At 43.6% G+C, this 72,089-nt stretch overlaps 1 protein-coding gene across 5 annotated transcripts; it reads right to left on the reverse strand.

The window, feature by feature from the left end:
* Positions 1-29,484: 29,484 nt before the first annotated feature.
* On the reverse strand, positions 29,485-54,102 carry Trib2 (tribbles pseudokinase 2). Of its 5 annotated transcripts, none has more exons than XM_060366069.1 (4): positions 54,027-54,102; positions 51,759-53,126; positions 46,594-46,886; positions 29,485-31,871 (listed from the first exon to the last, which is right to left on the reverse strand). In XM_060366069.1, the coding sequence occupies exons 2-4, from the start codon at positions 52,026-52,028 to the stop codon at positions 31,403-31,405; spliced, it is 1,032 nt and encodes a 343-aa protein (XP_060222052.1). In that variant the 5' UTR covers positions 52,029-53,126; positions 54,027-54,102; the 3' UTR covers positions 29,485-31,402. The 5 variants fall into 5 exon arrangements, with proteins under 5 accessions (XP_060222052.1, XP_060222051.1, XP_060222050.1 ...); XM_060366068.1 differs by lacking the exon at positions 54,027-54,102 and adding an exon at positions 53,852-53,992; XM_060366067.1 differs by lacking the exon at positions 54,027-54,102 and adding an exon at positions 53,320-53,463.
* Between the last annotated feature and the right edge of the window lie 17,987 nt (positions 54,103-72,089).

Raw genomic sequence — 72,089 nt, forward strand, 5'->3', positions numbered from 1 at the left:
CTAATATTCTCTTCCGTTAGCATGTAGAAAGACTCTCAAAGGGCTTCTTGCATTGGCCCTGGTTCTTCCTATCACTCACAATGCTAGGCTAACCTTGAGAGACAACATTTTAGATGTGGCCACCACACCCCGGCAGACTCCCACAGGACTTCCAAAGAAGTGTAGAGAAGCCAAGAAGTGCTATTCCTTTGGCTGTAGATGTGGATCTGTTGGCCAGGCCCAGATGTGCTCAGAGGAAGAACAGACAGAGAAAGAGAGAGAAAGTAGAGGAAGTTGGAGGTGGCAGGAGGAGGAGGTCCCATTTCTCAGCATTGTAGGCAGCCACTGTGAATATAGCATGTGCTGCTAGCTATGCCAAAGCCAACAGGGTAACATTTCTCTGCAAATTCCAGGGAACTGAATCCATATAGCATCTTGCTGCAGGCCAATGAAAGCAGCAGTCTTCTTGGCTCTCTAGGAAGATGAATTTTAGGATTTTTTTTTCCTTCAGGAACAGATAGTGAGTCAGGGGCAAAGAGTGTGAGGCACAGTATGAGTACGCCTAGGCTGTGAGACCAGGAACTCAGCACCATCACCTGTGTAAATCTGGCAGAGAGTATGGCTGGATCAGCCAGCCAGGGTATACCACACCCCTTGAGTAAGTTAGTTAATCTTTGTGGATGCCACTTCATGTACGTACTGAGTGCGTGGCAACTACTCAGTAAGATTGTTACATTTCCATAACAGAACCACTTAGCACAAAGCACAGAATGGCTATATGCACTGTGTGACAATGATGGATGGACATTATGAGGAAGAAAAAGAGGTCTGTGTCATATGCTCCTCCACACAGTGGGATAGTTCTGGACAGAGTACTCCTCTGGGCTGCTCAATACTGGCAGACAGAGTCCTGAGCCTGAGAACCTGCTGTGTTTCAGTGTGCGCCTGAAGGGAAGCACCCAGAATGTTCACCAGATGGGTGTTGTATAAATAGCATCTTTGCCCGCTGTTGTCACTGTCCAAATCTCTTTATCAAAGCAAGGTCTTCTGTGTTTCTCACCACAACTGGCTGTGGCCTCTGGTCACCCTTGACCAAGTCCCTACTTCAGAGATCCAAAATCTCCTGCAACTCATGGCTCCAGGCTGCCACCACCTCAGCAATGTATTCAATCAAAAGAGAGCAGCCTGAGGATCCGGCAACAAGCCGAGCGGATCCAAGTCTGCAGCAGATCCAAGTGTACAGGCGCGTTTCCATCTGGCCAAGTGTCTTCTGTCTGGGACACGACCACCCACGCCATTCTTTCTGATCAAACAGTCGGGCTTGCAATGATTCAGCTCCCGTGGTAGCTGAGCAGGGCCCACTCTCCTTCTGAGGATGGAAGGTCTGTCTCCCAAACAAGCAGGAAGTGTAGGCTGTGCAGCCCTCTTTTCCTAGACTCCAGAGCAGCAACTCATTTCCCAGAAATGGATGCACTTGTTCTCCCGTCCTTGGTTTTAGCCTCATTTGCTTTCATCATCTTGGAGAGATGTAGGCCAACAGCGATATGGAGTGGGGAATTGGGAACCTTTACAACAGGTTATGACTTAATCGTTAGGAAATGTGTGACCTTGGGCATCTAAGGACCTCTCCTACACTCACTTTGCACTCACTTTCCTCATCTGTACACTATAACAAAGTGAGTGTAGGAGAGGTCCCTGCACATCCTACCATAGAGACACAGCTCTCCACTCAAGACTCAAGAGACAAGAACTGAATCAAGAGAGTCACCCCAACTGTTAGACACCACCACCACTGTAACTTGCTAGCTCCCTGGGGAGGCATTTTGGTTTTGATCCCTGAAGTCTTCCTTTTCTGCATCACCTGAAAGTAAGTTACAGTCAGAGGCTGTAAAAGAACCTGGAAGCCAGGTAGAAGGCTGGGTACCTAGGAGTGAATCAGAAAGAAGTCTGGTTTCATTCTGTTTTGGTTTTCCTTATGCATGTATGGTGCATGCATGTTCACACATATGTGACATACATATGTGTGCAGGTGCACACACACTTGCCCAAGAGTACATACAGAGCCAGAGCTTGAAATGGGATATCTTCCTGTGTCATTATCTACCTTGTGGATTGAGGCAGAGTCCCTCTTCCTGGACCCAGAGCTAACCCTTTCAGCTAGTCAGCTTGCTTGCTTTGAGCTCAAGATAGGCTGTCACATCCTCTAGGCTTTACCATGAACTCTGTGAATCCAGACTCTGTCCTCACACTTTGCGTGGCAAGTATTTTACACCCTAAGCCAGCTTCCCAGGCCCAGGAGTGAAATTATGGAGTTCCCACCACCACCACACTAAATCCCTTTTCTAACCTTGCATTCTCTGTGCATCCCTCAACGGAGAGATAGCAAGTCTCATCATTGCCAGACACTGATGTAGGTGCCAGAGTTGAAATGATGTGAGATCTTCCCGGAGCTGGAGAGTGTAAAGAGACGATGGTGGCATAAAAGATACTCGAATGCGATATGCAAAGCTTATAAAGGAACAAATAGTGGACATGACTGAGTGCCTTTGTTTAAGGATCTCAGAACAACCTTCCCATACAGAGACCCATCAGAAGGCTGAGTGACTCGACCAAGGTAAAAACCGGTAACCTGCGTCAGCTTTACTTAACTGTGTTTGATTCTGAAGACTATTCCTTTTCTCAGGCTTGTGAAGAAGCTTGATTGCATTGGAGGGCTAATATTACTACTACTACTAATAATAATAATAAATATTTTGCTACATCAGGAGTGAGGAAATGATAATACCCTCTGAACTCTCTGGTTCAAATTCAGAGGCCTCTATTCTGAGACCCCTCCCTGTCTAAATCTTGGGTCTTCCTAGATTTAAACTGCAGCTTTCTGGATGTTAGGTGGTCGGTCCCCTTTCTTATTTGTATGCATTCCAAAGATTCCATCAGGTCAGGACCTAAGATAAATTTTAAGCCCTCTGGCTCTGAATTCCTCTTACTCTTACTTTTTCTAGACCTCCCCAGCTTTCTCTAATATTCATTCAACCTTGCTTTGTGACCTTTTTTTTTTTACCTGAGGTGCCAACGCCTGGGTCAAAAAGGGGGTCACAGAGCCCTCAAAACTAGAAAGTCTGCGATCTCTTTCCAACTCATCCATTATTGCTCAGTCTTATTAACCAAGTTTACAGTGGTCTTTGGGTGCTGGCATCTTTTCTGTCTCCAATAAGGTCTATGATCTGACCTATTTGGTAGGTACGGGGTTCAAGGCTTATGACTGATTCCCGAAGGCTTAGTGAGCTGTAGAGTATCAAGTGCTGCCAACCTACAGCCGAGTCTGCAGATGTGCATCTGCTCTGGGAGACCCTCTTTGTCTTTAAGGAAGGAGCACCCTTACTTCTATGCCATTCACCTTCTTTCTCCAAGTGATCATCTTTCGGGTAGATCGCCCTTGTCCCTCAGGCTCTGGGAGCACAAATCAATTCCATTTCAAAGCTGGCTGCTTGCAGCAAATTTCTATTTTTTCCTTCTTCCTCTTCTTTCTCCTGCTGATTGTATTTCTGTCTTCTAATGAAGATTTCTCTCTCTATTAGCTATCTTGAGCCTAGGAATCCAATACTTGGAATGAGGTTCTGCGGATACATGCTGGGGAGTTTGGGCCCAGTGTCAAGAGGGATCGCTTTCCAGAACAGTCTAGACTGTATATGGACCCAGTTCCAAGGGGAAGAGGTGGGGGCAGTACTGCCTGAGTCATGGGGCCATTGGGCTGGGACCCAGGCTCGGAGCAAGCAGCCTTGTCAGGAGCGCACTCCAGCTGGCTAGGTCAGGCTCGGGCTAGCTCTGCCAAGAGAAGCTTCTACTACTCAGTCGGGCTTTCATCTGCGGGACACTGCAACTATTGGTGCTCTGTATGTATGGTTCCTCTATGGGACATTGGCAAAAGAAGCAAATCACCCCTTGCCACACCCTCTGTATTACCTGTTTGAGTGACTGCAGTCTCTGAATTTCCACAGATGTCAGAAAAGGAGAACATGCCAGGCTGCCTCCTGCCTCAAGCAGAGTTCTATATCTGGCCTAGTTCACTGAACTCACTAGCTTCTCTGTTTGTCCTGGAGAGAAAATCTGTCATTTCTTTCTAACATGCAGGAATAGAAGGGGAGAGAGACAACAGTTTAATTACCTGTCTGTCATGTTCCTAGAGACCTACCTTCCTCAGCTTGTTCCTTGGCTATAGATAATGTTGCATTTGATCGATTCCAAGATGACATTATTTTATGCAGGAATGAGAAACAAAAACAATGCTGTCCATTAGGCTGACGCACAACTGACAATAAAATACATTTTTTAAGCTGAGAACAAAAAATATCTTAAATTAAATGAAACATGACACCTATCTCAGAGGGCTGCTAGAAAGATTAATTAAGATCATGCACCAGAAAGTGTTTTGGAAACTGTCAAACACAGTAATGTCACAGTTACATTTAATAAAGGCAGCACATCACCAGAAGAAAACACAGCCCAAGGTAAGCCAGCCAGCCTTGTTTCTCCAGGTAGGACCGTCAGCTTCCTTCTGGGTAGTCCTGAACCACTTCTTACTCTCTTAAGGAGTTCGGTTATCACTCAGTTCACTAGTTTCTACTCTGCTTTTCTTACGCATGCAGGAACCCAAAGACACATAAATTGTGTGTGTATCTTTATGTATTTCTTTACCTGAAATTCAGATACAGTCCAGCATCTTTTATTTTTATCTTCCAAGCATGACAACTTTATATATATATATATGGGCTGAACAGTTGCTAGGTTCAAGACATTATAAAAGTCATAGGAATAATACTCAGGCATTCTCAAAAAATGGAATTAATGAAAAGTGAGTTCGTGAAGAGCTAGGAGCTAGGGCCCATCAGAAACTTTCAGTGGTGGTAGAGTACAAAGACTGGAAGTCTTAGTGGCTGCAGGGACCACAGCTTCTACACAAAGGGAGAGCCTTGGCTTCTAAGTGATTGCAGGCGGTAGCCAGAACCACCTCTATGAAGGTGTCTCAGAAAAAAAGCCAAGACCTCAAATAAATGTATTTCAAGAAGAAAGAGGAGGAAGAAGAGGAGAAGTAGGAAACAGTGGAGGGAGAGGAGAGGAGGCCACTAAATAAGTATTAATTACAGAAAGAATGTTTAAGAGTTGCAGTGGGGGGGGGGCTCAATGAATAGCAAGATGGCTATAATAGGAGAGAATGAGCTCCCACGATTGTCTTCTGAGTTATACACATGCATAAACTAAATATGATTATTTTAAAATTGTCCCATTTGGGGCCTCATTAAGCATATACTTCTCTTTGTACTGAAAAGAAAAATACCTTGGTAAGGAGGGAAGGTTACAGTAGGTGAGAATGTTCCAATATTGTTCCATAAAGAAAGGCAAAGTTGTCAGTCGTTGATTTGTTGTGTTTCTAAGGGTATCAAAGAGATTTTTCCCTCTTGTTTTGTCTTTAGCTCTAGTGTCCATAGTAAATAAATACAATGTCACCACCATAGCATGTCAAACTGTGTTAAAAATTGCAAAATTGGAGTTAATTTCTCTCCTCTTAGGTCCCATTCGATCAGTGGTTCTCAACTTGCAAGTATTGACCTCTGGGGTGGGGCATCTAATGGCCCTTTCACAGGGATTGCCTAAGACCATCTGCATATCAAATATTTCCATTGAGATTCATCACAGTAGCGAAGTTAGGGTTATGAAGTAGCAATGAAATAATTTTATGGCTGGGGGTCACCACAACATGAAGAACTATACAAAAAGGCAGAGGCCTTAGGAAGGTTGAGAACCATTGCACTGGACAGATCCCTTAATAAAGCATAGCCTTAATAAAAGCAGAGGGAAGAGTTTGTGTGGACAATAGTTTGTTTTGACTTTCAGCATTGCTAAATCAGGTCTCGGTGTTTGATCATGTTGCTGAGATGCTAAAGTACACTTAAATGTCAGTCAATAATAAGTGAGTGACATTTATGTTATCCTGTAACACATTCACACCTCTGATCAGGTAGATGGGGATTATCATCCCTGGTTCATCTGTGTGCTACTGAGTCTTAGGGCTCCTACACGGTACTAGCCAAACTCTTGCAATAGGTTGGTGACAGCTGGATGCCAGCCCTGGTTCCCTCCCTTTCTTACTAACAGTCTTGGCACTCCCGTTAAACCATCTGTGGCTCTGTTGCCTAATCGAAGAGACACAATGAATACTGTCTCTTTGCAGAGTTGTTTGTGAGAATCACATGAAGTAATATGTGGAAGGGTATTGAAATTAAAAAACAATATGTTGGCATCAACAAACCTTAAATATTTAGTTAGTTTCTTCACATGACTGGGCAAAGAACCCCAGCTTCCTTGGGTAAAGCTTGTTTTCAACATATGCACCCTTAGGCATGTGGAGGAGTTCGCTGAGCAAATTTAAATCTTGTTTGATGTGGGATCTCAAGTCCCTGCTCTAGAGGCAGGGGAAGCTGACTTTGACTTTGAGATACTCTCTTATATGTGACTGAGTTAGAACTGGTCACTTGACCAGTTCTAGCCGACAGGTTTAGCTGTGGATCACAAAAGGAAACTATGGGAAAGGAAAATACTTCGAGAGCTTTGAGTGTTTCATTAGATCTTAAATACTGAATAAGCTGGTTACTCATATATAGCAGACTGTGTAGGGGTGGTGTAGATTCAAAATTTCCTCATGAAAAAAAAGCAAGAACTTTAAAATAACAGACAGAAGATTAATTTGGAGATATGAGACTACATTATAAATTAAGACTGCTTTTTGAAAACGAACATACAGAAAACAATAATGTCAACTAACAGGCACAATCTTCTAGAATTTATACTATTAGATATAGTCTAGGAATACATATTTAGAACAAGAAGAAGTCTTGGTAACCATAAATGGGGGTGTGTGTTTTGCAGATGTTTACATCCAAGCCTGAATAAGAAAAGGATTTTGATAATGCCACACACAAATAACAACTGAGCCAGAAACAGAATGCAGATTACCTGGTTCTCAGAATTATTAACTTTTCAACACAACAGGCGCTTGCTGTCTTTCTTTGGTGGATTTTCACGCATTTTCTACTGGGAATAGTGAGGAAATCATAGTTGATAATGACATAATTAGTTATACCAAGGTCAATGTCAAGCCTTTCTATAAAGTAATTGATTATAGTGACTTTCTCAATTAAATGGACCTTATTTAACATAAGCATTTATCATTCTATCATCCCACTGAGGTATGAAGGGGACTTGGTGCTGGAGAAAAAATGATATGTTATGTCATATACAACAGAAAACAAAAAAAATAACTTATAATCATATTCAACTCACTCTGTGTATGTGTTTCTCTTTGGGCTAATTGCAAAGAACATTCTAGACAGTTCAAAATGAAACAGGAATGTTCAAACTATAATTTCTGATCCCAAAGGGGAAAAAGGCAAAAATAAGATGACCATTGCAATATTCCTAGATGAGCTGGCAGGGAACAGACATCAACACAGAATATCAGGGCTGTGTCTTAGATTTCTTGCACTCCAGAAATATGTCACTCAGTTCATCAGTACCTGGTTCTTTAAATGCTATTGGGTAAAAAAAATGTTCATGAAAATTGGTTTATTTGTGAACACAATTCAAGGTAAAAGGGATATATCTGGAGATGGCCTTCCAGTTGGCACTGGTCTGAGTTGTCACATGGTAGAGACAAGGAGTGCGCTAGAGATTTAACCAAACTGGTTTTGGGAGTAGATACATCCTCAAGATAACCCATTAACCCATCGATCCATTAAGTCCATTCTCGAGAACAGCATCCTAATGACACTTTGCATGACCCAACTGATGTCCTTTAATCTCTCTAAATGGGAGTTAAGTTTGATAGAAGTTTCAAAGAAAAAAAGCCATATTCAAACCATGCCGGTTATCATGGAATTTGTGTAAGTCAAGATAAGAAAAAAAGAACGTGTGTATAAGCATTGTGGTCTTTTTACCTGCATGTGTATTCTCATGCTATCTTTCTAGAAGATTGTTCTGTCATTCTCTTTAATCCCACTAAGACTGTCAATCAAAATGTTCTGTTCTTCCCCACAGGGGTAGACACCAGAACACCAGCTTGACAGTGAGAATATGCCTATCCCCTTATCTACTATGATTTGTTCAGCAACAATAAGGAAGGGACTAAGGGGAACTGGCAATAGTCTTATGTGGAGTTGCTGTGTAGACATAAGGAGACAAAATGCCTCTGGAAGGCTGTAGATCTGGAGACATAATTATTATTAATAAAGGCATATGAATATCAGCAAAATGGTGAAGGGAAGAGAAAAAAAGAAAAAATGGATAAGCACATCTTCTTTATTTAAGTTCTGCATATATATATATTCTATTTACTCAGTGCCAAAGAGCTGGCCCTTTCAATGTAAAAGCACCCAAAGCTGGACTAATCCAAACTCTCTAGTATATTTGATTGCTTATATTAACGTTGTTTGAGTTTTTATGCTTTCAGCTGAGCATCTTCCGAACAATGTACAAAAGTCCAACAAGGGCTTGTCTCCAAAGGAAATCATATGTGAAGTTCCCCTCTAGAGAAAAAAAAATAAGACTACTATGATTGACAAGAGGGCAAGTAGCAGGAGAGCGAGCCAGGATTGATCCCTCTGTATCCTCAAAGTAGAGCTTCAGACATTTCTGAAGGATCCTAGTATTTAGAGAAGCAGTTACAGAAACATCTGTACAGGGTGGACTCTAGACTGAAAACCCAGTAAGGACCAGGCAGGTATCTGCTGATTTTCCTGTCTGATTTTCCTGGCTACTCCAGCTCTTATCACAGTGGCGGCATGTCAATATACAGATGCTTTATGAATGATGGAGCTATTTTCTTGGTGTCTTCTCAGCTGAGTGCTGTGTTTCTTTTCTTGCAAACAAATAACTTCCAGAGTAGCTGAGAGAAATATGTCCAATAACTAGCCTGGTTCTCTTGCCTTTTATTCTTCTGGTGGCTGTTGCATTTAGTAGAATCCACATGAGACCTGTACTTCCAGTCCAGCCCCACCAAGCCCCTCTCTTCTTGGGCATCCATTTCCCTGCCTGTGATGAAGGGGTTGAACTGGGTAAGTCTGAGAGCCCGTCCAAGTCTATCATTCCATGGCTCATATAGAGCAGGATATTGATGACTCATTTAGCAGATAAACAAGTTCTCCCCATGTGCAGTCTGCTAAAGTAATGAGCGGAACTCTTTCTAAACAGAAAAAAAATTTCACACCAGACAGAGTCCAAAACCTCTGAGGTTTAAACAAGGGGAAGCTTAATGTTAAGCAGATGAATCCTCTACAATAACATGGCAACACTTCCTGGCATCCTACCCCCTCCATTTGTCTCTCCTGAGTGGTGTGACTGCTCTGCCTGGGGACACCTGGGGTCACCTCCAGCCCTGCCCTTACCCAGCCCAGCCCACCCTTTGCACTTCGCTGCAAAAATGTCCCACTGGGTACCAGAAACCGAAGGACTCCTTTCTAACCCCTTCCAGAGAGACTGTAAAGTCATCTGTGGTTAGTTTATAATCACTCTTCCTTTTTACTGCTCTAAGTAATCATCTGTCCCAAAGATTCCTGGAATTTGGAGACCTAACAAAGATAATAATAACTGTCACATCTCTGCCTGTTGCATGAGCATATATCAGAATTAACACATGAGGTAGATAATATCCGTATGTGAAAGCATACAAAAATGAAACATAGAAAAGTCAAGTATCTTGCCTAGAATTCAGCTTCAAAGAAGTAGATCCAGGATCCAAACCTGGGGCCATTTTACTCTGTTTTGTTGTTGCACATGTTTGTAGGATGAGGCATCTTCTAGAGCCTAGGGTCTCCCATTCAGGTCCTCCCTCTTAACACCATTGCTTGGTCAGGTTTTTGTCATACTCATTTGAATGTTAGCCACATAAACCTAAAAACCTAAATCCTTCACAACCTGGGTTATGTTGAGAGGTATATGTTTTTCTTTAGTGTATATGAGAAAACAAACAGGATTTGTTTGTTTTTGTTTCACAATAAAACTATTTTCTTCAAAGGGCATAGTACTAATAGTGCAAACTGTGAATCCTGCTGTCAGCGAGTCACAGTATACCTGGGACCCATTAGGAAAACAGGCCCTGATGGACAGCGTTCCATTAGACGTTCAGTATCCCTGAGCTAATACTAGGAGATAGAGTCATACTAACTGTTCTTCACTGGACCTGCCTAATTTGGGCAGAACTCAAGGCACAGATGTCCACACTCAGCAAACTCAAAAGCAAGAGCCATACAGAATCCCGTCAGGCATATATAATTTACTCTTAGAAAATTAATCAAGGCTCACGTCTAGACGCATCTTTCCATAGAGTCTTTGCTGATCACAGTGGTCCCCACAGAACAATTTCCCTTTGTTATGCTGATATCTTCCTCGCCATCTTGTGCTGTCCAATTCCTTGCTGAAAGGAAGCTCTATAAGACCATTAAGGGCTTCTAAGACACAATGAGGCGAAATCTATATCTATGTCTTTAACAAGATTAGTCCCGAGCGCATCTGGTCAGGTTGCTGCGCTCTGTAAAAACTAAGAACATTCCTGGGAGACCATTCCATTTCATGACAAGGCCGTATGTTTTTCCTGAGTAATGGGTAATTTTTCTTTACTCAGACATGGTGCACATCGCAACCAATTGAGTTTAGCTTCAAGCCATAGCTGTCTAGACATAGCTATGTAGTCTTCTGCATGGGGCATTTCCCATTTCCTGATACATCTATGCGGATATACCTCTATTTTACTCATAAATTCTTGCTCATCTTTTAGGCCTCAATCAGAGTCTTTCTCTACCTCCACACAGGCATTAGCCCCCCAGGACTTGTCAGGGTTAGCTAAATCAGAGCAAACTCAGACAGCATTGTGACTCCCCTGTATCTTCTGCAATCCCTCATTCTGCTCTGGCTCTTTACTCAGCAGACTGTTACTTACTCTTGCCTCCTTTTACCTTTTCTGTCCTGCCTAAAGTTACATATCATCATTTTATCAAGAAGTCAAGCCGCGTAGGTAGACATACTACTGCAAGTAAGATCTCTGTGCAGTGACATAACAATAAATGCAACTGACAATTGTGCTTGCTCTCTAGGACTAACCATTCATGGAGATGAATTGTTTGTGCTCCTAGAGAAAAGGAGGTATGCTGCTCTTAGACAGTGGAGCACGAGGGAACTGAATCAACAGCCTTTTTGGTAGGAACTGCAAGACAGTGTCTCTATAAGATAGGATGTCTGAACCAGTCTCCCTGGGAAAGGTCTATTATCGAGTGGGAATGCTGAGGCCTTTGAGATGAAGACAATGGGAAGCTGTACAACTAAACTAAAGGATGGGGAGGTTCAGTTGTCTTGTCAACCTGTCCGTTCCTCTACTTTTCTGCCTGTACTTTTTACTCGCCACTCTTGTCAGGCTAGTTCTATTGAGAGATTATCTTAGAGTTGTCAATAAATGTATCATTATTCCAATGTCATAAATGGTGATTGAACTCAGAGTGTAAATGACAGCTAAGAGTGAGTAATAGCATTGATACACTGATATCACGGGGGCTTGAGCCTTGGTTTCTTCTTATTCTCCATTATACAATAGCTCTATCTTTTCAGCCCAATTGACCTCTCGGTTTTGGATCCAGCAAGTTTCTGCTCCCTCACTCAACTAGATGTCAAATAGTCTTTCAATGAATAAAGCAGCTAAAACCTCTGTGAGCCTCAGTAATATGGGTTATTGAGCCACATCATCTTTCCTTATGATCTGGTAAGCAGAAATGCATAGACACAGACAGATATGAAGACACATGCTTCCCCAGTCCTTGGGAGGTAGAAGCAAGAGGATCAAGTCCATCTTGAGCTATGTGAAACTCTGTCTCCAATGTAAAATAATACCACAGAAGCATTTCTCACCAGCTAATGCCAAAATCTCTTTTGGGGTAGATTGTACAATAGTATGGACACAGCTTATAAAGAATGCTAAGTAGCAAAATAATAATAATTAATAATAATAATAATAATAATAATAATAAATGCCTACAGACTGCAGGAAAAAAATTTAACAAAAGCCCTCTTATACTGACAACAAACTCATTATGATAATATTAGGGAAAAATGAGCTAGGGAGATAGAGGTCAGAGATCATCAGTCTTATCCAAAGAAGTAGTTCTACAAAGGGATATACGGCTCCAAGAGAACTCTCATGAGTTCTAGACTGTGCATTCTGGGGCCAGTATTCTAAGTGTCTCCAGAGAGTTCAGTGATGCTGGTGAACACTATGAAAACACCATCAATGTGTTGTACTCATACCGCAATCACATCTGTGTTAGCCTAAGTAGTGTCTTAGAAAGGAGCATTTGAGTTGCATGGATTCTCTAAAGATGCAGAAACCTGTCTATTTCCACAGACACTTGTTGATGAACAACTGTGGATCACATGTTGCATGAGATTTCAAGAGTAAATGTTACCTGGCCCACACAAGGAGCTAATATGTGTTCTATTTCATTCTCTTAACTAGTGACCACAGCACAATATTCTATAGACCTGACCTATTTTCCCTAGTCACACCCTACCTCCTAAAGACCCCACATCCTTCCAAGTGGTTACATAAGCCAGATTGTTCCAAATATGAACGTAGAGAACCTCAAGCTCTAACAAAGGGCTTAAAAGCTCAAAGGGCTTAAGCATTCAATCAGTTCAATCAAATCATGGCGGCACATAGTATTTATAGCTCTGTATACCACCCTGCCTGCCAGCTGGAGTTAATATATTCAAAACCACAGTCTCCTATGAGGAAGAAAGTCAGTTAGGAGTCACTTTTAGAAAGCATGCCTTCTCCAGCTCACCAATGGCCCTTTGCTTTTCTTCTGTAGGACTTGGGCTTCTTCCATTCTTCTTTTCCCTTGGGATTCTTGTCAGATCCTCATACTCTGAATGACAATGTCACACAGGCTTCTCTGCTGTGCCCCTTAGGTGTCTCTGGTTCCTCTTGCATTTATACTTGCATTCCTCAGTATACATTTGACAGTCCATGATTGTGACAGTACACATGCAGCTCACTGAGAAAAGAAAGGGATTCAAGCATGCCTCTCTGGATTAAGCAGCCCCAGAGCTACATTGAAGGGTGGTGATATAAGAACTATCACTATGTATCTTGATTGCCTTGATCTTCAATACCCCCATTCATACAAGTAGGATACCTTTGCCAGGTAGAGAATATTGAAATACAGGCACATAATTCCTAAGCTAAGTGGTTCTTTTTGTGCTATGTATTTTAAATTTCTTTTCTTGCCCTGCCTCTGGTTTTATAGAGTTAGCAGTATGTTAATGATCTAAAGACCAGGTACCCAACCCTGGATCTGCACTTTCCAGAAAAAGGATGACTGGGATGAGTGATGATTAGTCTTGTCAGCTCATGGGGATTCAGAAAACACTAGGAAAACAAACATCTTAGCAATCTGTGATGTGGTTCCTCAATTAGGCTAATAGAAGTAGAAGACCCATTTTAGCTGTGTGTGGACCATCCCATGCCCTATAGTTCTGAAATGGATAAAAAGGCAAAAGCAAGCTTAAGCCCCAACATTCATCTCTCTAGACTTCCTGACAGAGGTTGCAATCTGACCAGATAGCTACCTTAAGCTCCTAATGCCATCCATGACTTTCCCACTATGACTGACTATACCATTGATCCATGAGCCAAAAAAAAAGCACCCATCATAAAGTACACATCCCCTTCAAAGGCGCATTGATTAAGGCCCGGTCTGCAGCTGGTGGGTCTGATCAACAAGAAGTGAGGACTCCATGAGGGCTCTGCCCTAAGGGAAGTATTAATCCACTGACAGATTTAGTAACAGATGGCATTATTGAGAGTTCATGGAAACTCTCAGAGATAAGGACTACCTGGAGGGAGTTGGTCACTGGAAATATGTCTTTTATGGGTATATCATATCACCAAAATCCGTCTTCACTTTGTCCATTTCCTAGCCATCCTGGATTGAGTAGCTCCCTTCTGCCATGCTTGCCTTTCTGCTGTGATGTTCTAGCAGTCTCAGCAGAGGCCAGTGATAATAGAGGGAGCTGTAGACTAATTCTCTATAATAGACTGCTCCAAAAGCATGAGCCTAAATAAATCTTTCTTCTCTTAAGTTATCTTGGGTGTTTTGTCACAGCAACAAAAACCCAACTGACATGATGCTTAGCAAAAGCTGTCAGAGGGAGGCTGGCCTCCTGTGGTAAATCTCTTCCTCTTCTTTTTTTTCCAGCACACCATGGAAATAGGAGTTGAACCTGCAGAAGAGAATAGAATATAGCAATAGTCATAACCAAAACCAAAAGAAAGGATTTGGGGTGGGTCTTCTTCTATTTCTCCTGTACCCCTCCCAAGATAGAACAGTTAGTCTTCCCCAGGCCACTCTTATCTTCCTGTGAAACCCACAGTCTATGCCTGTGCAACCAGAGTGGACAGAGCATCAGCAATCCCAGATTCTGTCCCACAGATCTCACACTTCCTTCCCAGGAGGGGAAGAGTGATCTCAAGGGTGGAAGCCATTGTTACTCCTTCCTGTGGGCTGGGTTGTTCCAGGAAGGATGTGTACTTCCCCTTGAAATATGAATTTATTTACTTTTAAAGTGGGAAATGATCAGGCACTGGAATCCTATTGAAGCTAAAATGCCTTAAACTCTGTGTCCCGGATGGCTCAGAACAGGGGCCACTGCCCACAACAACCTCACAGAACTGGGAAGACTGTTTCAGAGGAAAAGCAAACCCTCAGGGTAGAACTTACATTTCCCTGAGCACGATCCGCTCAGACCCATCTCATGGATGGTGTGGAACAAGGAGCTTGACCCAGAAAGCACGGTCCAGATCTCCCTTCAAGAAAGAACACTGTGAGTGTGACTTTTTGGCAGCCTCCAGAAGTCAGTTCTTTCAAGTCTGTCTTTATTTACATCTGAGGTTGTGAAGTTAGAATAGTCTATTCATTGCCTGAGATGACAGTGCAGCTACTTCCATGTTAATGGTCAGTGTGTGCTGCGGAGCTCTGCTTTGGGCTGACATGCCCTAGTCCATTCTAAATCAAGAACTATGCTTCTTCCAGCTTCCGTTCCCCAGTATTTCTTCCCAACAGTTTATCCAGGCATGTGATCCCAACTTGACCCTGTTGACACAGTGAGTCCAGGGAGGGTGAGCCAAGATAGACAGGTAGGACAGGGCTTGGGGAACTGGATCACTAATCACTCAAATAGCAATGGAGTCATTATACCAGGAAGAGAATGGGGCACAGTTAGTTCCCAACACAGATTCGTGGCTTTGTTGCTAAAACTTCAAAGAGTGGTAACTTTAATAGCTGATCTGGTAACACATTGATTCAAATATTTGCAAATGTGGGAGAACAATTGCAAGACAATGGACCTCACTACAGTGCCAGAATGAAGAGTTTGTTAGTCTCTAAAGGAATACAACTGATAGAACAAACACACACGCACACAAATATACATATATATGAGAGTGACTTACAGGCAGTGGTCTGAATGCTCCAACAATGGCTGTCTGCACATGGAAAGGCCAAGGATGTAGCAGTTGTGCAGTTCATGACATTGGATGTCTCAGCATTCCCAGCCTGGTGCTGAGGTGCCAGGGAAGTCTTGGGGAGTTGCTGAACTTCAATCTACATTGGAATCCATGGAGTTCTAACATCAGTCACAGAGTGCCTCCAGAACAGAATAGGTGAACTTTCTAGCAGTAGTGAGAGCAAGCAGGCAAAAATAGAAAGCTTCCTTCTTCCATTCCTTTTGTGTAGGTGGCCAATGGAAGGTGTGGCCCAGGTTTATGATGGGTCTTCCTACTTTAAATGAGCCGATTAAGAAAATCCTTCATGAGATAGAGGGGTAATGGACACTTCAAGAACATGGCCCACAAAATCAACTAAGCAGGGATCATAAGGGCTCACAGAGACTGAAGCAACAAGCATGGACTTGTATGGGTCTGAGCTAGCTCCTCTGCATATGTTATGATTGTGGAGCTTCTTGTGGGATTCCCAACAAGGAGAGTGGAAGTATGTGGGGGTGTCTGACTTTTTTGCCTATACTTGGGAAACTTTTACTCCTACTGGGTTGCCTGTCCAGTCTTGATATGAGGGTTTGTGCCTGGTTGTATTATATCTTGTTAGGCCATGTTCGTTGGATATCCCAGGAGGCCTTCTTTTTTTGTTTTTGTTTTTGTTTCTTGGTTGGTTTTATTTTTGTTTTTGTTTTTGTTTGAAGGGAAATGGAAGAGGCATGTATCTGGGGAATAGGGAGGTAGGAGAAGGGGGCTGGAAAGAGTGGAGGGAGGAGAAACTGCAGTCGGGATGTAACGAATGAAAGAGGAGTAAAAGTGAAAAGAAAATCCTTCAAAAGCATGCCTTGGTGTTGGGGTTTTAGTTGATTCCATATGTAGTCAAGTTGACACCTAGCATTAGTGTTCACAGAGCGTTAATGAAGACTAATGAAGACCAAAGGATCCTATAATAGCTTAGAAGTTCTTACCTGTTTTGGTGGGAATCATAGTCCACTCAATATGCTCTAATAAAGCTACCTTCAACTGAGTATTAAAAAATAGGCATTTATTTCTCAAACTCCTAAAGGCTGAAGTCCATGATCAGGGAGCCAGCACCCAGGTTTTGGTGAGGGCTTCCTATTGGGTTGTCACAACAACTAGTCATTTGGGGTTGGGGATTTAGCTCAGTGGTAGAGCGCTTGCCTAGCAAGCGCAAGGCCCTGGGTTCAGTCCTCAGCTCTGGAAAAAAAAAGACAAAATAACAAAAAGACCAAAAAAAAAAAAAAAAAAAACAAAAAAACAAGGTAACAACTAGTCATTTGTCTCATAAAAGGGCATTACTCCCATTTTTTAGTGTATTATATCATAATACAGAAGTTCCATCTCTCTATATATACCATCTCCTGGGATGTTAGGATGTCTACATATGAATCCCATATAAGGTATATATATATATATATGTATATATATATATATATATATATATATATATATATACACACACACACACACACACACACACACATACAGCCCACTGTAGAAAAACACAAAATGTTGAGCTTCATACTGCTCAGGATCTAATACTTAGTATAGAAGCTTAAAAAAAATAATGCTAAGGCAGATGGATTATATCAAGACAAAGGCACTAGTTGGGAAAATGTGAATTTCTACTATATCTTGGAAGATTTTCCCCAAGGATTCTAGCTACCCAAATTTTAAAGCCTGCAGCCTGAAAAAGTGTTATTCCTCTCCTTCCATTGACAGCCACTGTTCATTGATACTGAAGACTCTCACATTTGCAAAGCTTTTTTTTTTAATGAATGCCAGGCTGTTTGTGGTATTACCTACATATCCCAACTACGTATTCTAGATAAGTTTACAATATAATGAATTCCAACTGCTTCCAATCACAGAGACTGCAGCCATCATATCTACTTTACTTATCTGTGCACTGAAGAAGTGTGAGTACCTACTGTGTGTCCAACTTTCTAATGTTGGATAACCATGCTGTCATCTACAGAGTTCACACTCAAGAACCACACAATTGAACTACAAAAAAATTAGAAAAGTACTGGGTGTGGCTTGTACACCTGTAACTCTAGCACTGGGTGAGGTGGTGGTAGTAGGATAGCTGAGGTTTCCTCTTTTGGCTGCCACCCAGCCAAACAAGGGTAAGCTCAAGGTTCAGGGAGAAACCCAACATGTATGTATTTCCCAAGTGGAACTTTGGCCATTTGTTTGGATATCAAGGATATCTCAGGAATTCCTGGACACAAGCAAGACTTGACCCTGATGCTCAGAGCCTCTCAATGTGGCTCATTGCAGTGACATGGCATGACAATGGGGGAAGGGAGGGGTGGATAGTCATAGTGAGCCCAAACTCAAATCGGGTCCACAGACTCTGCAGACAAACACCACGGCCATTTTTCCATTCTCTAAATGCACAACTTTGTAGTTGACATACTTGCAAAAACAAGACCTTCTTTTGTGTCCTTGACCTATTGGGTCAGAGTGGGTGTAGAAGAGGGGACCGAATAAAAGGCTCTGAATTTGGCTAGCCACCTACTCCACTCCCATGCAGAAAGCAAATAAAGAACAACATTGCATTCCCAGGCAAAGTGTGGCTATTTGCATCACACACACCCCAAAAAAAGAACCTTATAGGATGAAGTAGTGGTGATTTTTCCTAAATATCTTGCAGAAGCTAGATGGATCTTAGAAATACTTGTTGACATCCACAGTCTCAGTCAAACATTTGTCCCCATTAAAAATGACTTTCCATATATGGTAATTGCACCGCTGCAGACTAAAATGGCCTAAGATATATGGTATGTGTTCTTGATGAGCACATTCATTTCTGTCTAAATCATCAAAGATGAAAAACAGTTTGCATCTATGTTGTGTGGACAACAATATACATACCCTTGTTTTCTCCAGCCTGTGTTAGCTGCTTCTTTCCACAATGGATTCTAAAAAGATACAGAAAACTTCCCCATACAGCATCACTTTATGCCATTAAGTTGTCTACATTATGCTAATCAAGAAGGATGGGCAGAGCCCGGGGAACAATGTTAAAATATCTATAATCAAAATCCAGGAGTTAAACCTTCAGAAATTGGGGTCTGCCGCTTGACCAAGGTTTTAAAAAGTTAGGGACAGTATGAATGGCTGCATCTATCCTCTCTTACCTAAAATAAGGAAACATAATGCCTACTGGGCCTCTTGTGTCCACAACGAAATAAAAGATTGTGAAAGCATATGTAATTATAAAGGTATTTCCTTATGTTAATTATATTAAAAATACTCAGTGGTTTGACGTAAAACAGTAACAATGCAAAGTAAGTTTTATAACCCATAGAAATCAAAGTGTGTGACTAAAAGAATACAAGATACAATAGGGTTATTCTTGCTGGCTTGGTGGGATTGATACTGCCTAGGAGAATAATAAAGCATCCTATGAAGCCTGAGGATGTTTCTAGACAGAATTAACCAAGAGGGGAGGGTCTAACTTGAGTGTGCGTGGCCTCACACCATGCCTGGGGACCTGAATGGAATAATAGGAGAAAAGGAAAATCTGCATAGGCTTTCTCTCTTTTATTCCCCCCTCTCTCTGTCTCTCTCTTTCTCTCTCTGCCACCATAGAAACTCTTCTGTTCTGTCTCTGACCCCAGTACTGGAATAAAACCTCAAAACTATCACCCAAAACAAATCCGCTGCCTCTTGAGTTGTTTTTCTCAAGTGTTCTGCTCAGCCATGAGAAGTTGGCAAATGAAGACAGCAAATAGTAAAAAGTTCACCATGTAAGGTTCTTATGGAGCAAGTGACAAGTTGTCACCTGCAAGTAGATAGTTTAAGATGAGAAAACAGGGAACAGGAAGGGAGCCTACCACAGAGGCCTCTGAAAGACTCTACTCAGACTCTGAGACTCACAACCAAACTTTGAGCAGAGTGCAGGGAATCTTATGAATAAAGGGGGGGATAGAAATACCTGGAAGGGACAGGAGCTCCACAAGGAGAGCAACAGAACCAAAAATAAATCTGGGCACAGGGGTCTTTTTTGAGACTGATTCTCCAACCAAGGACTATTCATGGAGACAACCTAGAACGCCTGCACAGATGTAGCCCATGGCAACTCAGTGTCCAAGTGGATGCCTAGTAAGAGGAACAGGGTTTGTCTCTGATGAGAATTCAGTGGCTGGCTCTTTGATCACCTCCCCCTGAGGGGGGTGGGGGCAGCCTTACCAGGCCACAGAGAAAGATAGTGCAGCCAGTCCTGATGAGACCTGATAGTCTAGGGTTAGATGGAAAGGGAGAAGAACCTCTCCTATCAGTGGACTAGAGAAGAGGCATGGGAGGAGAAGAGGAGGGAAGATGGGATTGGGAGAGAATGAGGGAAGGGGCTACTTCTGGTATATAAGTGAATGTAATAAATTAAAAAATGAACTTAAAAAAATAAAAAATAAAATAAAAAGATGAATGCTCTGAAATCCTAAAGTGACTACCAAAATAATAACACAAAGCAGGTATAGTTTATAAGCCAACTAAGGAGATCCACTGGAACTATTAGAAAAACAAATGTTCCAGTAAATCAAAGCAATAGGGTAAAAAAGACAAAGGGTACATAAACATAGATGAGATAGAAAGGACCCCAATAGAAAGATGGGTGGTACAAGACAGGCCACAGCAATAATCACATCATGTGTCATTAAAAACGCAGACACTGGGCTGGACAGATGCATCAGCAGTAAAGAGTTATGTGCAGTAAAGAGTTATGTACAGAGGATCATAGTTCAGTTCCTAATACATTACTGGGCAGCTCACAAGACCCTGAAACTCTAGCTCCAAGAGGTGTGATGCCCCAATGGGCACTGGTACATTTATGCACACATACAATTCAAAACGAATCTTTTTTAAAAAATGAAGACTGTCATATTTGATAAAAAGCAAAGGCATAGAGTAAACCTCCTGTAAGAAACCATTATAAATATGAATAAATAAAATTTAAATATATTAAAGTTAAGGGATTATTATAAAAAGATACATCATAAAGATACTGTCAAAGAGTAGATGGCTAAACTAACATCAAATTATACACATTCCAGAACAAAGACTCTTAGCAACAGCCAGAGAGGGCATTTCATAATTACAAAGGATCCAATTCATTAAAGACGCTTATTCCTAAACATCTGATATATCAAACACAAGAAGTACAACTCCTATTAAAAGAGATTTAAAAAACAAACAAACAAACAAACAAAAAACACAGATTCCAGTCAGCAATGTTATTATTTCTCAGTAACCTAACTGATAGAACAGGGAGAGTGAACCTTTGGGCCATATAAATGGTGTTTGTTCCTACCTATCTATTCAAGATTGTTCTAGAGTTTTCAGCTAATACGACAGGCAAGGAAGACAGAGACAGGGCATCTAATCAGCAAGGAGGAAAAGTGTCCACTTACTTAAAACACGATCATCTATTTAGAAGTTCTCATATGGGATCCTCAAAAAGTTACAAGAACATGATAGTAAAACTTCAGAAAACTAGGTATGATCTTTACGAGGGTCTTAAGGATGTGTAATCTGCTCTATTTATTGTACATCAACAGTACCTCAATATTTCTGTTTTTAAAACATAAAAATGAGACAAAGTGGACATGATAGATGGACTTGTGGTTAAGAACATTGGCTGATCTTTAGAGGACTCAAGTTTGATTCCCAGATCCCACACGACATCTCACAAGTATCTGTGACTCCAGTACCAGAACTTCTGATGCCCTCTCCTGGCTTTTGAGGGTACCAGACACACACATCATACATAGATATAAATGCATGAACAGCATTCATACACATAAAAATAAGTAAATACATTTTAAAATTTTATTTGCTTATTTACAGAGTAAAATCCGAAAGACCAAAAGGGAAGGCAAGTAGAACTGTCCAGTGTTTTAGGTTTTTATGACCATAAAATACAAAGTGTGACAAAAACTCCATAGAGATTTGAATTAATGCAAAGGGGTTCACAATGGTTGAAGTTCAAGCATGTGTACAGCCCTTCTGAGTAATATAATGAGACCCCATACTCAATAAACACTACAACTGAAGAAAAAGCTCATGAATATCTAGCAAACAGTAATTGTCTTGGTCACTGTTCTGTTTCTGTGAATAGACACCATGACCATGGCAACTATTACCAAAAAAACAAAACAAAACAACAACAACAACAAACCCATTTAATTAGAGCTTGTTTACACTTTCAGAGGCTTAGTCCTTTATCATCCTAGTAGGGAGTATGGCAGCATTTAGCCAGGCACTGGAAGAGTAACTAAGAGCTACATCCTGCTCCACAGCAAGAGAGGCAGAGAGAGCCTGGGCCTGACATGGGCTTTTGGAACCTTAAAACCCACCCTCCAGTGACACATTTCCTCCAACAAAGCCACACCTACTGAAAGGTCATCCCAATCCTTCTAATCCTTTCAAATTGTGCCACTCTCTAGTAATCAAACATTTGAATATACGTGGCTATGTGGACCATCTTATCCAAATCACCCCAGTAAATAAAAGTAAAAACACACATCCTCATGGGAGACTATCAGAAGGGTTTTGTTCCAGAATGAAGGGATATAAGGTCAGGATAAAAAGAACCTGCTTTTGAGAAACACTTAAAGAGATGCTCAAAATCCTTAGCCATCAGAGAGATGCAAATGAAAACGACCCTGAAATTTCACCTTACACCCATCAAAATGGTTAAAATAAAAAACTCAAATGGCAACACGTGCTGGAGAGGTTGTGGAGAAAGGGGACCCCTCCTCCATTCCTGGTGGGAATGTAAACTGGTACAACCACTGTGGAAGTCATTCTGGTGCTTTCTCAGACAATTAGGAATAGCGCTTCCTCAAGACCTAGCTATACCACTCCCAGGCATATATCCGAAAGTTGCTCAAGTACACAATAAGGACATTTGCTCAACCATGTTTATAGCAGCTTTATTTGTAATAGCCAGAACATGGAAAACAACACAGATGTCCATCAACGGAGGAATGGCTACAGAAATTGTGGTATTTTTACACAATGGAATACTACTCAGCAATCAAAAACGAGGAAATCATGAAATTTGCTGGCAAATGGTGGGATCTAGAAAAGATCATTCTGAGTGAGGTAACCCAGAAGGAGAAAAACACACATGGTATATACTCACTTATATAGACCTATAGGATATGATAAACATAATGATATCTATACACCTAAAGAAGATAAACAAGAAAGAGGACCTGGGGTAAGACGATCAATCCTCACTTGGAAAGACAAATGGGATGGGCATTGGACGTAGGAGAAAATAAGTAACAGGACAGAAGCCTACCAGAGAGGGCCTCTGAAAGACTCTACCTAGCAGTGTATCAAAGCAGATACTAAGACTCATAACCAAACCTTTGGCAGAGTGCAGGAAATCATATGAAAGAAGGGAGAGTTAGTATGACGTGGAGAGGATAGGAGCTCCACAAGGATCAAATAGATCTGGGCACAGGGTCTTATATGAGACTGTTTATCCAACCAAGGACCATGTATGGATATAACCTAGAACCTCCATTCGGATGTAGCCTGTGGTAGCTCAGTAACCAAGTGGGTTACCTAGTAAAAGGAAGAGGGACTATTTCTGACAGGAACTCAGTGGTGGGCTCTTTGACCACCCTACCCCCCAAGGGAGGAGCAGTCCTGCTAGGCCATAGAGGAGGACTTTGCAGCCAGTCCTGAAGATACCTGATAAAACAGGGTCATATGAAAAGGGAGGAGGTCCTCCCCAATCAGTGGACTTGAAAAGGGACAGGGAGGAGATGAGGGAGGGAGGGTGGGATTGGGAGGAAATGAGGGAGTGGGATACAGCTGGGATACAGAGTTAACAAAATGTAACCAATAATAAAAATAAAAATAATTACAGCTGCAATTCAACATAAAGCCAGTGGATTTTCATTTTACACGGAACAGTCATGGCTTAAATTGTGCTTAGGTTATGAGGTATAACTCAAAGTATAAATTTTACCCAGTGCAACTCAAAATGTAAATATTTGTTTAAATGATGAGAAATTAAATAAATAAATAAATAAATAGTAAGGTGATGTTAACATGATAATTTTTTGAAGCTTTTATTTGTTCATGAAACAACATAAGGAATATAATAGTCTTGGAAAGCTATATATGTGTGTGTGTGTGTGTATACATATATATATAATTTTCACATTAACTTTTAAAAAAATCCAGGAAATTAAAAATATTTTATGTGATAGGAGAAAATATTAAATAATAAAATAAACTTTAACACTGGTAGAATAAATACAAGCAAATATGAACAAAAGAGTCAATACATAGTATAAATGTCATGTCTTTAATTTACCTAGTTTTTACCCCCTTTATTAAACTTAAACGATGCTACTTTAAAAATTAGTATATGTATTTACAATGTATAATGTATTTCTATTTATTTTTATTAAAATGCTGTAATAAAATAATATGAAAATGTATTATATATAATTTTGAAAAATTATGTGGAAATAAATAGATTCATTAAGATAAAAAAAGAACCCACTTGCTTATAAACAGGCTAACTGGTACTTACCTCGTTTCTAGATATGATGTGTACCTGAGACATTAGTGTCCAACTGTGATGGGTCAACTTGAGTGTCAAGTAGACCTGGAATCCGCTGAAACAAGACTCTAGGCAGATCTGTGAGGATCCTTCTATAAGGATAAGCCAAGAGCACTGAACCCTCTCCAGGGCAGGGGAACTCTCCAGGGGTGGCGCAGACAGAAAGCCATCACAGACACCAGTTATCATCACTCCTGCCATATTTTGCTACAATCACAACCTAGTTTCTCCAGCCTTTCAAACCAAACTGGAGATCAGACACTCTCTAGGAAATCCACAGGCCCTCAGTGCCAAACTGGGGCTTCTGTGGCACCCAGCATAGTGGACAGAGTGAAACTGGGTTCCCAGACTCTCCAGTTCGCAGACAGCTATTGTTAGACTGCCGAGGCATAGAGCATAAACTGATCTAATACTTTTCTTTTATATGTTCTATCAGTTCTGTTATTCTAGAAAAGCCCATGGTTTCTGGTCTACACAAGGTCTTCGTTTTACCTGTCAGCATCGTTTCTTATAAATAATACCTGGATGGAAACTGAGGGTGTCTTTCTTCATGGCCCATGTGTCTGGGCTGATTGCCTGGCTGCCTGCCCCTCCACGTGCTTTTCCAGCTGTCTGTCATTCCGCCCCACAGGAGTCACTTGGTCAGCAAGTGTGAAATATGGTTCTGAAATACCAAGCTTCAGTTTTCTTTGTGATACCAAGGTCTAGCAACATCACTTAAGGGGATGCCAAGGAATGTTCGTTCTTAGCAGACTGCAAACTGGGCAGCTTCAGACAACAGACATTTATCTGTTCAAAGTTTGCCGTCAAGGTGTTGACAGGCTAGGCTCATCCCACTGATTCTCAGGGAGTATCCTTCCTGGCATCTTCTAGCTTCCTTCCCGTAGCTTTGGGTGTTCCCTGGCTTGCATCTGTGCCACTCCCACCTCATTTTCTAGGCTATGGTTTTCTGTATGTATCTACGTTTCTCCCCATCTCTTCTAAGGCTACCAGTCTCATTGGATTAGGAGAAGATATAATTAAACACAACTTCTCATCAACTCATTTCTATCTATGGAGTCTCTATTTCCCCATAGGTTCACATTTGAGGGCATCATTTGGGAAACACGGTTCAAAGCAAAGTACTAGGAAATACTTTGAGTTAATTGAGGAAAGGAGAACTATGGGTTCTTCACCTTCTACCTGCCCACATGCATGCAGGAACATCAGATACAAGATAGATAAAGAATGCTATGGTTCTCAAAGGTTCTTTCAAGCCCCATCTGACCCAGTGGTCCATGTGGGTAAGGTGAGATGAATAGCCTGAGTGACTTAGCCTCATGGGTCTTTCTTTTTGAGAGACCTCATCCAATCTCTACTTCACAAGTTCATTTCAACATCTGGTGTCTTGCAGTGATGGGGGCAGGAGGCTCTTGAAGCAGTAAGCAATGGCATGATCCTCCACTTAGGGTTGAGAAGCCAGATCAGTTCCCCAGTACTGCTGCAAGTTCACCTCTAGATAAACTCTAACTTGCTCTCTTTTTGACTCCAGCTTAGAATGTTAATTTCAGCACCTAAAAGCAGTGGTATACCTGAGGCAGGTGTCCATGCAGAGTCATTTGCCACAGTTCACGCAGCATGGTAACATACACAAGGTCAGTTAACTCATCTTAGTTACCTATTTCATGATAGAAAACAGACTCAACCGTGAAGTGTCTTGCAGGGCATACAAGGTGTCTTTGCATTGCAAAAACCTGCTTTCTCTTTGTTCCACAGATACTTGCTTCTGTCTCCCTCAGGTATGCTGAAACCTTCATCCTCACAGTGAGGGAATCTGAAGGTAGAGCCTTCAAGAGTAGGGATAGTGTCCTTTCTGTCTTTTCCACTGGAGGAAGTAGCAAAAAGACAAGTGTCTGAAATTCAGACAGGGATAGTCAATCAACTACCAAATCTGCACCCTGACCCTGGACCATCCTAGGCTTCAGACTATGAGAAGAGTGTTGTTCCAACTTCTAGAGTATCCTCATTGTCACAACACAGCACAATTCCTGATTTTGCCTTCATCAGCTGTCTGGATACAGAGACATTTCTTTTTAGGGAGGGAATAAGACTTACGTGTTCAAAGGCTCCTTCTCAAATATGGTTGGATTACAATCAAGCTCAGTGAAAGACAGAAACTTCCCTTCCCTTCCGTTCTAATCCCCAGTCGAGAAACTTAGGAAGCATGCTCACAGTGGGTGTGAGAGGGGAGCAGAGGTTTGGCAATGCTCCCATGTCTTGTACCAAATGGCCAGTGTGGAACCATTTTAGGAACTGGCATCCCTGAAATCAAATGTATACTTTGTCTTTTGATTTTCTACCTGGCTTCCTTCCATTTGTTTAGTTTCTTGAGTCTCACTACACTCCTTTGTGCAACTTCCTACCCACCTTTAAAGGCTGCATATTCACAGAGATGGTGTTGCTTTCTATTTTGATCTCTCCTCCATCTCTAAGTGGACCTTGCTCAGGGTTTGGTTTCCCACAGTGATGTCATATACACCTGGGGATTCATTTGTACAGATATAATTAAAAACATTCAACAAGGGCCACGTGTGCGTTTCAGCCCATGAAACTGGCTGTCCTGGCTCTTCTTTGCTGTTGAGACATGAGCAATGACCAGACTTGCATGCGTGGAAATATTGGAAAGCCACAGATGATGAACAAAGATACCTGAAGGCATTTATGAGTAACTGCTGTTCATAATCATTACAGATTAACACTTGACATGCACTGAATGTTGGCCACAAGGCTTGCCACACACAAGGATGAGCTGGCAGAGAAGCCCTTGGTAGAGATGATCTTGGACTGTGGAGAAAACTGTTCTCATGACAAGCACTGGTGTTGTGGAGGGCGCGCCACTTAAAAGCACATACAAATTTGGGCCTCCAGCTCACTCTGTATCTTCTGCTCACTCTCAGAGCGACTCTGGTCTTTTGTAGGTCTGGCTCACTCTGAACCTTGGCTGCTTTATAAAGGAAAAAAAATTAAGGGATTGGGCTTGATCAGTGGTTTTCAAACATCTTTCAGTCTGTTCAGCAGGTACAGCAAAGTACTTTTGACTGTAATTTATACATAAAAATTTCTAAGAGTTTCTGAAGCTGGGAAGACCATATTCAAGGTATCAATAGATTCAGTGTTTGGGGAATGTGATCACCACTTCAAGAGTGGACCTCTTGCCATATCCTTCTATGGGGCTCCCTTAAACCTCTTTCCTCAAAGGACTAACATTATTTCCGAGGGTGGAATTTATGTCTTAATTGCTTCCCTAAAGACCCCAAATATTAATATGACTCTTCAAATAGCACAGACACTCACAGAAATAAAACCTGTTTCCAACCACCTGAGCCCACATTAAAACTCTACATGGAAAGTTGGTCCAAGAAGACTCTTCTGGTAGACATATGCTCTCATTGTGGCCCTCTCCTATCTCCTCAAAGAGATTCAATTCCAGCACCACTCCCCAGTCGAAAGGATTCTGTGTCCCCCTTTGTTGATAGCAGTAAGGGTTCCCATTGCATCCTGGCCTAGCATTAAACCCTTGACGCAGCTTAACTAAGTCACCTCTCAAGATACCTTTGGTCCTTATAAAAATTAAAGTGATTTGCTAAGTTCCAGCTATATGAAAGCAGGGATCCAGAGCCTGGGCCTGGATAACCCATGCCTCCACCCTCAGTCCTTCATATCCCAAGCTTTTTGCCCTGTCCCAATGGGATGCATCATATATCAATAGGTGTCATAGCCAAAGGTGTTTGAATAAAAGCTTTCTGCTGCCCAAGTCTTCATGTGTTTGTGTGTGTGTGAGAGAGAGAGAGAGAGAGAAAGAGAGAGAGAGAGACAGGATCTTGCTGAGTCTAAGCTTCCATAGAGGAGGACGTTCAATTTATAGAGGTTCAGGGTATGTTCCAGAGATCTGAGCATCTCCAGCAGCCATATAGGCAAAGATCTGATACAACACCATTCAGACACGCATTCATTGGGCAATAGGCCCATTTCTGCTTAATCACAGGCAGCGAGGGAGCATCAGAATCGGATCAGCCTCTGTGTGGCCCTGCCAGGGCTTCCCGGTTGTCTTCTAATGAAGTGAATCTTAGAGTCCTGGGATTGGAAGAAAACATGGCAGCTTAAGTTATGTGGCACAAATCACACATCCATGAGCAGTTACTAGGTGTCTTCATTCCTCCAGTGGTGTTAGACTCTGGGCCAGCTGCTGGCCAGGTGTTGAGGACACAGGAATGATTGTCTTTCAATTAAAGCAACATGAAGTTAGAAAAACAAGTCCCATTGGCTTGAAAGTCTCTGATTCAGCTATGTCCCCCTGTGTATCATAAGTCCATCTTTGGGAGGACACTGAAGTGCTCTACAGCCAGATGACATTAATGGTGACAACTCAAATAAGGGTCTTAAGACTCCCCACAGGCTTCCGTCTGCATATTGCTGCTGCTGCTGCTGCTTCTCTTATCCCCTTATCTCAAATCTTTTTTCCAGGTGCCTCTCCTCCCAAAATTCCTCCTGAAGGACCTGAACAGGTAGGGTCCCAGCACAGAAAGCATATGTCCATGATTTATGTGTACTCCAACCCCACCACATCTTTTTTTTTCTCACTCTATCTGGTGGCTCTCTCTAATGAACTGAAGGTGTTTATGGGATGTCTTGGGTCAGGAATGAGACCCTCCTAGCAGATGTTGTGGTGTTCTGAACAAGGTAGTCAATGGATGGTTACCTGGAAACCTTATTTAGCCCTGGCAACCCATGCATCTTAGAGAAGGGTAATTGGGCAGATATCAGTTTCTAGAAATTGGGTCTTCTTGGATATTTCAAATTGAGTACTACAAGGCATAGCGTTCCCCAGACAGTCACATGGGAAAAGGTATTGAGTTGTAGGGTAGCCCAGGTAATTCTGGGGTGACTGTTGCACTCCCTGAGTACCTCTGCTCTGGCATCACAGGCAGTCAAAGGGCTTGAGACTAAACAGATTGTGGCACAGCGGTCCCATATCTAACACCTACGGGTCCTTTCATCCTTGACACGCTTACTTGCCTGTCTGAAAAAAAACACACAACTATAAGAGGAGCATAATTTATTGTTCCCAGGAGTGATATGGTGGATAACTGTGAGCTGCCACATCTAGATTGGACGGTCCCAATTCAATGAGGTAGCTAGCTCTGATGAATCCTGGTTTGACTGGAAAGATGCATACCAGGGGAAATTATGGATGTCTTGCTTGGCACGTGATGGCCACAAACACAATGTCAGAAAGAAAATCCTCTTCTAGACCCCAGACTTTTAGTTAAATACGCACAATTTTATTGATTGAAGAGATTAGGACAAAAACATTAAAACCAAATACAGGACAAAGCACCAGAGGCCGTTCGTCCCCACCATGCATGTTAACAATCTCTCCTCCCACCCAGTACTTCAAAAACAGGGGAGAGGGCAGAGATAAGGTCCTTCTTGCCACAGCACCATCTTCCGAGTGTAAAAACCCTCTCTCTGAATCTTCCATTATCAAAATAGAATCAAGGGGAAATCCACGGCAGCTTTGTCTCCTGATTATGAACGGGGAAGCTGCCCTCCTGGGGACAGGGGCTCCAGTGGAGTAGGCGTGAAGCATTGAAGAGTCCGCACACACATGCCACATACGAGAGTGAAGCACAGATTCAAGTAACATTTACATACTAGAGTCCACGTGTTACCTACCCAAGAACAGGACCATTTCACAAAAACATATGCAGGCAGTAAAACCCAAACGACTGAGGTACTGGGAACACAAATATTTAGGCCAAAAAGAGTTCTGTATCATACAGCAATAGAAAAGCCAGAGTACAAAAGGAAAACATTTTGCCACTTGAAATCAAATGAGGCTATCTAGAAAATAAGCCAAATAAAAGGTTATTCCGGGGACAGAAATACTCAAACAGGGGAACAAAATTATAAATGTTAACTACAGCATGTAACATGTCATCCCGTCGACCCGTAATTGAAGTACTGGCTTAATACATCACAATGTGACATTTTCCTTAATAAATACAAGAGTTCTTGAAAATACAAAGGTGCGTATTGGGACAGAGAGCTGTTTGTATGTATACCATCCTGGCTACCAGCTTATTGCCCATTCACTCTTTCTGTTCAACCTGAGGGCCTTTCCAAGCCCAAAGGATCATTCTTCGAAAAGAAAAGGAAATAGCTGCCCTGTATTTTATACACATGGGACAACCTGTCTCATTTTACTAGTTTCCCATAAAGCAAAAACAAAACGTTGAGATCAGCATCATCAAAAAGATCTGACTCCAGGAGGCGCCTGCCCTCTGAGACCCACCTCACTGTTATTCGGAGCAGAGAGCAATGTCTGGGGTGTGAGCCTTTTCCTTCAAAAGAACAAAGAACCAGAAAGGAGTTGGATTGTTCTCTTTTCCTTTCTTCTTCCCCTGGACTGTGATAATACATCTGGAAGTTTGGCTTCTAGTAATTTCCTGTTACAAAAACCAACTGATACAAAACAGAGATGTCTGTTATAGAACAGATTTCCCACTGCCTCCCGCCTCAGGGAGTAAAGCATTAATATACCACTTCCTAACCAGAATAGGAAATCACTTATTTAGAAGAAATGAGTTGAAAAGTGTAAATGAGAGACGACAACTGGAACTTTTGTTTTCTTTTAGTTTAGCACCCGGGTTTCAGGTCAGTCTGTGCGCACCGAATTATTATTTTTTTAGGTGAATCCTATTAATTATTACGTAGGTGGTTGCCTGTTCAAAAAAAAAAATCTTTGATCATTGTCCCTTCCCTGAATCATAACAAGAAGTTAAATGCTAACAGTGCAATGCCAAGGTATGTGTTTGAGGCAGAAAAGTTTCAATTCTATCGAGATCTGTAACTATTTCTAAACAAAATGAAAAGCGGGGTAGACCAAGTATTCCTACTGACTGGTAAGGGGGACTCTCAGGCTGCCCCAGGGAAGAAAAGCTTAGGGGAGAGGCTCCCGTCCATCTGAATCCAACTGAACCCAACCCCCATCTCACACGTCTTGTTCCCATGCTACGTGTTCAGTCAGTTCCTAGAATGTATTCCTCCTCTGAACCAAGAAATGTATAAATACGAGTGTCCGTCTTGCTTCCCAGCCAGGCCACCTGTGTCCCAGAACTCCTTTCTGGGGCCCTCTCTTGCTCCTGGTACCTGCTAAGTGTCTGTGGGCCTAGAGCTCAGTTAAAGAAAGGGTCCAAGTTCTCCTCCATGTTGACGTCTGGCACCAGCTGATCACACGCCTCTTTAGCACCAAATCCCGAATTCGAGACGCTAAAATCTGTAGAAAACCAAGGATGGTCCAGAATTTCCTGCGAGGTCAGCCGCTCTGAGGGCTCCCGACGCAGGATGCTTCGGATGAGGCACTTGGCCTTGGGCGACAGAGTCTCTGGAATGTTGAACTGGCCCCTGCGGATCTTACTGAAGAGGGAACTGGGCTCAATGTCATGGAAAGGGTAACGCCCAACCAACATGGTGTACAGCATCACCCCCAGGCTCCACACGTCCGCTGCCTTGCCCGAGTAACTGCCACTGGTGTTCAAGATCTCTGGGCTGACGTACGCTGGGCAGCCATGCTTGTCAGAGAGGGAGTCATCATCACCCCGGAGAATGTAAGCGTCTTCCAAACTCTCCAGCTTGACACGAGTCCTATAGAAAAGAGAGAAAGGCAGGAGATCCTAAGGATGAGGGAGACATCCATTCAGCAGTGTATCCCGGATGCTGCTGTTTGTTCATTCATCTAACCATCTACTCACTCAAGTAACCAGCAGGATGTTACTCATGGGATAGAAGATTAAGGCTGGGGGGTTGAGCAAGTTCCTTGAAGCCTTTTGGTTGGTTTACCTTCTAGTTCTTTAGCTGTACCCCTGGCTTCTCTTTAGGACACAGGCAGAGTTGCAAACAATTTTTGTACAAGTGGTCTCTACCACCTACTCCATGAAAAGCCTATCTTTATTTTCAGATTTTCACTTGACCTACCTGTCGCACTCCAAAACCCTGGGGTCCTTTACCTGGCAGCTATCACTAATTATAGGTGTGTGACTCACATGTGACTGCGTGCCTGATTCATAGGTATGACAAAAGCAGTGTGACCCCAAGAGACTTTCCAGACTATTTATCCCACCCCACCCCCCACTCCACCAGCTCTTCAGGGACTCATGAACTTACCCATACAAATGTGCAAGCCCTAGATGTGCTGGAAGAGGTGGAGAAATGCATATGAAATTCTGAGGCTCTAACCCCTAACTTATACCATTAACATGACCAGCCTCCATGGTGTCATCACTGAGTGTGAGATAAAGACAAACACAGTTTAAAAAAAAACCTGGTAAATAAGATGACTTCTTTTATCAGTCATATTAATGCAAAACACACTGCAGCCAGGCATGGTGGTACACCCCTGTAATCACAGCTCTTGGGAGGCAAAGGAATGAAGACCAGGAGTTCAAGGTCAACCTCAGCTACACAGCAAGTTGGAACTTCATGACACTGGCAAACATACTGCTGCCCTGTGTTTGAAATGAAACCCCTTCTTTCATCTTTCAGCCAGAGCAGAGCACTGCCCTTTGAGTGTGTGGTTCCCACCACACTCCTGGAGTACTGCTAACAAGGTAGCTAAGGACAGTTGGAGCTGGAGCTGGGACTCAGGAACACTTGAAAGGCCTACAGAATCACATCTACAGGTGCACATATCCAGGCCTCCACCCTACTTGAGAGCAAAAGGCAGGAAGCTCAAATGAGTAACTGAAAGTGAGGAGACTATAGGAGGCCACCTTGGTCATCACTCACAGCCTGTGGTCCAAGGCCATCTTCCTCTCTGTGCTTTCGGGGCTCAACCCTTTCAAGGTGAGCTGAAGCTGCTGGGAGTTCTCTATAGATGAGGGGATGACAAAAGATGGTTTGCTTCTAGGATCTCCTATGCGCTATGCATGTGTTAGGGATTCCAAAAATCAAGCAGTGATTGCTTTCCTAGACAGGGTGATCTGCAGGAGTGTGGACTCTAAGCCAGGCTTCATCTCTCACCAGCTCTGAGGCTTCAGCTAGTCACTCAGCCTCCATGTTCCTCAGCTTTAAAGAGGAGCACTGGAAAAGGCAAGGAGTGTATTTCTGTTGTTGTTTGGTTGGTATTTATTTATTCATTTATTTGAGACAGGGTTTCTCTGTGTAGCCTTGGCTGTCCTGGACTCACTTTGCAGACCAGGCTGACCTCAAACTCAACAGAGACCACCTGCCTCTGCCTGTTTGAGTGCTGGGATTACAGGTGTGTGCCACTGCACCCAACTGATTTTTTTTTAATTTTAATGTAGTAAATTTGATACTACATAAAATTCACCTTCATAACCATTTTTGAGCATTTATTTAGTTCATTCTTACAATGTCCTCCAATCATCATGCATCCATCCACACAACGCCTTCCCTGTGCCAGGCCTACCATTCCATAATACACAGCAACATGTATTTTCCTCTGCCATTTGCTCAGTTATCCTCTAGAACAACCCCACCACACGCATGGTTTCGAATGCTCCTGTAACTCATGGCCTACAAAACTAAGAAGTCTCTAGCAGTGTTAATCTGGAATTGAACTGATTAAAAACAAATCTTTCTCTCTCCAGCTTACTTCTCCTAATAGGAGGTGACAGGTGGCAGTGACCTACACACTGGTCTCACCAGATGTTCAAAATGCCCAGAGAGGAGCCTATGAACTCAGAGGGAGGGAGGAGATTTTGAGTCATAGACACAAGGTCTCCTCTCCATAGCTCCTCCACCCTACCTCATCCTTAAAGAGCTTTCCTGGCTCTTTCCTTGGGGAGGGGGACTCTACCCCTAGCTTCCTTGGCTTGCACAGTAGTTTCTGTAGCTATGAACTATAGCTTTAGAAGTAATTTATACCAATGTACGAATGGTTGCCAGTTCAGGAGGAAAAGTTTAAGTTTTGGAGACAGAGGCTCAGGTTGGGGCAGGGCTCTCACTACACATCCCTCTAGGAGTGTCTCAGGTCATCCACAGGGAGGTCAGTGTCCTTTTCCTGGCTGCTGATTGATCCCACGCTTGTATACCCATCCTCCAAGCATATTCTGTCTGTGTTGTTTGCACACTCTTCTCCTTGCCTCAAAGGCAATGTCTCATTCAGTCTCACTGGATATCTGTCTTCAATGTCCCCTGCTTAGAATGTACTTCCACTGATGCTGATGTACAGTTCACTGTAAGCATGTCTCTGCTTAAATGAGTGACATGAAGTGGGCCTCACCTGTGTACCCCCACACAAAGCAGCCCAGCAGCTCCCAGCAGCCTCCGAGGAGCTGCTCATTCTATCTACATGGTTTGCTATTCAGAACCCATAAATCACTCAGTGGTCCTTTGGGATGACCCCTGACTTCCTCACTGCCAGGAGCTTGTGGAAGCAAAACAGAGTCACTTTGGACATGGAGGAAAAATCTACTATCTGTTGCTGCTGCGGCTTGCATGCCTCGAACCACTACTGGTGCCAAGTGGCTCATATGAATGACACAGACAAGCAGGTGTTAACTATGGGAGTTTCAGCTCTGCTGTAAAGGAACAGTAGGCCCAGTTCTCCTATCTAACTCGAATTATGCAGAAATCAGGACAGGCCTATAAGCCAGGAATGTGTTGGGGGAGGGAGGAAGTGAACAGGGTTTCAGGGAATGGACCTCTGGCTCCACCTTGTCAGGACACAGCCTCTCAACTCCGCACTTTATGCTGAGCCAAATCTTCAAGTCTCCAGTCTGGTCTCTCTTTATCTCTTGCACATTGCAACTGTACATTCTGATTCTTTGACTCCTAGCCCCAGCATTCAAAGCACCCTGAGCCCTCATCATGGAGACCTGTGTGTGGCCCCATAATTAGAGCTTCAGACTGTAGCCAGGGCCACCACCTTGTCCATTAACATTCTCCCAAGTGAAGTTACTCTTTCTCTCCCCAACCTCAAAACAAGATCTCAGAAACTGTGCCGATGCTTAATGAATCAGAATAAAATTACTAAAACCACTCGCCTGCTGCTGATGGGGGATGCTCCTGGCCAATCTACAGGGAGCTTCACCCTCCTTCCATTTAACAGCAGTTCTTAACCTGTAGGTCACAACTCCTTTGGAAAACTTCTATCTCTGAAAATATTTACATTATAATTCATAGCAGTAGCAAAATTACAAATTATAAAGTAGTAATGAAGATTAACTTTACAGTTGGAGGTCACCACAACATGAGGAGCTGTATTAAATGGGGGCAGCATTAAGAAGCTTGGGAGCCACTGTTTTAGTGTCAAGGGCTGTGTTAGGCAAGGTCTGAGGATGCAGTGGGGAGGGACTGGGGGTACACTGGGAAGGAACTAGAGCTTCCTGGCTATTTCATATGCTGAAGCCAATGAGCTATCCCAGGAACCAGGGCAACCCAGATAACAAAGCATATAATGGAGTCAGCTTCAAACTCAAGTTTATTCTTTAAAAAATACTAGGTACCGAGCTGTCATAAGTCATCTGTTTCCTTTACATTATGACATAAGCTAGTAAGCTGGGTATATGATTTTTCTGTGCGTGTGAACCAGAAGCCCTAGGACCCTAGGCTAAGTCAGTCAAACACCAGGCAAGGCATATGGGGCCTGGCTGCTCACTCTTCCCAATGAGCTGATTCAGCCACTGACACTCAGAACCATGGATTGAGGGAGGCTCCATGCAAGTGGACATAGCCAGCTTTTACTTCCTTCCCTAGCATTAGCATCCAAGGCAGGACATGGGAGAGGGAAAGAGTATCCTGGAGACAGGATGGAGAAGAAATGCAGCCCCAGACCTCGCTCCTTCCGGAAACATCCTTGGCTTGTTTATATCACTCCTAACAAGGGTTGAGGCAAGTGGTCTGGATTCTCTCTTCAAACACTGATCTTCTAGAATGTTCTCCATGTGCTGGGACATGAGGGAAGTGAGACAGGAGGCTTGGGCTTCAACCCCAGTGCCTGAGGTCCTGTTGTACAACCACAGAAATTACCCAGGGACTCCAAGCCTGACCCTCTGTCTCCTCTCAGAAATGGAGCCTCTTTTCTCATGACTGAGCATGGGGAAGGTACATTCACAGGCAGAGATAGGAGCAGACATGAATAAATAGGCTTCTGAAGTCTCCTGAACAGTCTGGAAGGGGGGAGGAGATGATGAATTTCCCTGGCAAAGGAGTCGATTTCCATAAAAATCAACAAGAGCATCTGTGGACCTGGTGATTCAAATAGCCCACTAATCATTCAGGCATTTAAAAGACGTTCAGGAGCACTCACTCCGCTTGAGCTCCCAAACTAGGCACCAGGGATATGTCCATGATACGTAAGGCAACACCGTCCTCTCTGTTTTGCTGAAGATTAAATGAAAGTAACTCAAGACAGGATATCCCAGAGAGCCCAGTGTGGAAGAACTGCCTATTACATGATGGCAACTACACGGGGATCCTATCGTGAAACTGCGGCTCCCATCCTCAGTGCCAGAGCCTAGTGTTGCAGGCAGGCAGAGAAGCAAGTGTAAGTGCAAGCATGGGCAGATGGGACTAGCGGAGAGGCTGTGCCTATGCCCTTCACTGGGAACCCTGCACTTGTTCGTTCTTTGTTTGTTCTTGCCGACTATGTTCCCAGCTCATCCCTGACTCCCAAATCCTGTACTGTGGAAGTGGAGGAAGCAGAGATGATTTATGAAGAAGACAAACTTATGAAGCGACATGGTGGGCTGGGGGAAGAGACAAGGACAGTGGAGACTGATAAACAAACAAACAAACAAACAAAACTATAAACTTCAAGTAAGGCAGGAGCCTAGGAAAGACCTCACTGGTCCAGGGAAACTCATCTCCCTTTGCTTGCTTCAGACTACCTCTGGCACTGGAAGGCAATGAGCTGCCTTGCTTTTGACCTCACAGATGAACATGGCTGGCAAGAAGGCAGCCTTCATATTCAATAATGGGCAGCCCAGTGCCAGGCCTGTATCACCATAGCCCAGCGCCAGGCGAGGAAGCCAGGACTAGCAGAATTGGATTCTGCTCCCAGCATCTGTGAAGCAGCAGGAGCCACCCTCAAAAGCCAAGTCTCCTCACCCATCCCCAGCGCAGATCTCAAAGAGCCTCCAACTACCAAGCTCAGTTAGCAATGTAACCCCAGGCTCTTTCAATTGAACATGAATGAATAACTAGAACAAAAAGGGCTTTCCTAGCTCCTATGTTGCTGATTATTCTGTAGCTGTCAGGCTGTAACACTTTCTGTAGCACACCCTCACAACTGAAATGCAATGGTATGAAAATCAGCAGTAGCCATGCACCATCGAAGACTAGAACTACCAGATGCTGGGATTGTACAGCCTGCCTTCTTGTGTCTTATAACAGAAATGAAAGGCTATTCATACTTCCTAACAAATAAGGAAACTGAGGCACAGAGAGTCAAGTACGCTGAGGCTCATACAAGCTAACTGCAAAAAGCTGACTGTGAATGCATGTCAGGAAGATTCTAATGTCATTCCCTTCGCCAAGTACATCTTGGATCAAAGAGTAAAAGTGCTAAAGAGGTTTTCAGTGGCACAATGTTGAGTAGAAGGAGACACTGCTTCATTCAGTTCCAGATTTATTGACATACACACCCATCCCATGTGTTAACTGATTGCCATATATAGCTCATGATGTAGAGGTGGGTGGACCCACATACTTACTGGGTGAAAAAGGCTACAGTACCAAAAGCTGAGGAGACTTGTCCAAGGCTACGTGGCAATAAGAGCAGAGTTGTTATTCAAAAAAAATCTATTCTCTAATATAGTCCCCAATCTATGATAGCAAGAAGAAGAAGAGGAAGAAGGAGGAGGAGGAGGAGGAAGAGGAAAAAAGAAAGAAGAAAGAAGAAAGAAAGAAAGAAAGAAAGAAAGAAAGAAAGAAAGAAAGAAAGAAAGAAAGAAAGAAAAGAAAAGAAAACTAGCTCCAACACAGCAAACCATGTTTTGTTTTGAAACCCTTAAGCCTCACCCGAGCTCCTGGCAGGAAGAAGTGAGCACAGGGTGGAACAGGGTGGGGCTCAGCAAAGTAGGCCTGACAGGGACAGGAAATCCGGTGGCAGGAGATCATTCAGAGCAGCAGAAGAGGTCAGAGAAGGTTTTCAGCCCCAGGGTCCAGGCAGACTAAAAGCCAAAGGGAAAGGTCAGCTGCAGGCAGGCTGGCCTTGTTCTGTTTCTGAAAGTGTACCCTCAGCAATGAAGCTCACTATGCAAGAAAAAGCCCAACTACAGTGAGTCACAGAAGGTGCATGGGAAAAAAAAATCCAGCACTACAGGTATCATGGCTCAGACTCTGCAGTCCCATCAGACATGGGCAGGCTGCTACACAGCACTAAACAATCCTTCATTTAATCTTGTTTCATGTACATACAGATCTCCCCAGCACTCAGCTATGGGCCATTTTTGCTCCAGGGCCAGTATCAGGGATTCTTCTGTCTGGAATATTTCATAAGTGAGCAGGGAAGCAGTTGGCACCTAGTCAAGAAAATCCTCCATGGTGCAGGACAGATGTCGAAACGAGGGTGAATGCCAGGGAAGCTAACGACAGTATCTTGTACCACCACACTGCCTGGGGATTGGTTGTTCGCACATATTGGATGCACAAGACAACTGGAGAGACCCTGGCAGCTGAGAAAGACAAGGGACCTCTCAAGACATGGCTGGGATGAGAAAGCGATTGAGTAACACACCCTCTGCAATGGAGCCTCTGGCATTGTGGGCGCACCTGTGGCTCACCAAGGCCACTGGACTCACAGGGGAAGCCGTTCCACCTGGAGTGTCATTCGACTGCCTGGAAGATCCCACATAAGCCACAGCTTGCAGCTGGCATGGCTTCATGACTCTTGTCACCATGGCAACAGACAGGGAAACTGGAGCCAGAACACAAAGCCACACGGGTTCCCCATTCACTACTTGCTTCCTGCACTTATAGACCTGGCTCCTGAAGGACCTGTCCTACCCCAGATCAGTCCATTGGTTCACATCTCAGAAAAGCTTCTCCAGGGTCAGGGCTTGTGAGAGCGGTGCTTCATGGTGTTGATGCTCTCCTGCTCAGGCTGGGTCTCCACCTAGAAAGTTCCTCTCTTAAGCCTCGATGGTGCATATGCCCGTGCACTGGTCCAGAAGAAGATGCTTCAGCTGGCAGGTGGCCCAAAACCCAAGGATTCCCCACAGATGGCTTAGCATATATCCAACAAGCCCCGGGAACCACAAAGTCTGGTCTTACTCTATGCTTTAGTATGGACAGGCTTCAGATGTAGGGAATATAGCTTCCGCCCTCACTATCCCTGGTTTATGTCCTCCTCATACACTTCCCACCATTCGAATCTGGTTCCAGTGGCTCTTCTCTGGCTTCAGGTCAAGGACAAGATTAGGCGATTATATATATATATATACCAAAGGCCCTAGTCACCTGTCAGACTCATTATTGTTTCACCAGATGAACACCCCCATCCCGGCCCCCAAACACACACACTCCTCAGCAGCAACTTCCTCTTATAGGTGGCTCTTTCCTCTCCACTCCTGCTGCTGGAATGGTGAGCTACTTATCGAACGGTCTTTCCCATCATGGGCTTTCTCACACCGATGCCTGCCTCACCAACACCTACCACTGCAAGGGTACAGAGGAAGAAGTACTTAATACATACTTTCAATAACCTATGATTTTAAGATCTAGGCCCTTCCTCCCCCAACCCTAACATTCTTATCTGGGATCCTTAAAGCTTAAGAGCTCTATCGGGAGCCCAGTCCAATCAAACAGATTGGACTCTTTCATTGGCTAGAGAAACCCCCACAATTGCTGGGAAAAGCATATACATGTGCTGCAGCATCCACACGTGTGCACTTTCATGCATGTACACACACATATATACACACAAACAATTATAAACATAAATAGACATGGTAACTAATTACAAATCAGTTAATTTAAGCACAGTAGTTAGGATAGGGGAATTCTGATCCATGTGGGTTCTATAAAAACAAGACACTGGCTTCATTTGGCCCAACAATTTCTAGTATCTAGAAGTGTCTGGCACATAACTGTGTTTAACAAGCATTCCTTGAATGAGCCAATGAATCTCCGGGTTTTAGAGTTATGAAGTTCAATGCCATTAGACAGCGGCTGGAAGCAGGGGTGACAATGATATCCTCAAGAGTGGGCAATGCCATAGGCTCAGTGCTGGGGCTTTACATATATAACTAATTACAGAGAAGACATTATGCAGTCATAGTGGTGCATGCCTGTAACTTCAGCACTAAGAAGACAGAGGCACAAAGATCATTGAAGGTTTGAGGCAAGCCAAGGCTTCATAGCAAGACCCTATCTCAAAAAAAAAGAAAGAAAGAAAGAAATGTGTGTGTGTATGTGGGGGAGGGGTTTCAGGGTTCAGTAATGATGGTTCAAAAGTTTGGAGCACTTACTGTTTTTGCAGAGGACCCAGTCCAATTTCTACCACACACTGGGTAGCTCACAACCATCGTAACTCTAGTTCCAGGGATCCAACTCCCTCTACTGGCCTCAATGGATACCCAAACACATGTGGCAAAAACACACATACAGATATAAACAGAGACACATACACAGACAAGCACGCGTGTGCATACCCCCCACACACACACAGAGACACAAATAAAAATAAAAGCAAGCCTTATGAAAAATGAGAGAGCAAGCTGAGATCATAGGACTAAGTGGAAGAATTAAATCTTTCTTACCACTGTGCCAACTTCCTGCTTTGCTAGGGTCTCGGACTCTCCCATCAGTTGATGGGCTAAGTCTAACTAGTAAAGAGAAAGAGCTCAGCAACAAATTCTAGAAACTCATATCTAGGAGTGAGGCTGCTTCTAGGGAAAGGGCCCTGGGAAGACTGGCCAATTCACAGTGATGAGCAAAGCCCTTCTTAAATGAAACTACAGTGTTTTGAAAACAAGGTCTTAAAGAAGCCTTCCAATAGAATATGCCAAAAGCATATGCCAATAGCATATGCCAAAAGGCCAAGATGGCAGCAAGGGGTTAATTTCTCACTTGATGTGCAACTCTGAAAATAGCTCTCCTTGAAAAGGTATCTCCATGGGGATCCATAAGGTTTCTGGGCTTCCATTCTAGGCAATGACCTACATTCAAATCATTTCTATTTATCCTTGTCTCTCTCATCCTGTCATTAGAATCCAATCTGAGCTGTTCTTACCCAAAAAAGGAGATTCTCATTTATTCAACAAATAGCAATGCCTACCATGTTCTGAGAGCCATGAATGAGAGGCTACTTCTATCCCCAGGAAGCTCATCAGTCCAGCAGGAGCCAGGGCAAAGCAACATCTTAGTAGGGAGTATTCAGGTCGGACCATGAGAACAGAGTAGGAAGGGCCTAGGAGGTAGTTCAGCCCATGAAGTGTTTGCTGAGCAAGCTTGTAACTCCATGTCAAAACCTCAGTGTGTGGTGCACTTGGAATTCCAGTGCTGGAAAGGTGGAGGCAGAGACCTGGGATAACTCTTGAGTCAGCCTAGACTACTGGTTACCCACAGGTCCCAGTGAGAGACATTCTCTCAAAAAACAAGATGGACAGGTCCTGGCTTTTGGCTCCTGAAAAGCAGCACCCAAAGTTGACCTTTAACCTCCACATAAATATTTATGCACACACACACACACACACACACACACACACCATGAGTGAGAGTAAAAAGAAGATGAGTGTCCACATGGGCAAAAGCATGTGTGGGAAAAGGACACTTAGCTGTCCTGGGGAGCTTGTTAGGAGTAAAATGGGAAGACAACTTTGCCTAAGATTTGGCACAGGGACAAGGACATATAATTGGTCTACCTAAATATGAGCATTTCCTGGAAGCTTTGTCTCATCAAAGCTGAGAGAGAGAGAGAAAAGAGAGAGAGAGAGAGAGAGAGAGAGAGAGCTTCCCTAAAATAGAGTACCTATAAGTTGCAAAACTATATATAGCTATTAGTGAAAGAAAAGCTGAGCCTGGCCTCTGGGGCTCCGATGCCTGCCCTGAATTCTTTATTAGATATAGAAACTTCAGTGGAGGCAGGAGCAGCTTGAAGATCTAAAGGAAGAGCATCTCAGAGAGACGGCCTTGACCTCTACTGTGGGGAGGGAGGAAGGCTTTCCCCAACAAGGAGGTGCAAGCTGCATTTCCTACACAAAGCCTCCCCTGCCCACCCACCCCCCACTCCCAGCCACTGACTGCCTCAGTGCCTTCGGAGGCTTCCACACAGCAGATGAAATGAAAGCAGCCACCTTAAGAGATAGCGATCTCTAAACCAGAGCAGTAGCATGTAAGAAGGCAAGTCTCTGAGTTCACATGGGACGTTTCTGGGCTAGGAGATGTAAACACTGATCTGAGGCTAGGGGGTGGAGCCTGGGGATGGCAAGCAGCCCTGTCCCAGGAGAAGAAACCAGCTGGACAAAACAGAGCAAAGGTCATTGCCGCAAAGTGTCCCACCACTTTCCCAAGCAGCCTATTAGCGCAAAGATATAAAAGGGCAGGGGAAAGCAGATGTGGACAAAGCCAAGGTCAACATTAATCCCCTTTCTTTTGAGGAAAATATTTCTAGTTCCATTTTATAGTTGAGGCAGTCTGAGTATACAGGTGAGGGGTTGTGTCAAGGCTAGATTTCTTAAGAAGAAGTGCAAGAGCAGGGGCTGGAACCCAGACAGCCATTCTGGCTCACTTCTAAGCTGAGGCCAGTCTTTGAAACTGAAAAGGTCTCTAGCAATATGCTAATCAAGCAGCTCCCACAACACACCACAGGAAAAGGAAGGCCAGGAGGTACTGGGGATCCCCTGTGGCAATGTAGGTCAATTTTCTGTTTCCTCTATGATCTGGAGGAGGGCATGCAGGGTTCTGCAGGATTGAGGGTGCAAAGAGTGTGCCCTAGGCAAGTTCACTGAAGGCTGGGGATTCATTTCTTCAAAATGAGAGTCATTGGTGGGGGGTGGGTCTTCAGAAAGAACACAGAAGGGCACTTCTGCCATGCAGAAACACCCCCTCCCCCAGCCCGGGTGGAATCAACCTTACACTAGAAGGAACTATTGTGACTGCTAAAGAGAATGACTTCATCATTCAGGAGCCCAGGAGTCTCCTGGATTGTTCACGCATAAAGACACTTTTTCCCCCCTAATGACTTCAAGTACAGCTGCCACATAATGAGCACTCGCTCTGCATTCGAGTCACAGCGTCACCTCACTGAATGCTAACCACTTTCCAGGGAAGCTACAAATTCTGTCAATCCTGAAGAGTTTATAAGCATTAAGAAAGATTTGAAATCAGGACCTGAATCTAGAACCTAAATCAAAGACAAAGGGAATCAGATGAAGCTGAACTATCAATGATCCCAATACAACAGTAGCAGGTACACCAGCTTTGAGTCCACACACGACCTTGGGTGTCATCTAATTGACATTGTGTTTATAAAGCATGGACAGTTCCATTAAGAATCTTCATGAATGGCTGTGGGCTCAGTCAAAGGTAGTCTCCAGTCTAAAGCCTGCACAGAAGGCAGCTCTTGTTCAAGAAAAGTGGGGCTCAGTCAATGCTGCCACAGGAGGCTTTACCTACTACTACTCTTGAGATCAGGAAAGAGGAAGTTGAGTCAAGTGTGAGGCCCATACCTACATAATTCGGTGGCTGAAGCAGGAGGATGCTGATTCCAAAGTACCATGACTGTATTGCAAAATTGTCTCAAAGCAAGAATGTGTGTGTGTATGTGTGTGTGTGTGTGTGGGAGAGAGAGAGAGAGAGAGAGAGAGAGAGAGAGAGAGAGAGAAATTTGTGTTTGAATAAGTAAATGAGGAGTCTGCCAAAGTAGTCCTTCACAGTTGTTTCCATGGGACCAAAGAAGAAAGTGTTAGAAATCAGACAAAGGCCGCCATGGGTCATGCTCTAGTGTTATGCAACATGGGGATATCTGCACTCTTTTGGCTCACTTCACAAATGTTTATTTGCTGCGAGTGTGATCTGGGATGTGACACCCTGATACTCACTGATGCCTGACTAGGTCTAATGCTTAACCATGGAGACTGTATGGGATATGGCTACAGTGTTTGAGGGCTCATGTGCTCTGGAAAATGAATGGAGTCCTTGACAGCTCAGTTGTCTTCCTAGAGAAACTCATCCACCTTCTGCATTTTCTTGCTGTTATCTCTGACACTTCACTCTCCTGCTTTCAGAGCCATTGGCTGCAAGATGTACATGTACTGGGATATAGCTCATTGGTGGAGTGTTTGCTTGTAATGTACAAAGAGGGTTTGCTTTGCTGAAACATTTGCGCACATACACATGCATACACACACACACACAATCGACAATCCTCCCCTTTCCACCTTTACATAGAATTAAATAAGCTGACCTACAGCTGTATAGCAGGAGGTCAGTAAACATTGGCTCTCACATTTGTAGGAGAACAGAGAGGAAAGGGAACATCTTTGGCCAACCCATATTCATCTTCCAAATGAGAACATTCAAAGAAGCAGAGACTTGTGTGTTAAAATTAAAAAAGAATGAAAAGCCACCATGGTAAAGCCATGACAACATAAGGAGGATGAAAATGAGGTTGAGAGATGGCAACCCAAGGTTATAAAGATTATTAAAGACAAAAGCATAAGGACCACGTGCCTGTGCCTTGCTCCCAATGGCTGGAGTACCTAAGCTGAAGAAGAAAAAAGGAAAGCATCACCCACATTCTTATCTTAGCAGAGCCTACATCTTTGCATTGTCTAAAGAAAATGAAGTCATGGCAATCAAGAACCAGGACATTAGCTGCCAGAACTGCTAGTGCCCACCCACCCTACCCCCATGTGCAAAAAAACCAACCATTAAGGCTCAGAAAGCCCAGAAGCTTTCGGCATGTTGTATACACAGCTGGATTATAAACACCCATGAAATTACTCCATTTGGCTTAAGTAGTGACAGGCCCTTTTCCTTTGCTAAGCCCCAAGTGCTTGCCAGACACTAAGTCTCCAATTAGTTCAAACCATAGAGAAGAACAAAAAAAGTAGGTATATAGATAGGTGATAGATAGATAGATAGATCAAAAGAAAAGAAAGGAAGGAAGGAAGGAAAGAAGGAAGGAAGGAAGGAAAGAAGGAAGGAAAGAAAGAAAGAAAGAAAGAAAGAAAGAAAGAAAGAAAGAAAGAAAGAAAGAAAGAAAGAAAGAGAAAGAAAGACTAAGAAAGCACAAATCACTAGATCTGGCTCATGGGGGAAGGGGCAATGGATTTCTGCAAACAATAGTGTGAAAATATCACAGCCCCCTGAGCTGGATGTCAAAGGAAATAGAAAGCAGAAAGGTCTGTGTGATTTACAGAAAGTACCAAAGAAATGTCAGCAGGGTGAGGGGATGAAGGAAGTGGATCAGATTGTCAGCAGATGGTCCTAGCTGAGAGCCTTGAATTTCCTGTCCTCTTTCCCTGTCCAGAATGACCAAGGTCAAGACGTAAGATGGCATGGACTCAGGTGTGTGGAACCTCACACCTTGGGGCACAAAGAACAAGTGAGGGATAATGACTTTAAACGCATTGCCCGTGTCCCTTTAAGGAAAAACAAAACAAACAAACAAACAAACAAACAAAAATACAGTCTCAACAGGAAATTTTACAAGTGAAGAGAAAGCTGGACTCTGGCCAGGTTGGTTAAATGGAACCTGATGAGTTAATGGTGTATCCATGAATGAAGCCCAGATGCCTGTCTTGAACAGATGTTTCTTGAGAAGCCCGGCCTCCCTGGTTCGGGAGCTCACACCATCATTTCCTCCCCTGGCAAACCAGTTCCTCCCACACGCAGAGGGTAGGCTTCTCTCTCCTTAAAACCTTTCTTGGTTCTTCAAGATCTAGTTAGAACTGACAATCCCTGTCCCATATCACACAGGACTCACCTCTAGCTGTTTTACAGGTCCAGTGTCTACCTATTTCTGACACTACCAGGCCTGTGGTTCACACCTACTACAAGCATAGGAAACAGCTATTGAGGGAGTGAAAGAACAATAGACAACGCCCTCTAGGTCGTCGTTCTGAAGGCATGGAGCCTTCATTAACTTGCCTTTGTTGACTTTGAAACTGCCACACTGGTGTGCAGCCTCGGGAATTTGTCACACAAACCACGCACATTCAGCAGATCATAGACCACCCCCTCCCCTGGCCTGTGAACATTTCAGGACAGGGGTAATGGATCCTTATTTGCCAAGTGGATTGGCACACCACAATAGTCTGTCTTTGTTCTCCTTGCCTTAACCCTTACCTGGACAACAGGCATCAGAACAAGCTCTCTGCATATGCAGATGGAGACACTGTATGAAAGCACACACACACACACACACCAACATCTGCATGGGCCGAACCACACTCACCTCTCTTCATCCTTGAAGATAAATTTTCGCAGCTTGAGGTCACGCAGCACCAGCCCCCCATCATGGCAGTGGGCCACGGCTGAGGCAATCTGGTAGAACAGTCGGGCTGCCTCTTCCTCCCTCAGCTTCTTGCAAGTGCGGACAAAGGAATGCATGTCTCCATAGCTCCGCTCAAAGAACACATAAGCTTTGGTCTCCCCCAGGAGGATTTCCGTGATTTGGTTGATGTTGCTGTGGGCAGACAGGCAGAAGCAGGGGGCCAGGGACTCCTGGTAGCAGCTGATCTCAAACACCTAGAACAGAATTGACAATACCCCAGTCAGAGGTGCCTCCTATGACCCAAATTGCAGAATGTGAAAGCCTCCCACAGGCCTGTGTTTTGACATGGCATAACAGGGGCTGAAACTTAGACCTCCACACTCCTCTGAACCTCCAAATCCTAAATGGCATGAAATGGATAAATGAAACTTGATTCAGTAATGGTGGAGTCTAGGAAAAAATGAAGGAAATAAAAAAATACTAAATTTCATTATTCTCTGTGTATGCAGGCCAGAGATCCAGAGATCAAGCTCAGTTATGGCTCCTTGGGAAACTACCTATCTTGTTTTTTTGAGACAGAGTCCCCTACTGGCCTTGAACCTACTAATTTGGTGAGGCTAGCTGACCTGGAAGCCTTGGGACCCTCCTGTCCTTGCCTTATAGAGCTCATCTCACAAGCATGCAGCACCAAATTTAGCTTTTTAAATGTAGATACTGGGGATCAAACTCAGATTTTCATGCTTGTATGGTAAGCACTTTACTGTCTGAGCTATAACCTAAGTTTTATTATTCTTCCCTACAGCTACATATTTATAGAAAAAAATGAATACAAGAAAATACTTAAAGAAAAAAAAAAACTAAGTGACTCTAGGACAAAGACAAACATTTGTTTACTTTTTTTAAAATGCACCAAAAATATACATGAATGAACAAGTAATTAATTATATATCCAGGCTTTCCTCCATAGTTCTCTCTATGTGATGAATTCGTTTTACAGATGTGCAAACTGAGGCCAAGAGAACAAGCTTAAACTCTCGCCCCCAGTGGCAGCTCCAGGACTAGCACAGAGGCCTTCTCCACAGGGAGTCGGGATGGCCTCCCTCCACAGTGTTCTAACTCAATGAATCAATTATGTAATGATTTTCTATGAATCAGAGTTAGCCTGTGAAATGCCACCTCACTGTTGCTTAAAAAGAAAAACGCACCATCAATACCTTCTGAACGGACTTAAGAGAAATGAACACAACAGAAAGATTTGAAGGATGAAAAGGGGAGCTTTTCATTCATTTCAAAGCCTCTACGTACTCAGCTATATCTAGGATTGGAATGGGGTTTCCCTTGCTCAGGGGAAGAATGTGGGTAGAGGGGAAGGCTATGTGGAAGTGGTATGGGGAGGGTGGGTGGGTGGGGTTTCACTTTAAGAGAAGGCCTTGCAGAAACCTCTAGCCATCTTCTGTGGTAGAAGTGAGCTCCTGTCAATTGGTCCCAAGTGAGACCCGCATCATCATTCTTTGGAGTGTGGTAGGAAAGAAGCAGGAAAACCATCCCCTGTCCTCGGATGGTTATGGCTCTGGCTGGGTCACCATTCGTCCAAACAGGATGGATAAAGAGCACACAGAGCCTCCCTCTTTGTAAAATAAACACTCTGACCTAGATGCCACAACCTTCCGTGGATCCTGATCCCACCCAGAAATCTCTGTCTCTCTTCTCTTTGCTGACAAGGCCTAGTGTCATATGTTACCCTCGAACCCTTCTGAGGAATTCCTGGGCCTTCTGTAGCCCATTCAGGAACACAGGCTGCAATATAAAAATCCAGGAGTTAAGTAACTGAGCAGAAAAAACAAAACAAAACAAAAAAAAAAAACCTGTGAGTCAACCAGGGACAATAAGCACCTCAAAGGGGCTGGTGCTAACGGGGGCTGAGGAGGCAAAGTCAACAGCAAGGCTGTGAATGAGCCGGTAATGAGGTATCTCAGGAAAGTGGCACAGCTGTTGCCACTACACCCTCGAATTTAAGAATGAATGCTTCAGCCTCCCCAGAGACCACAAATCACACCCTGAAACTGTCAAATGATGACCTCAGAGCAGTGACCTCAGAGGCCTGCTCAATTAGGAATCTGAAACGCTTGAATCAACCTTAGCAAACAGACTGCAGGCCACAGGACCAAGGAAGTCTCAGCAATTTCATCAAGGAGCACACACACACACACACACACACACACACACCACAGTGGCTAATGTCAACAGGCTGCATTATGTAACAAGCATGATTTGTTCTGAAGCATCAGGCTGTGGGTTCTGTCGCTAGGGCCTACAGTTCTGATTATTTATAATGTACTTCCTGTTTCCAGTTGCCTTTAAAAACATAAAATAAAATAACCTTTTGCTCAGCATGGTTAGCCTGCTATCCCACAGGATGGCTGAAAAGCTGAATGGACAGAGAATTAAATGAAGGCATCAAATAAATTCGTGGCAGCTTCCCAGTGTGGCCATACCCTTTGTAGGAGAGTGCAAAATGGTGGACAGAAAATGAAAAATGAAAAGAATTGCTTACGTTTTCCTAAACAGGAAGGAGCCAAACTTTTATTAGTCATTTATAACAGTCATTTATAGGCTTGGACTGGCATTTAAACCATCACCCTCAAGTGCAAAAATCAAGCCATGAGCCTGGATGCCAGCTCCTTTTAAATGTTTAATCGGGAGTCTTGGTTATATAATGTGACAGTTCAGATAAGGCCCTAAGATCAGGGCCATATTAATCATGAATAATAATAAAAAAAGAACAAGAAAAAAGTGTCCATTCTGCCAAGATAGTAATTATGCCATTCTTCACAGTAGCTAGTAGCTAGTAGTAGAATTTTTGTGAAAACAGCTGAAGACCCCCTAAAGATCCTTCCCTACTTTGGCTAACTAAAGTAGGCACGTGGAGACAACAATCAGGATGGGAAATTGTGCTTGTGCCCCTGGAAGTGCTCCCCTGCTCTCCCTGCCCCCACAAAGAGTGCCCTACAGAATACTCCAATGAGTCCTCCACAGTAAACACAGCCTTTTGGTTTAACCTGCTTTTGCACTTTTTCTTGCATGAGTATAACGCTAGGAAACAGGAGCACCACGCTAAGAGGAGGATTCAATGAGGAGGTTTCAGAGTCCTGTAGCAAGCTAAAAAGCCCACAGTTTGTACGTTGGGGCAGTTCTCAGCAACACCCTCATAAAACCTCCTGGAGAGTCTTGCACGCAGCTATGCATGCAGAAGTCACCCATATCACCTCTGGTCAGAAGGCAGGGGAACAGAGCTTCAGAGTTGTGAAGGGATGACCTCTGTCAAACAGAGCAATGATACTGCACTCAAATCCACTTGCAGCCACACTCTCATTGGTGAAGAGCTGATTCAATCTTTGCAATAACTAAACCAGCAGATTAAGTACAGTTTGGGGCCAGGGAGCAAGTCTGCAAATGACACTATCAGGTCAGCCTAGAGTGAAATATGTCTTGAAGGATCTGAAAGGAGAAAGAATAGAGGCCAGAGACAACCCTGGTTTCAAACAAAGAGAGAATAGCAAGATGCCTCTGCAGAATTTGGCCACAGACTCTGTTTACTGAAAATCTCTAGCCTTTGGGGGGAGGGAGATATATTAAAATGCTGTACTGAAGTTGAGCAAAGGAGGAGGAATGCTCACTGCCGATGATGGTGCATATTTCATAGGAGAATGACAGCTCAGTGAGATTCATTCATTTCAAAGGATGACTGTCCTATTGTGCAGTGTGCAGGGCTCCAATCAGGTTCTGAGTTGCCTACTGAATTTAATGCTTTAGCTGGGCATAGCTGCTCTTGATTACAGTAACTGGGAAAAGATGCAAAATCCCCAATGCTTAGTACACGCAAAGAGCAATGCTTAAAGAGTCTTTGGTTTCCTCTAAATTCGGAAATAATCTCAAAACTGCCTGGAGATCCTCACCCACCGCTTTTTGCAAAGAAGCGCTCCAATTCAGCAGGAAATAAGGCGATTTCACAAAGCAGCCACTGATTAATGAGGAAAGTGTGATACGTTATTTGTAGCACAGATGTGTTCAGTACATAAATCCCACTCCCCCTCAATAAATAAAGAAATAAACAAACGAGAAAAAAAAAAACTAAATTTAAGTGGTAATGTTTTCTTGATCTACCTCAATCTGAGGTAGCACTGTTCTCCACTGCAGCAGGAAATGGACTGTAGTCAAATATTTTGTTACTGTCCTTCCTGAATCCCCTTGTCTGGTACTTGGTGATCGTACACAAAGACACACAGACAAACAGAGACACAAACCAGTCACTGTTCAGGGTCAAAGACAAAAAGGAAATTGAAGTGCCCTTCTTAGTATTAGCACCGGGCAGTCTCTGGACGGGCAAAGGTGGAGTTGGGGGTGCAGCCATTGGGGGTGTGAAGCTAGGGAGTCTGAAGATGTGAAGAAACCTCGACAAAAAGACCCAAGGGATTCGTTATTCACCCAAAGGTGCGCAAGGGGTTCATTTCCACCCCAACCTTCTTTTCCAGGCTCCAGGGAGAAGAAGGGGCTTTAAAACTCCTTTTTTCCCCCACTAGAGCCTTGGGCTCAGCCAGAGGGGACACTTTTGTGTCTCTTTTAAAGGGCACCTTTGGAACAAAGGTTTAACACCTGCAGGCTGCTAAGAACAATGGCTACAAAAGCAAGCGACGTCTGAAAACCAACCGGGGATTCCCTAGTCCTCGCAGGGAGGGGAGGAGGTTCGATTTAGAGAAATCCACCCCCCCCCCAACAAGGGGAACCGGTCCTGTGCACCAGAGCTCCACAAGCCTCCCAGGGCACGCGTGTCCGTGCCCTGGCTCAGACTCGCTGCCCTCCCTCCCCGGCTCTCCCCAAAACGCCCCCGCGGCAGCCCGCCCCATTGTCTGAATCGGTCTGAAAACTTCGCAACTAGTCGAGTGTGGACAGACACACAAATAAACCCATTTAACGAGGCCAGGCATAAAAATCCCGCAAATCTTCCGCCCCTGGACTCGAGGGCTCCGAGACCTCCCACCTCGTCCCGGCCCTTTGCAAAGGACCGCGATTATTATTATTATTATTTAAGCAAAAGGCAAAAAGCAAAAGCAATGCCGGCTGGTTACCTTGCACACCAGCTCCTCTCCGCTGTGCAGATGCACAGCGCGGAAAACGTGGTCTCCCTCCAGAGGCTCCAACAGTAAGTATTTCCCGATGCAAGAAACGCAATGCGACAAGTTCGGAGTCTCAGGCGGGCTCGGAGAGCCGAGGTTCGGGCTGAAACTCTGGCTGGGCTCTGCGGACCTTATAGACGACAGCTCTTCGAAATCCTGGGTTTTGTTCCGCGATCTCCCATATCTCGCTATTGTGATAGGGGTAGACCTGTGTATGTTCATGAGTGTGGGGATCGCACACGACAAAACAAACAAACCGAAAAACCCGGCTGGAGAGATGGATGAGCCGCGGGTGAAAGCGCCTGGGTGCCACCGACTTGAAAGGATCAAGAGGGGAGGGGACCCGACTGGGGCTCCGTGGAGGAAGAGTTGGGAGCTACTCCCCGGATGGGCGCCACAGGGTTGATCCCCGGCTGCGAGCCCCGCTCCCGGGGGTGCGCGCTCTGCGGACAGCTCGGGTCCTTTTGTTACCCCGAAGCCGCCAGCGCGGTACAGAACCGCTCTGTGGGGTCGGTGGGTTTCTGCTTGCAGCGTGGATCTGGACGAGTGAGCGTGCCTCTGGGGTGCGGAGCTGCAGCGGCGGGTTCCTGAGCGAATCCCCAGCTGAGGATCCGCAGACCAGGCGGAGGAGCCCTGCGTGGAGTTTGAGCAGTCTTCGGGGAGCGCGCGGCGCCGGCTCGCCCTCCACGCGTTAGAAACCAAACAAAAAGAAAAAGGAAATAAGCACGGGTCTGCCGGCTCACGCCGCGCGGCAGCCAGAATCCGCGCTGCACCCCCCTTTTTTGGGTGGAAAGGGTGGGGGGCGTGGAAGGGGGTGCTAGAGAGGGCAGTTACCTAAGTCTTAACTGTAGATGGCGTCTGAGGCTTTCCCAAAAAATCGCAAAGAGCTCTCAAAAAGAAAAAAGAAAAGAAAAGAAAAGAAAAAAATAGACAGGAAAAAAAGCAAAATAGCAAAGGCGCATTTAACTTGGGGCGGCCAGCGGTGCCAACAAAAGATTGCAGAAGCTGAGCGGTGAGCGCGGACGGGCACTCGCTGAGCGGTGTGGAGCGGGTACAGGTACCGCCACAAAGCCCAGGGCTGAGCCCGCGCGGTCGGCACTGGCTCTTGCGGTCGCCGCTCACGTCCCAGATCCTCCTCCGAAAGAGGCAAGAAGTGCGGGCGGCGACCCGGGGGACCAGCGGCGGGAGCTTCCGGGGGTCCTGTGGGAGCTGGGAGCGTTCCTTTCCCGCTGCACAACGGGGTCTTGAGCCTTGGAAGAATTTGCAAACCACTCTTGTCTCCCGATGCCTTTGCGACCGAATTGCACGGCGAGGTTTGTTCTGGAGGAAAAATTTAAAAAAAAAAAAAAATCGACGGCTTGTCTTCTTTTATTATTATTTTTCTTCTTGCCACCCAGAACTAAGAGAGGACTGAGTATTTAAAAATTAAAGGGGATGGCCACGGCGCCCTAGGCCAATCCCGGCGCTCAGCACGCCCGCATCCCCGGGCGAAGCGGTATTAATAGTTACTTACGTGGCCGGGGATCTCGGAGCGAGCCCGGCTGTGTGTGCGCGTCTGTGTGCGCGCGCCCCGCTCGCTCGCGCTCGATCTCCCCATTCAATGTCACCGACACATTTCCACTGAGCCCCGCCCTCTTCGCCGGCCCCGCCCCACCCGCGCCCCGGCCCTTGTCATTGAGCCGGGAGCCCATCAATCAGCGGCGCTGCTGCCAGTGCGCGCGGCTCCCCAGCGCCCGCCGGCGGCCAGGGCTACTGCCGCCACTCCTGCTGCACCCTAGCCAGTGGCGCGGGCCTCGCCCCTGGATGGCTGGTCCAGGCGCGAGGTAAACAGTGCTCTATATCCTTCCGCGGTCCGGGGCTCTGGGCATTCCTGGCCTGCTGCGCGCGCTGCAGAGCTAGGGATGCCGGGCTGTGTGTCTACCACGGCTGCCACGCCAACACTTGCAGGCTCAGGTCAACTTTGCGACTTAGATCCTCTTCCTTGTGGCTTTCTGCAGAAAGCCACGCATCCTCGGAGTCCCAGGCCCCTCTGCTGTGATGCTAACCTGAGCCCGCAGCTCGCGTCGGTTTCTGAAGAATGATTCTCGCAGCTGCCCTGCAGCCCTGTCTCTAGAATTAGTTTCATTCTTCCTCTCCAGCTCTTCTCATTTCAACAGACGTCCATTGTGAGCTTTTAGCTGGTGTCACTACCCCCTCCGCCCCTCCCCCCTCCTCAGTTACCGGATTGGGGTGCTTTCGGCATCTTTTGACTTCAGGGCAACGTCTGTTTGGAGGCTCAGGGAGAGGCACCTCTGCACCCGCACCTCCAGTGAGTGATGTTGGCTCCCAGCCAAGGAGCTGGGCTCCTCCAGTCGTAACACAGCACGTGGGCCAGGCACATATTCAATACTGAACGCTGCACTTTCACCCCCACCCCCAAGCTTATTCTTAACTTCCTGGGAAGGTTCCGGACTACTGGCTTGAGTAGACCCGGGGAAAGTTCAGACCGCGGTGGCAGACTTCAGCCTCTTGACTTTACTTAATGCATCCTGGTAAGAGAAGCAATGTAGTAGGGGCAAACAGAAAGAGAAGAGAAGTGGTCAAGGCCTGGGGCGAGGCTGCTCGGAGTCCTGTCGTGTTTTTACCTGAAAAAGACACCTCTTTCTGCTAGGGAGGCCACTCCATAACAATCTTCCGCAGTAACAATTTGAAATAGAGAACTCTATAGTTATATTGAACTGGGACAATAGTCGCTCTAGTGATCAGGAATTCCCTGAGGGTTGTTTCAGAAAGGTGAAAGGGCCTTGCCTGTCCAGCCCACCACCCTCGTGGACAGATTTGAAATGATTAAAATGGCCCTTGTCTCTTGACACTTCTCACATCCTTCTCTCTATTAGTCTGCCTGGGACTCAGTCCCTTACGGGGATAACCGCTTGAGGATGCCACCATGACCACGGACTGGTGTGCATGGCCCTGTAGCCTTGGCCAAGTTCAAGAGTGGGGTCCTAGGAAATCTCTACAGAAGGTCCATAAGGAAACGTTCCCTGTGGCCTCTATAGGGTGACTACCACAAGACTTCCTCATAAGAAAGCTTCAGAGACCTGTGTTCCAGTACCAGTTTCTGGGTTCAGAAGGGAATTGAGTTGGCATATACATATTTTTTTTTCCTCCCAGGATCTCTAGTTTTCATCTGTGAAATAACAGCCCTGCTTGCCTCACGTGATCCCTGGAGCTGCAGTTGCAATTCTGGGGTATCTACAAAGGCTTACCACAGTGGTTCTCAACCTCAGGATTGCAACCCTTTCACAGAGGTCACATGTCCGATATCCTGCATATCGGCATTTACATTACATTCATAACAGCAGCGTTATGAAGTAGCAATGAAATAATTTTATGCCTGGAGGTCACCACTGTATTAAAGGGTGGCAACATTAGTAAAGCTGAGAACCACTGGCTTATGACAAGCTAGGCCCTGTGCTGAAGATCCAAGTGTGAGTAAGATTTGGTCTCTTCCACCTAAGAGCTCAGTCTAGTTCCAGAGAAGGACTAAGAAACACACATAGATGTACACACATACACACACACTCGTGCATACATGCACACACACATTATCAATGTAGCCATTACAATATGATGGCCCAAGGAAGCATCTAGTTTCCCAGGAAACTGCCCTGAAAATGTGCTCCATTATTATTATTATTATTATTATTATTATCATCATCATCATTATTTAACCTTGAGTGAATCCAGAGAAAATATTTATTGAGACCTACTATGTTCCAGACACTAGATATTGAGATATGGCCATTGACAATACAGATTTTCTTCCTTTGTGGACCTTAAAATAGTTCTATGAGCCATAAAATAGTACACGTAGGAGAGTATTGTTTTTTTTTTGTTATTGTTGTTGTTTTTGTTTTTTTGGCAGGGAAAGAATATGTGAAAGCAAAGGAGTAGGAAAGTCTAGCTTTCTTTTTTTAATATTTAACACATCAAATATTCTCCACATTTATTTTCCTTTTTAAAGATTTATTTATTATGTATACAGTGTTCCGCCTGCATGTGATCCCATTATAGATGGTCATGATGCATCCTGTCCTTGCTGGGAATTGAACTCAGGACCTCTGGGAGAGCAACCAGTGCTCTTAACTTCTGAGCCATCTCTCCTGACCCAGGTCTAGCTTTCTAATAACTTGGATGCTCAGTGTTGGCAACTAGGCTGCACTGGCCAGATAAGCTGTGAAGCAGGCTGTGATTAGACTGGGAATGACTGGCCATGTTGTAGCTGGAGACTACAGTGTTCTGTTAGAGAAACAGATTCCACAGGAAGTGGCAGGGTTGTATTGAGGTATTAGGAAAACCAAACTGGTGCTATTATGGAGTTAATACCAGTGGGCATCAAAGAGAAGAGAAAACACTGTAGCCTTAACACCCTTTTGGTCACAACCCCTTTAAGAGTTGAATATCAGCTATCGTGCGTATCAGATAGTTACATATAATTCATAACAGCAGTACAATTACAGTTATGAAGTAGCAAATAGTTTTATGGTCACCACACATGAGGAACTTATTAGAGGGTCTCAGCACTAGGAAGGTTGAGAACTACTGCTTTAACAGCTCAAGCAAAGTCTAAGCTTCTGCAGATGCCTAATGGATCCTGCCCATCACTGACAGTGAACCCATCACTTCGCAGGGAGTGATATGACAGCTGTTCTGTCCCTTTGTAAAGCCAAATCCCCATGCTTACAATAGAATTCATAAACTTATTACAGCGTATGGTAAACTTGACCATTTATACCATAGGCCTTAACTTTCCTTTCACATGTTGACTCAGAAATTCTTCTCAAACTGAAAAAACACACAGTTGGATGAGTGGGAATCTTCATGTACCCAGTTCTTAGTCACAAGATCTTAGATGATTTCAAAACATCTTAATCTCTAACCTGGGATTACAATCTGAACTTTGCCAACGCATGAAATCTGAAAAGGATACAGATGTAAACCAACATTCTATATACAATAAGAACACAACATATACATAGAACACAATATACAAAGAACACAACATTCTATATACAATAGAAGCAAGTTCTTGTTATTATTATTAACTGTAATTGTTACAATAGCTAGGCTACAACCCCACAAAGCAACTCAACATTCAATAATTAGTTTAAATAATAGGTAAAAATATTACAGTATCAATAAGACATGAGAATTCTTAAACACAATTACAGGAATAGGTAAATATAGTTTGTAACTACAGGGAGGTGCTGTTATGAATTAAAACAAGGATTATACACTTAGAAAGATATTACTTTTTCTCAGTCCATATTGAAGTAACTCCATCAAATGCTGTCACCATCTCAGGGTGTAGGTTTCCATACTATCTAGAAAATTTTCTTATCCTGAAGTGCATTCACTTCTTCCTTCTCTTCATAGCTCATTAGTTTATTTATTCGGAAAATGAATAGTGGGTGCCAGCTGAGTATGAGGCTCTTGCTAAGCAAGTTCTGTTTGTTAAATAAATAATAAACACAGAAGTTTGTTATTTTGAGAAGTACTTATTTGACTGCTACATCACTTTAGCCATAGGTGTTCTCTAGAGGAACAGAATGTATAGAATATACATATACAGTACAGAATATGTGTATGTATATATATCATAATAAATCCCCATATATATATATATACATATATATGGATTTATTAGACTAGTTTATAGGCTGAGATCCACCTAGTCCAACAATAGCTGTCTACCAATGGAAAGTCCCAGAATATGGTAGTTGTTCAATCCATAAGAATGGATGACTCAGCTGGTCTTCAGAATAAGCCAGAATTCTGAAGAAGTAGGCTCTAAAGCCAGTGAAGGAATGAACTTGCCATAATGAGAACAAGAACAATCAGACAAAGAGCAAAGGCTTCCTTCTTCTGTGTTCTATAAAGCATGTCTGTCTGTCTGTCTGTCTGTCTGTCTGTCTGTTTGTATGTATGTATATGCTGCCACCAGAAAGCATGGCCCATATTTAAGGTGGTCCTACTTAAAAAGATCTAGATATAGCATTGGTCTTCACCTTTGGGATGATTTAATAAAAAACAAAACAAAACCTCAAAGTTAAGTGTACCCAGCCACTTGTCTTTTAGTTAGTTCTAGATGTAGTCAAATTGACAACCAAACATAGCCATTGCAAAAGGTGACAATAGTTCTCTCTTACTTCTTACAAGGCAAGCCTAAGCACAAAAGCTTGCAAGAAACTTCCAGAATGAGGTGTAGGGAATATCAGGTCATGCTGTGTGTGGAGTTCAGCCTGCCTAACACTAGGGCATTTCATCACCATTGAGATGTCTCTAAATGGCTTCTCCGGAGCTGTGTTAAATGTAGTTGTCTCAATTCAGTACATTGCTCTAACAAAAACAGCAAATTGGGTGGCTAAAAAATGACATAAATTTACTTCTCACAGGTCTGGAAACTGAGGAGTCTAACATAAGCACTGAAAGACCTGGTGTCTTTTCAGAACCTGCATTCTGGTTATATACAGTGTCTTCATGTGGGGTCTATTTGTGATGGAGAAGGTGAGGTAGGTGGCTGAAGCCTTCTAATACCATCCACGACTTTCCGAAGTCCTACTCCCTGTTATTGTCACATTGGATTAGGGTTTCGCCATAGAAATGACAGAGGAATACAAACATACAACCCAAACTTCTTGATCATACCTGGTGGGTTGGGTACCCTGTTCTTTGGGCTGGAACTGGGAAACCTTTAGGTTTTCTCGGTGCTCATTTAAGTTGCAGACTGTACTTTCAGCACACCAGAGTCTTCCCTCTTTGCTTGGCTTGGGTCACATCCCTTTCATACTTGTTCCCCTGGAATATTTTTAAAGACATTCCCACCCCCATCCAACTCACTGTACTCACACAGTTCAATGTCATTTTTTTTTTTTATTTCCCTTCTTTGCACTTGGCTTCATGGTTCCTTGATGCCTCTGGAAAGAATTTCTGTCTTTCATTTCTGCTAAGAAGGGAAAGAAACTGGGGAAGAAGATGCCTTTCCTTGTAACCACTGGAGACACATTTAGCAAGGTTCACAGAGGTGCTGTGTTTACATACAGTGGAGAGGTTGAGATGCATTTGGCACCATGATGAGGCCTGTGACATATCCTCTACGCTTCTCAGCTTTGGCAGGTATCAGTTGTATTAGCTTCACATCAATTGCTCCATGACTTAGAAAATCTTCTTTATCACTCACTTCAGTATGTGTAAGTCTTTAATTGCACTTCTAGAGTTCTAAACAAATCCTGTCTTTCTCCTTGGCTCTTATAGAACACTTTGAATTATTGCCCCTATTTTATCGATGAAAGTCACGTTAAGACCCAGAGAGACGAATTTATCCTGATAGCCCATTATTCAGTGGCCTTAGAGGTCTGTGTGTGTGTGTGTGTGTGTGTGTGTGTGTGTGTGTACGTATGTGTTCTGTACTAAGGAGGAAGAATGTAAAGGAATTAATTTATTCTGAAACTATGCTTTTTCACTACATCATATTGCCTGTCGTCACACTCTAGAGTTGACTAACCCTTTGGTTTAAATGGGCCACTTCACATCCTCCCACCATGGTGATTTCCTTTCTCACTGTGTTGGTTTTTTGTTTTTTTTTAAATAAGGTTCATGTTCTGGGAAGCCACTTCTTATTTACAAGGTGATTCCTAGTAGTGACTGTTAAAAGGTGACTTTTTGACTACATATTTGTTGTACTAAGGCTAGCTGTGAGAGCTTTTCTGTTTCCATTTCCAATTGGATAAATGATCTACTAGAAAAGTCCAATGTATAAATACAGGAAAAAGAAAAAGAAAAAGAAAAAAGGACTTACTGGACTCTTTCTCTGGTCCACCACTCCCCCACCCCACCTTGTTTTTGTGGCTTCTTTTCTTATGGAAATAGTAATTGTTGCGTGTCCAGTATGGAAATGAGATACAATTAGAGGGTATGTGAGTCAGTATGTGACAGCTTTCTGCACACTGCAAGCTGCCTACTGTTCATTTGAACATCACTGAGCAGACAAGAGCGGAAAGCAAAAGCATAGAAAGGACAACTTGAGAAACTGCTGAACATTATAGACTAGCTACAGAGTTAGGTTCCTGGTGAAGGAGTCTATCTGCAGAGTGTTCTGGTAAATCTACCATGAGCTTCCTTGCTTGGCTGTAAAACAGACCTCTCCGGGTTAGGCAGTGGCTTCAGGGCCAAGACATTCAAGCTACTTGGAATTGCTTGACCTTCATCTTAGATACTTCCCATACTTACAAAGGGAAGAGGAGAAATGAAATGGTGATTAAGTATTCCTTTCAGATTTTATAATGCAGTCTTGAATATGGTCAAAATGTCCATAACACAAGTAGACCAATGTGAACTAGGATGAAGAGAGTCTCCATCCCAATTCAGGCACTAGTTCAGCCAATTAGTAAATTGGCTTTGGATTCAGCTTGGCTACAATCTTAGACTAAGGGAAATAAGAATTGATGTGCACACCAGGCTTGCTAATCCATAAAATACTTGTGTATCTGGTCTTCTTTAGTCTTCACAACAATACCTTAAAGGGGGTTTCATTATTCGCCTCATTGGACACTGAGTGTGAAGGGAAGCTCCAGCCCACCCACTGGCACATCTTAGGAGGATGCCCTTGTGCAACTGCCCTGGCTGCCACTCTTCCCTCCACACCATTCTTCCTCTTCCTTCTCTTCTCCACCCACCTCCCCCCAGTTTTGTTCTGTCTCCAAACATAGTTCCAACTTTATGAAAACTTTCGCATCATGCATTGGGCCTTCTTCATGGTATGTCATCTAGCTAGTATTCAACGGTTGTGAAAACAAGAAAGCACCTGAACAAAGAGCTCTATTCTGTTATAGTTTTCAACTTGTGAGTCCTAGGTCCCCAGCTGGCCATGAGCTTAGCAAAAGTAGTATGGAACCTCACCTCCATATAAAACAGCCTATTCAGGAAACCGTGTGTGGTGGTTTGAATACAAATGCCCACCAAAGACTCTTCTATTTGGGTGTCTAGCCACCAGTGGACATCTTTGATAGGATTAGAAAGATTAGGAGGTATAGTCTTTTGGAGGAGGTGTGTCACTGGAGGTAGGCTTTGGGGATTTCAAAAGCCCACACCCAGCCCAGTGTTTCACTCTATTTATCTCCTGGCCTGTGGATCTGGCTCTGGCTCTCAGCTATTGTTTGAGCCACAAGCATGCCTCCTCCATGCTTCCTGCCATGATGATAATGGACTAAACCTCTGAAACTTAAGCAAGCCTTCAATTAAATGCTTTCTTTTATAGAGTTGCCTTGGTCATGGTGTCTCTTCACAGCAATAGAACAGTGACTAAGACACCATGGAAGGAATTGTTAATACATTTGACCCTTGTTTGCACTCAAATATGCAAATATGAACTCATGCTTTGCGGCTAATAAAATGTAAATAAAAAATTGATTTCATAATATTGGCTTTCTTCCAGTGAGGCAATTAAAACATATATCTAAGTATAATCATTATACTTGGGACAGCATGAAATTTTATATCATTCAATAAAAAAGCGTGCTAACAAATATGACTTATAAGTAAGTTCCACTCCAGGAAGCAAACAGCCCTCTGAATGGTACAGTCACTCAGCGATTCTAGGGCTTAATCCATGACAGAGTTGGAGAAAACAATGCTAAAAAGAAGTTGAATTCAGAAAGTCAACCAACCCTCATTCAGGAAACATCATTCAGTTTACTAGACACTCCGCAATCTCAAGTAAGTAATGAAATACCTTCAACCTTGAGTTTGTGTTTCTCCAGAATGGTAGAATAACAGTGCATTTCATGTGATTGATGTGAGCAATAGAAAACATAGGCAAGTCCCCTCTCTTAATTTAGTGACTGGGTGAAAGTGAATACTGGCTATTACTATCATTGCAATCAGGACTAGTAATGTTAGCATGAATCTCCCCTTGGTCTGCTCCCAGCCCCCATTACTCTCTCTCTCTGCTGCTTCTGCCTTTTGCTCCATGCTAGGTAAGAAAGTTCAAAGTTACAAAGATGCTCTGAATCCTCTCCCACTGCTTTCAATCTAGTGGAAGAGACAGGACCCTCAACACACAGAGGAAGAGGCAGAGGAGGCTTCTGCGATTCCCATCTAAAGAATGGAGCTTGTCCTCAGCTTGTGCTGCAATGCCTCACTGAGGTCAAATTCTGGAGCCGCCGCTGACAGGGCCCCTTTTACAAAGTGCCTCAAAATGCCTCAGGGAAATAGACAATGCACAGGTTAAGCTGGCAAATTTTACAAACCACAACAATCACCCTGCAGAAATCTTAATTTAGATCATTTGCCCACCTGCTAGGGTCCCTGACCTTTTTTTTAAAAAAAAAGAAAAGTGTCACCACAATGCTGTATTGAGTTTGTCATGTTGTACAGGCAATTCAACTGGTGTGCCCTCAGGGGCCCTTAGGGTCCTGACAATGTCCTATGTCACCACCTGTGTCCTACGTCATTATCTGGGCCAGGTGCTTCAGATATAACCTGTCTACCACTCCCACCTGCTTTCTCTGTGCTTCTCTCTCATTCTCTCTCTCTCTCTCTCTCTCTCTCTCTCTCTCTCTCTCTCTCTCTATCTCTGCTTTGGTTTCTCTCCCTTTCCCTCCTCTCTGACTTTTCCCTCTGGGTGAGGGAGAGGGCTCTTTCTCTTCTCTTCTAATTCCTTTCCCCTTTCCTTACCCCAAATAAATCTCTTCCTATCCGGATCTGTTGACTGCATGACATTTTAGAATATATTCTAACAAACTCCCCAGTGACTAGAGCACTAATCTACATCTGAAAGGTGCTCTTCTCACAGCCTGCTAGCACCCAGAGGAAGGTCATTAGAGTCAGGGATATTCAAAAGAATCCTGGCTACTTTCCATTTATGCCTAGGGGTCTTTCTAGCTAAGTGAGGGAATCAGGACCCACTGTGGGAATGGAGAGCCAGTCACCATTGGGAACAAACGCTTAGAGGGACTGCTCCAAAAAAATAATTAATCGAGAGCTATAACATTTTAACACAATAGTTTTCAAATAAAATCAATTCAAAAAGATCTATGGTTAAAATATACATTTTAAAGGCAGTTCCTTCTGCATCATGCTTTTCATGGCTGCCGTAACTTCGTTCTTATTTTTCTAGTTAGAGAAGAGAGAAAAACTGGAAGAATAAATGCAGTTCTGCATTTGGCTATTGATAAGTGCTTTGCAAACCCTAGCTCACATTCATACTAACTGGGCTGCATAGAGAAGAGGGAGCACATTTTATTCAGAAGAGAAATGATATCAGTAAGGACATCAATAAATGACATCAGTTGTTTTGGCTGGATAGTAGAGAGTACAGAGAGTTTGTGGTGGTTAGTTTCAATCGTCAACTTCACACAATTTAGAATCATATGGTAAGAGAGACTCAATGAAGAATTGACTGTATCAGGCTGGCCTTTAGGAATGTTTGTGGGGGGACTGTCATGGCCTTAATGTGGGTGCCAGGTGTGCTGTGACCTTGATAAAAGGACATGAACAAAGGACCTTTCCTTCTTTCTTCCTTCTTCCTTCCTCCCTCCCTCTCTCTCTCTTTCTCTTTCTTTCTTTCTTTCTTTCTTTCTTTCTTTCTTTCTTTCTTTCTTTCTTTCTTTCTTTCTTTCTTTCTTCTCTTTCACTCTCACTGTCAGATCATCTACCCTGACACTGCTGATTCCTTCAAGGATACTAGAAGGAGCTTCTTCACTCTTTCAATGTCAGTGAAAGAGCAACAGGTCTCCTGGTGTCCTCCAGGCTTTTACTGTCATATAAGGACTGCTACAAGATCCACCCTCATAGACCAACCAACTAATAGATTCTTCGCCTCTCCAGTGTGAGACAGCCTTTATTGAACTGAACCAAGGCCTGTAACCTAATCTATTAAATTCCCTTTATACATTCATACACACACACACACACACACAAATACAAACAATTATTATCTATTCTATATTCTGTTCCTCTAGAAAACACTAATACAAAGTTCAATGTCACATGTTTCTCGACTTATTTCCTGGGACAATTCCCCATTTCATAGATCTGCTCAGTCTATAGCACTGATTGAGAGTCTGATCAATCAACATCTGGTTGGCTATCTCAAGATGCCAAAACAAAATATACAGACTGGGTGGCTTAAATAAAGAATTGGTCACTGTTCTGAAGAGCTAGACAGGTGTGATTGATGGCCAACCTTGCTTATCATCTAAGCGGGATGTAGAATATTCTGGAGCTGGGTGGAGAACTTCTAGGTGTGTCTGTGAGGTTATTCCATGGAGGTGTTGCTGAGGAGGGAAGCTCCACCCTGAGTGTGCCTAGTACCAACCCTGTGGGCTGTGGTCCCAGATTGAATTAACAGAAGAAAGCAAGATGAGCATCTCTGTTTATCTTAATTTATTACTTGTCTGCCTTAGCTCCCTGACTCCCAGAGATCTACTTATGTGGTGGCTATTCTTACTTGTCAACTTGGCTATATCTAGCCTTAACTAAAGCCCAAGGTGCTGTGTATCCCTGTGATTTTTTTAATTAAATCATTTAATGTGGGAAGACCCACTTCTAATACAGATCTTTGAGGTGGCAAGATACACTTCTAATCCAGAATTTTGAGGTGGGAAGATCTACTTTTCCTCTGGGCCTCACCTTCTGCCAGCAGCCCATGTAAAGCATGAGGAAGAAGGACATTCACTCTCTCTTTGCCTGCTCTCTGTCACTCTCTTGCTAGCAAGTGGCATCAAAACCTATCTCTTCAGGATTTTGACATACACTGATGACTATCTGAACAACTATTGGATTCTTGGACCTTGTGTTAGTAGACAGCCATTGTTGGATGGCTGGACCACACAGTCTATAAGCCATTCTAATAAATCTTCTTTTGTATATATCCATTCTGTTCTTCTAGAGAACCCTAACTAATACAACTCATAATAGGGGATAGTGTTTAGCCTGTGATTTTCTGCATCGAAGAGTAACAAGGCAATGTCCTTGCCAATGGGGACTGGCCATAGTTGATCTAAGAGCTAGGAATTCATTCTTTCAGGCTATTCCTCTCTGGTTCCAGTTGGGGCCAGAAATCATACAATGTAGTACATACTGGTTGAACTATAGAACCTTGTTCTTTTACATGTCATTAGCTATCTATTGGTAGATGCCAAAAGACCTTCCCAAACTTAGTGACATGATATATAACAGGCTTATCACTTTCATGGATTGGGAATCTCAGGATGGCTTAGTTTCTCTGTGTCATGCTTTTCAGGGTCACTCATAAGAGGTATAATCATGATGTAGATAGAGCTGGCCTATGGTCTCATCTGAAGGCTCAAATGGAAAGGATCTGATTCTAAATTTTCTGATATAATCGTGTAAGGTCAGTGTTCTCATGTAACTTAAATGTCATTGAACTGAGGGGTGCATTGCTTCCCTGGATGTCAGAGGGGAGGCTACCCTCTGTCTAGTCACATGGCCTTTCCCCATAGGGCAGTGCACATAACAATTTGCTTTATTATGGTATTAGAGGGGAGCCAGAGAGGAGACGCCTGAACACAGTCACAATATTTAGTCTTGGAACTGGCATTCCAAATCACTATGGGCAAGCTGCTAGAGTCATACCAAACCCAGCAAGAATTCACAGGGGTATGAGTACAAGAAGGCTCGCATCATTGAAAACCATTTCAGAAGTCAGTGACTATGGCTACATATTCTCTAGGGCCACATGTCAGAACTGTAGAAGATGAAAAGATGAAAATCTACTGGCCTGACCTACCTCAAGCATGTTGTTATCCTTCTGATATTCTCAGAGGGCTTTGATCCTGAAGAGGTAGGTTTTCACGGAGGTCCCATGGTTGGGTGCAGGCTGTCTACCACATATCATCTTAATATGTGGTATACAGCCACATATTAACCAGTGCATTCTTCTGGCTCTAAGACTAGACAGATTTCTCTAATCTAGAGATAAGAGCAGTTTGGGGACCTAGAACTTATCTTTCCCTCCATATCTTCCATGCTTAGGATGAGCACAGAGTGGTCAGCATCCTTATTCCTAGATCTGTGAATGGCATGCTTCTAAAAACCTAGTGCTCTCTATAGGCATAGCCAGCACTTTGACTGGAGCAGAAAGAACTGGGGCACTGAATCCACAGGTGCCTTTGCCCATCTGTGCCCACAAAAGGTCTCAGTTAGCCTGTGCCAGAGCCAAAAGAAGCTGCATTTGCCAGCCACTCTTCAAATAGTTGTAGGATATTTCTAAACGATTACTTTTTTTAAGTTCACATTTCATAACTGAAATGATTCCATTGTGTTCTGAAACTCTTTTTAATTGAATGTTCTCTTTGTCAACGCAATAAACTGCTGGTTTTGCAATAAGATTCCTCTGGCACCTTTCCTGGGAGGTTCAGTGTGAGAAATCCGTTCTTAGGACAACAAATATACTAGCAAGCTCTTGTCACATAGGTGACTTCTTGTTTATTAATGACCTCCTTACACACCAGGTACTATAGAAGGGGCTAGATACAAGAGAGTAGATCCTACAAAAACTCAAGATAATGTGACCCTAGCCTATCAGGTTTCATCAGGAGTATCTGGATCCTCTTTCTTGTTGGCTTAGTAAGACCACTACACCAGGGAAAGGTGATCAAAGAGCAGGAAACCAAGTTCATGCCAGAGATTGTCCCTGCTCCTTTTACTAGAGTACCCACATGGAGACTGAGCTGCTCCTGGGCTACATCTGAGCAGTACTTCTAGGTCTTCTCCATGCATGGTCTTTGGTTGATTCATTAGTCTCCGCAGGCCTGCCTTTTTTGGCTCTATTGGTCTCCTTGTGGAGTCCCTGTCCCTTCCAAGTCATTCTGTCTCCCCCTTCTTCCATAAGATTCCCTGCACTCTGCCCAAATAATAATAATTCTTATATGCAGAAGTGACACAAAGTAGAGACAGAACTGTGCTGAATCAAAGGTGGCCACATACTTGAAGACACTGTGGCCAAAATGCTTACAGTGAAGTCTCAGATCTTAGAAGAGGAGTCTGACCCATCTTGAATCTGGGCAGTTTGAAGCTGCTTAAACCAATAGAAAAACAGCACTGAAGGCACAAGACCCATTCTACATTTCACCTGGGATATTCAGAAGGCTTAGGTGTTGGTCTTTTCAGGGCTGGATAAGCTTCTGCACATTCAATCAATGATCCTGACAGAGAAACTACTGGGAAAGAGGAGAGTAGCCCAGGGTAGCCCAGCCTCCTAGCTACCCATGATGAGACCTTACGCATGTGAATGAAGCCATTTCACTCCTTCCAGACAAGGGCATAAGGCACCAAATACCTCAGTGATGTCATCTGTCCCATGATATCAGGAGATGAAGGAATAGACATGGTTCCTACTCAGCAAAGGTAACTACCGTTGTCAGTAACCAGGGCTCTCTAGAACAGAAATGGTAGAATGAATACATACCTTAAATGGGGGATTCGTTAGGTCATTGGCTTACATGAAATGGTCCAGGTAGTTCAGCAATGGCTGTCACAGCTGGGAGAGGCTAAGAATCCTGTTGTTGTTTGGTCCATGAAGCTTAGTATTTCAACAATCCTAATCTGGCACTGGAGGCCTACAGTCTATAGCAGAAGCCAGAAGCTAGGACTGACTACTGGTGAAGGGAAGCAGCAGCAGCAGGATAGATTACATTGCTGGCAAGAGTGAGCACAAGTAGGAAAAAAACTTAAGTTATCTTTTCCCATGACCTCTTACAGAGCTGCCACCACTAGGCACTGCCACATTTAAGATGGGTCTCCCTACTTCGAACTACCTTACCAAGAAAGGCTTCCACATCAGCACAGTCTTAGTTGACGCTTAAGACTAACACCACGTCATCTTACACACAGTTCCTCCAAGAATGGTTATGTAGAAGAGATTTTAAGTCTTATAGGAGCCTATTGTAAGATGATGTTTGTCAAATACAGGTTAACCTTTCCTGGGACAGTATCTTTATACTCTTTCATAGTAAGTGGAGAAACTTTCTCATAGATCAGGTTCTTCCTGTGGATGAAGATTATTTCCTCTCTTCTCTGCCAGGCAGTGGCCTCACAGTGTCGGGCCAGCCGTGTGCATACTGAGACTGCCAGAGCTAATGCCTCACAGTGTTAGAATTCACCCAGTCCTCAGTAGTACTATGAGTCACAGATGACAGCATTCTTCTTGGTGGCTGGGAGAGTGTTCACTGGTCTCACTATACTCAGTCATGTAAAGAAGTGGATTACATGATGCTCAAGTCCCTTTCGTCTTAGGCATTCAGTTTTCTGAGGAAGAGTCTAGCCATTTCTTTACTTAATGAGCACTGTAGTCTAGCCTCCCCTGTTTTCCCAAGAATGAAAACAGTCGTTTCTTTTCCCTTGGAACGAATGCTGAGAAATCCAGATAAAGTTGAGTGGTTTTCTTCTCAGCCAGTTCTAGTAAGCTCAATTTTGTATGGTTAACAATAGTTTTTAAAAGAGTGGAAGGGGGGGAGGGAAGAAGAACTGCTGCTGCTACATAGTAGAATTCTTTAAAACCTTCCTTGGTTTTCATAAAGTAATGGTTAGTCTAGTAATGCTAACCAATATTCCTCGATTGCTGTAAACATGGCCTATTTTCTGCCATTCGGTGTCATTGCAATATATTCTCCAATGAGAAAGGGTCACATTCTTGACTGGAATAAATAACATTTCTCCTCCAGAAATATTTTTGACCATTCCCCCTTCATCTTGAGCATCTTCAGGGACTCTGTAGAGCTAAGTGTCCACTCAGCATATGGCTTCTTTCTGGTGGGAAGGAGAAGACTTCAGCACTCACCTCCTTGTGGCTCCAGGTCCTTTGTTTTCAGTAGAGGGAAATGCCCCAGGATTCCTTGCTTCGTTACCCTGGGAGACTATTGCTCAATCCCAGCAGCTGCTCTGGAGGAAAAGCAAAAGCAGACACTCTGAATGTATCGTATGTACAGTGCAATGTTGAAGATTGCTAATGAGTTTCGTATGTACAGTACAATGTTGAACTGAAGATTGCTAATGAGCAAGAACTCTTTCATTGTGTAGTCTACTTTCAGTGAGGTCTAGCTCTTAATTCTCAGTGGGCGTAGCAGGAAGTACTACCGTTAAAAAAAAAGTAAAACATATATATTACTAATACTGTTGCTATATAAAACAATATTTGGCCAAGATGGTTAAGATATGATTCATTCCTTGTTCACCAAGTTGCTAAATATTGTGTAGTGAGTGGAGTCACCATATGGCATAACTGAGTTTCCTTGGGAGGCTGGATACAATATTTGTTGGATATAGAATTTAGAATTGCACATATCTGGAATGAATGTGGATGAAACAGCCGACTGCTAAATTTCATTAAACCCTTATGTAGACTAAGATGCCCATGGCACACAGCAAATGGCTATCATGTCACCCTGCATGCATCTCTGAGGTGGATTTCTCTCAGAATCTGATGGAGAGTGGGCAGAACCACACATCTAGACACAGATGCAATCTTTGAAGAAAAATGTGTGTGGGCAAGTACAGTGCCAGCTGGGAAAGTCTAAATGACTGAAGCCTGTGACTCAGAAATCTTAAATTGCCTTATAATTAATGAAGCTCTGTGGGGATGACTCAGTTCATTCATGTCCTCGGCTTGCAGGCACCAAAGCTTGCAGAAGTGGCTGTTGTTCAAAGCTCAGAAGAGCAGATTCCATAGAGGAAAGAGGGCCCACACTGGGAGAAGAGGAACTTTCTGGGGTGCATGTACCAGCAGCATGGCTGGAGACATAGGTGAGCTGGTCCCCACTCTTCTTAGGAAAGGGATGTGGGACCACCTCTGAGCCTTACTTTCCATCATAATAAAATGGAAAAGAAACCTCAGGCATCCAGGTTTTGTCAGTGTTCTGATTAGCCAGATGCTTAGTAAGAATCAGCTTCCCTTTTGTCTTGAGAATGCTTCTCAGACTGTAACCCAGGTTAGTATGGATCTTACTCTATAGGTAAGGCTGGCCTCAAACTTGCAGCAAGCCACAATTCCAAGTTTCAGCTGAAGTTCAAGCATGAGATGTCTAATAAGCATACAACCTAGGCACAGAGAAAAAAAAATTGAAGAAAATTTGGATACTTGCAATCCTTGATTTTCCTCTTGTTCAATGGGTCTTAAGTCCAATTAGAGAGCCTTTGGTTACTGCCATGGAATGCATGCCACTACCGTATCCCTAGGGATATAGTGCCATGCTGATCATTGCTAAAGTTCATAGGCATCGTAGCTGCGTAGGACTGCCGGTTATTTCCTACGTTTGGCAGCTTGCATGGTGCCTTCTGGTACCGTGAAGTCTGGTTGTTAGGAAGAGGCAGTCGGCTCAGTTCCAGCTCAGGTACTTCAGATGAATCTTACATCTGAAGTAGATGATTCCTTCAGTAATTGAGACTTGCCTTCCACCTCTGGGAGGCAACCAAGGTGGTAGTAATCGGCTCTATGCTTTCACAGTCTCTTGGGTAGTTCTGGCCAACAACTCAAAGGAGTGTTTCTGATGCCTGGTGTTGATGTTTTTGTTTGTTACACAGTCTTTGGGTCTTAGAGGGAGCATTGTCAATCAGGAAGAGAAAATTTCATTTAAATTATATATGCACATCCATATACAGAATTCTCAATGAATAAAGGAAGTAATACAAATTAAGGCAAACAAAGACACCTGAAGGCCAATGAAAGAAGGAGACCATCACCACTCACACAGTCTAAATGATCACAAGGAAAATAGTGTTACTGGAGCCCAGTGAGGACCAAAATATGAGAGAAAACACCCAAGAGTAGTCACAGTCCTAGAGGAAATGTGAGGCTACCAGACAGAGTTTTTAAAAAGACAGCTGCCAGAAGCCATCAGAATATTATCTCACTCTGCAGTGTCACTCCTTGGTTGAGCCCAGTGGAAAGGTCTCCATGGAGGGATGTAGTCCAGATCAACCACTCAGAGGGTCAAAACAGAAACGAAGTGGCACGTGGCTTAGGGGAAAAGGATGCTACTGCCCCAGATCCATTCTGATAAAATTGAAGAGTGTAGGGTAACAGGCAGATTTGTCTTACTTCTTCAGTGCATGGGAATCTATCATGGTTTCATTTCTGTTAAAGAGAGAGAGAGAGAGAGAGAGAGAGAGAGAGAGAAAGAGAGAGAGGCATATTTGTTTCGTTGGCATCTTATCAACGTATTTAGAAACATGTAGGTACACACAGGGCGGGATGCAGGGAGACTCATATCAGGAAGTACATGTTATATAAGTGATGTCTTTGAGAAAGGTCCTGCAGGTAAAAGGCTCTGCAAATCTCAGGAAAATGCTTGAGCTTAAGTTCTCTGAGTCATCTTGAGCCTGGCTGTCACCACACGCTCTGATTTCCTTGTACTATGAAAATGTGAGGCATAATATAAAATAATAAATTAATAAACAAGAAAGGGCTCAATGTGATGTTTTCTGCCTGTTGTTGATGTTCAGTAGTCTTGTAAGCAGCAGTAGTCATGAAAGTGAGATGTTTTAATATATTCAAATATCCAGGAAACCATTACCTTCTGATTGGCAGATAAAATAGCCTAGGGATTCTTTTTACAGTCAAGCCAAGCATGCCCAGCTCCACTCTCTGCTCTTACTTGACACAAGTACTTGACCTAGTCAGCCTCAGAGTCCTTTTCATGCCTGTAACAGGATCAGCATATGGACCTAATGAGGTAATATATCAAGTTGCTAGGAAGAGCTTGATATGTACGAATATTCACCTCCTCTCAGCTCTTTCTGAAAGGGTCATTTATGCCTCTCAGTATTGGTTTAAACTGCAAGACTAAGGAAGAAAAGAAACATCTTCTGCATTTTTAAGCATATTATATTGTTTTTAAAGGCACTTCTTTTATTATGGAGAGACCTCCGTACATAAGAGAAAACTCAGGTGATGGTGATATTTATAGGATACATCAAAACTGTCACTTTTTTTGTATTTGAGAATGTATGCTCCCATGTGTCACTTAAGCATGCAAAGGGACTTTGTAGTCATATACTGCCAATTCTCCCTTTTAGTATTCACTTAGCTTTTGTGGCAGATACTGCTGTTACCATAGCCAGCAGCCATCCTTCCATACTTCCAACTGGTCAAATATAGTTCTTGCCAAAGAGGTTGAAATGCCAATATTTATTTCACAGACCTCCCTGCTAAAAGGAAGCATGGCTATATCTATTTTATAATATCCTGATCACTGAATTATGGAAAGTATCCTTGGAGGATTT

The sequence above is a fragment of the Meriones unguiculatus genome, chromosome 1 (assembly GCF_030254825.1).
Source record: "Meriones unguiculatus strain TT.TT164.6M chromosome 1, Bangor_MerUng_6.1, whole genome shotgun sequence".
Lineage (NCBI taxonomy): Eukaryota > Metazoa > Chordata > Mammalia > Rodentia > Muridae > Meriones > Meriones unguiculatus.

Bases quoted from the DNA above. Each gene is read 5' to 3' on its own strand.
- Trib2 (XM_060366069.1), bottom strand. From the start codon at position 52,028: ATGAACATACACAGGTCTACCCCTATCACAATAGCGAGATATGGGAGA. The intron at 46,887-51,758 runs GTAACCAGCCGG...ATTCTGTTCTAG, and splicing joins GAGAGGAGCTGGTGTGCAAG to GTGTTTGAGATCAGCTGCTA. The intron at 31,872-46,593 runs GTGAGTGTGGTT...TCTTTTCTATAG, and splicing joins ATCTTCAAGGATGAAGAGAG to GACTCGTGTCAAGCTGGAGA.